At 36.5% G+C, this 72,089-nt stretch overlaps 1 protein-coding gene across 6 annotated transcripts; it reads right to left on the bottom strand.

Annotated features, from left to right (window-relative positions):
* Window positions 1-9,042: 9,042 nt before the first annotated feature.
* Window positions 9,043-52,842, bottom strand: LOC149539864 (uncharacterized). Of its 6 annotated transcripts, none has more exons than XM_089801061.1 (4): window positions 52,658-52,796; window positions 47,114-47,186; window positions 10,010-10,250; window positions 9,043-9,880 (listed from the first exon to the last, which is right to left on the bottom strand). In XM_089801061.1, the coding sequence occupies exons 3-4, from the start codon at window positions 10,211-10,213 to the stop codon at window positions 9,767-9,769; spliced, it is 318 nt and encodes a 105-aa protein (XP_089657187.1). In that variant the 5' UTR covers window positions 10,214-10,250; window positions 47,114-47,186; window positions 52,658-52,796; the 3' UTR covers window positions 9,043-9,766. The 6 variants fall into 6 exon arrangements, with proteins under 6 accessions (XP_089657187.1, XP_089657188.1, XP_089657184.1 ...); XM_089801062.1 differs by lacking the exon at window positions 47,114-47,186 and adding an exon at window positions 44,130-44,200 and having other exon boundaries at window positions 52,658-52,723; XM_089801058.1 differs by lacking the exon at window positions 47,114-47,186 and having other exon boundaries at window positions 52,658-52,814.
* Window positions 52,843-72,089: the final 19,247 nt, after the last annotated feature.

Below are 72,089 nucleotides of genomic sequence, written 5' to 3' on the forward strand. Positions count from 1 at the left end.
AATCTCCCAAGATGATCTCTTCTTCTTCTAGGCATAAAAATGTGCAAACTAAACTAAGGCAATGACTTCAAGAATGGATTAGATTAACATCGTCCCCAACAATGGCACCAAAAATGGTTGGTCATTATAATGACTCTGTAACTAAGGATTGTACATCCTTCTTATAATGACTATGTGTCTCAATAGTGCCAATTATCATACTGGAATAACACACTAAACTCATTAAATTATCGACCTGGGACATAAAACTTCAAATGGTGCCAACAGAGTATATGCTCTAATTGATCTAATGTGTCATTGTAACTATGCAACAGAAATGACGAAAGGAATACTAAGCTAAGGAATGAATAGAAGTCAAAACTAGCATTTATAAATAATGCTAAAGTATGAAGCTAAACTATTTACTTATGCTACAAGAAATGACCAAAAATTTTGTAACCTTATGGTTGTAGGAGCAACAGAGTTCTAAAATGCTTCTATTATATTAAATGGAATATGGATTCCTATCTAGCGATGAACTAAGTTCACCTCCTGCATGGGCCCCCACGGAAGAATGAATAAATAACTACTCAGAGATTAAAACTGTAAACATCATTTCATTCATGAACAACACATAGGTACATATTGTAGCAAAAGAATTATATTTATCATTATTGTTCGATTGCAAGAGAATTTCACATAGAAAAACTAACTCAGGAATCTAAACACCAACTTATTTATAACATCAACTTAAAATAGAACTCCCTAAATCTAGGATCCTCCAACGTCAGAGATATGACAATATTGAAGATACAACAACATCATTTACTATAGGAACAAGTTGCGCTCAATTTGCACATGAATTCAGGAGTTCATGGCTTCTAGATATACTCCTTAATTTTTGATAATCGCTTTGACCCAGTCCGTAATATAAATAACTATTGATAACTGAAAATTCATGGGATCATTATGAACTCAAAATAGTCAACCAACTTCTTATCAACACTTTTTCTTCTAATGTTGACTACTTCTTCCATTGTTGACTCGTCATTTCCTTGCAAAAGATTAGTGTGTACATGCAAAAATCATAATACATATCTAGGATAAAATTCATAATAAGTTGTTGTCATATTAGCTTTGGTCCTATCACATGGCTACATGAAGAACTACCCAATCAATGCAAGATAGAAAGATATATCATTCCATTCTATTTAACCATATAATATATATAGCATATCCATCAAATCTTAGAAATATCAAAGTGCACACACATATAATAGTATAGCTATAAGCAATTTGAATAAGTCCATCAAAAGCTCATAAAGTTTTCAAGTCTTAGTCATAAAAATATATAAAAATTTGAACTAAATAGGCCTTAAATTGGCCTCATCATACTTGGTGAATATCATTGATATTCTGGGAGACTAGTACTCTTGATATCAGATGTGTGTCAAAATCTTTTGAATACTTCGTGAATATTAAGTGTTGATATTCCAAAAGACCAATAGTCATGATATCGAATGTGGTGTCAAAAGGTGGAAATCTTCTGAGATATCAAATGAGATGTCCTTAAAATTATTATTTGTAATATTATGTTGAAGTAATATTTATTCTTATGTGGTTATCCTTCTAAGCTAAGAGGGGGTGCTGATGTTTAGTAGCTTTAGTAGGATAAACTTGTGAGATAAAAGAGAAATTAATATGATTACAATGATACACACACACACACACACACACACACACAACTATAACAAAGTTTTTAATTATATTAATCATATTGATGAATAGACATGTCCCATGAAGGACCATGTCTCTTCTCTTGGTTTACTCCTCATACAAATACAAGGACGTTGCCATTTGGAAAATACATTCCAAATGAAATGGTAGTGTTAATACATTTGCAACATATCCTTATAAATCTAACAAGAAGCTTCAAACTATTGAAATTCAAATGGCCATACCTAAGATCCCATAGCTAAATTTTATCTTCATAAGCCATATTAACAAGTTGATTAAAATTTTCACAAAATTTCAATATAATTATAAATAATATTTTAATTATAACTTTTTAAAAAATAAACAACTTAATAATACAATATAAAAATGAGATCACATCTTATGTTATTAAAATGGATTTGTGTGTTTTGTTCTAGACTAGTTAACCATTTTTTCCAAGTTCTCAACTTCCAATCCTCATACTTATTGATGTAGGGTTACTTACAAACTAATATTGAATATTTAACATATTGTAGATCTATATATCCACTCGATTTGTATTAAAATGTAATTCATTTATATTACTAAGAAAAATATTTTAAAACATAAAGTTTAACCATGATATTAAGTTTAACTCTATCATTAATAAAACCTTAACCCTCACCTTATCTCTAACCTTGTTTTCAATCTTAAAATACCAACTATAATCTAATGGACCTAACCCTAGTAGACCTGATTCAACTATAATGGTAGACCAAATTTTGTCTAAGAATTGTAGTTATATAGTTGAGTTATAACATCAATTGTAACTCAAGTAATGAACAAATAGATGAAATAGAGATATAATAAAAAAAATATTTTTCTAAAATAATTAAGAGAAATATTTTTCTCTATGTACCATTAACACATTGGTTCTAGTTAAATGAGATAAGATGTGTAGTGAGAGAACAACCATGAAAATATTCCCTTCGAAGTAATTTTAGAAGAATCTGTATGCATCAAAATTCAAAGACCAAATAATTTTACAAATAGATCAAATAAATAAAAAACTATTAAAAATAACAATTTGATTAGAATTTCTACATTAAATGAAGTGTACATTACTATTTATTTGACAAACTAAAACAAAATACAAATAAAATATCAAAATCTATAATATCATTATCTTTTTAAATGTTATTAAACACTAATATAATTTAAAAATATCAACCTCTTTTGTACAATACCAAAATTAAAATACTAAGCATCCTCAAATGTCTTATATTATAATACCTAAATGAAACTTCATACAAATCTTCCCTATTTTAATAATATATTCTAATTATTTTATTCCCACTTCACAAAAAAACATCTCATTCAATTATAATTATAAATCATAAAACCATCTTTGTAAAGCCATCTATATACACATATAAGAGGACCTATTCCTAATCTACAACTAAGAAATTGAATTTATTATATTAATATTTAATATTAAGATATCAAATTTTTAAATGAAACGAAGAAGGGAAAAAAAAAGAGAAGCATCCAAAAAGGCATCTCCCATAACAACTTATGGTCAAAGCAATGCTCATTAAAAGAAAACATTTGAACGGTCACCAAACATATTGGCAACAAGTGAATGAATTGAAATCTTAAAATAAACTAAAAACTCCATCCTCTCAAACTACCGCCCTCTCAAAAAATATTTTTTCTATAAAAAACCATTCATAGGACTCTTTCAATGTTGGTCTCTCTAACCACTATTGTCTATTAGTGTCAACCACGTAGTCATTTACAAGGCAAAGTTAGACAACAACCAAGCTACTCTACATAGGCCAAGTCATGTACATAAGATAGTATGTGTAGACACCTAAAATTGTCCAAAACCCATTTCGTGACCAATTAAATAAATATTTATTGTTTATTTAATTCCTCTACCTTTAATTAAATAAATTTGCATTTATTTAATTACATTTTCCTTACCTTGATTTAAATAAACTAAGGTTTATTTAAATCCTAACCTATTCCCACTTGCATTTAACCCCTTTCACTTTAATTAAGTATGTCATTTACTTAATTGATTCCCTCCTAATCTCTCTTGGAATTAAATGTTGAATTTAATCCTATTTGAGCACATGGCTCCTACCTTTAACCCTCACCTAACCTCACTAACCTACCTAACCCATCTTTCTAAACCAACCCACTTCCTTAATCATGCTTGCTTTTCCTAATCATCCTAGCTAATCACCTTTTAATCCTAAGTGTGTGCTCACACATATGTGAGAGATGTTCACCACTTTCCTCATCCCTCATGTCTTGCATGTCTCTTACACACTTGTCCTCTTGCATGAGAGTCAAGGTGTCTCACACATGTGTGAGAAGCCATGCCTTCTCACACCTCTTGCACACTTGTCCTCTTGCATGAGAATCAAAGTGTCTCACACATGTGTGAGAAGCCATGCTTCTCACACCTCATTGATCATGTCACCATCAAAGGTTGCTCACACATGTGCAAGCATATTGTCCCCTTTGAATGGTCAAAACCCTAATCCATGTGGAGTCTACTTGGCCTCCACCTTAGGACACCTCATCGATCCTGAGAGATCCTAGCCCTTCATCTTGCCTTCAATCTTAGCCGTCTATTGCATCCATTTTCCTATAAAAGGAGAGCCCTCTCCTCATTTTCACAAGACTATCTACCTTATTGTTATGTTGTTGGATTTGTGAGCAATCACATCCCATGAGTGATGAAATCATCTCCACTTGATGGTTTCATGAGGTTTGCATAGTGATATTTTGATAGTTTATACTCTTTTTTGTTTCATGTTATGTTTATGTCCATGTCTTCTTTCATATTTTGAGGTTTTGCATGATAATGTAGGAAGATGTATTAGTTGTTTAGTGTTATTTCCTTGGTTACATTTTTATGCAACACAGTATGTACCGAGTAATCCTATAGAAGTTGAGTAAAGTATGGTCAAGGATCAATTTTCTATATTTATCAAGCTCATCAGTGACTGAGCAAATCATCAGCGACCAAGTGAATTTTCAAGTATATAAGTACCGAGTGATATAGTATGTTCCAAGTACAATATATGTCAAGCATCAAAAAGTTAAAAAAGGTTGAGCAATAGCAATTCGAGAACCAAAAATAGTAGAGGCTAAGCAATGTAGAGTTTACATAAAAGTCAGGAATGGAATAGAGTTTTAGGCAAAATGATTATCGGGCCAACTTGGAATGCTTATTTAAGTTTTGAAGAGGTTGTTACATAACATTTACATAGTGTGGATCACATATCCCCATGTGCATGTTCAATGATTAGGATGAAGGGGCAAAACATGGAACCATCTAGAAGACTCTTCATGGAATCTTTGAATAGTGATGATCTTAACCTAGATCGTGTGTGATTGTGTGTGTGTGTGTGTGTGTGTGATAGAGGAGAAGGTCAAAAGTTATTCAAGGGTCCTATTATCATCTAACAAAACAAGTGGCCTATTCATAAGTAGTGAAAGTGAAAGGGAAAGACAAGAGTTATCAGATCAAAGGAGAGAATCAATTAGTAAGGAGGAGACTCGAAATCATCTTGCAGAGAAAACTGAGAGTCAAGTACTGAGTTAGTTTTAACAAACTTGAATCAAGGTAAATCTCTTAAGAGAGTGGTCTTAATAGATCTTTGTAAATCTCCTAATAGATTCCTTACTTAGTTATAAGTGTCAAATCCTCTAACAAGGTGAAACCTAATGGTTTCTTAAGTCTTTAAGAGGATAGACTCCTTACAAGGTAGATCATATGTTATGGTCAAACATTGTAACCTTAACTAGTTAACTTTATTATTGCAGTAGTGAAGATTTGTGGGTGTCATCCCTACCCCAGTTTTACCTTCACCTTGAAAGGTTTCTAGGTAACAAATACTACGGTATGTGTTATTACTTTCGTGCATGTGATTGAATTCGTTTACATGTTACAACAAGTTTACGTTTTTAGTATTGCATGCACAAGATATTATTGGATGTGGATGAATATGTGAAAAAGTATAAATAGATTCTAATTCACCCCCCCCCCCCCCCCCTCTGAGTCTTGGATAAAGTTAAATTTTGATGGGTCGTCCATGATGGCCACCACCGCAAAGAGGGATATCCTCCATAATAGCATGGGAATGTTGGTGGCCGCTTATTTAGGTAACTATGGTGGAGGTTCTAATAATAAAGCCAAGGTGATTGCGCTTCTTTAGGGTCTAAGAATTGCGAGAACTTGGGAAGTTACTAAGTTGTTCATAGAGGGGGACTCTATGCTAATCATCAAAGTCACTAAGGGACAGGGCAAATGCAATTGGTCGATTAAAATCATTATTGATGAAATACAAAGGATGATGGAAGATTATCATGATATCCGCATGGCACATATATATATTGGGAAGGAAACAACGTGGCAGATGACATTGCCAAAGTTGGCCAAGGTGTCACGCAATTAACGGGATGGGATGACGTCAGTCTATTTCCATCATCAACTCAAATTGTGATGGAAAGGGAACGTACCTTCAATAATGACACATGAACTATAAAATCAGGTGGCAGGTCTCCTTTTCTACATGTGGTCATAGGAATGCGGCACTCGATAAAGGGTTTTTTGGGCATGTTTGGATGTTGATTAACATTTATGTTCTGACTACCATGAACATTGATGACTGTAGTAAAAGGACATAGAGGGGGATTCAGAAAGATTTAAAGAATGATTTTGTAATTATCATAAAGATAGGTTGGTTAATTCCCACAATTAGTACAGTTGGCGACGGTTGCTTGCAAATGGAAAGGAACTGTCCAAACGTACTATGTTGGGAGATTTTTGGTTTTTTGGGAAACATTACAGATTCATGATGAAAATGTAATGCCTTTTCATTTTCTCTATTGTGTCTTGGCATTTTATATTTTGCAAATCCAAAACCTGGTGCAAGGCTATGTCATCAGAGGAGTTAGTTGTGGATGTGGAGGAGTGTATCAGTAATAATGAAGCCGCAATGGTCTACTTGCAAGAGTGGGGCCTTTTACCTTATATGGAGGGCATGGTTAAACACAACGAGGTCATCTCGATGCAATTCTATCAAACTTGGAAGGATAGAAAAGTTATTGTTAATTGTATGAGCTTTGAAATTTTTGAAGAAAATATTGTGAGGGCTGGGGATTTTTCGCTGGATGGCAAGAAATGGCAGAGGCAAGCTAAGGTCAATGAGGATGTGGGTTTGTAGAAATTCTTCAAATCCAAGGAGGAACCAACAAGATTGTGTGGTGGGTTTACGCGGGCTACCCTTCCTAAGCCATGGGATACCATTTGCTACACGATTATCAAATACATTACCTTGGAGGACCATTGTTAGATACTATATTATTGTCATTTTGCTATCCTGAATCATTTCAAAAATCTACACCTTATCTCCTTTCTGTTTATGTTACTACATTCATTGGAGGACAACATCTTTAAGGCTAGAAGGAAACACAATGAGGGAGAAACCCTTTTACCTTATCCACAGGGCTTAATGAATAAACTTTTCATCCATCACCTGGCTCAAAATCCCCCTCTCTTGATTAACCCCCTAGCCACTATCACCCCTTGGACCTCCCTGGACCCCAGCCCTAACTCTACCCTTAAGAGGCCTAAGAAAGGTCATGCCACTAAGGTCAAAATTAACCCTGAGGTTAAAGTTAGCATTATTGAGTTGGACTCGGATACCAAGAAGGGCAAGCAATGCACTCGAAGAACCGGCAAGTGTCTCTAGATGGAGAAATTTAAGACCCCCCCAAAGTACAAATCCAACTCTGACTCCTCTGATAGTAAGGAGATACCTACTAAAAAGAAAAGACTCCACCAGGACATCAAACCCAACCCCCAACTCTATCAGTCCATCTCATGTCTATGATTCCTTGGAAGCTACCCTAGCTCGTAATGAGGGACAAGACATCACTTCTCCTAGGAAGGTTAACCCCAAGGTTACTGGGAGGAAAGGAAAACATAGCCACACCAAAATGTGGATGGAGAGGCATGGAGAAGGCTATGAGGGACCTAGTAGATAACCATAACACTATCTACCACAGGTTTGAAACCCTAGTAGAGTTCTCCACCAAGGTAGAGTTCTCCACCAAGGTTAGCACTTCGTGGCCACAACCCTCTACTTCCTACAGGCTAACAAAGAGGAACGGGAGTTGGGAAAGACTACTGAGACAACCTGATCTATACATGGGTTCTTGGTGGAGGATTGGCTAAAAACCATCCTGGACAAACCAGTGAAAGCGGAAGAGGAGGATGCAGCGAGGGAAGCTCCTGAGGAGAAGAAGAATGGTAACCAAAAGAAGGAAGAGGGCATCTAGCTTGGGTTCTAAAGCGTTTTATTTCTGTTTTTATGATTATGCCTTTGAATTTTACACTCGACGGGATTTTTTGGACTATGTGAATTAAGTGGACCAATAGCAACAATGTCTTTAAATGCTACTAGTTTATTATTCAATTTCTTATGCATAGTAGTTTAAGGACTATGGTTAATGACAATTTGGCTCTTAAAATTTTATGATTTTTTATGTTTAAAGTTGGTATAGGTTAGAGAACTGGGAGGTAACCTCCGACTGTATTCTCAACCTTTTTGTACTCTGGGGTCAACCCCCCATTTTTTTGGCTGCTATCAATTACTTCAAAAACAATAATAACAAAGTTATGTTTTATATTTTATTCTAAACGCTTATTAATATTTAAAATAGTTAAAGTTGTCTATGTGATAAATATTATCGTAATGACGATTAAAAGTTACTACATTCATTTGTATCTCATACATTGCTATCAGCGGTAGTGCATCTGTTTTTTATACAAATGCTAGTTATTATTAAATAATAATTAACTTGATGAATAAATAACAATAAACATACTCGCATCAAGTTACTACTCTCATTTATACCCGCAACTGAACATTGCATCTTCTTTTGATACAAATGCTAGTTATTATTCTAATAATAACTAGCTGAATAAATGACTATCAAACATACTCACATCATTACAATCTTCCCATCACTAACAATATATATATATATATACACTTTTATTTTGTGTTTACATATAACTTATGCCATTATCTCAATTATATTCGTTAACAAAAAGCATAAAGACATTAAAATTAGCCCAACATAGAAAACACAAACATGTAGTCTAGTCAAAACTTAATATTTTAACAGTGTATCACTTTTAGTTTGTGTTTACACAAACTTAAAAGTGTACACACACACACACTTTTATTTTGTGTTTACGTATGCCATTATCTCAGTTATATTCTTTAACGAAAAGCATAAAGACATTAAAATTAGCCCAACATAGAGAACACAAACATGTAGTCTAGTCAAAACTTAATATTTTAACTACTACACAATAAAAAACACCACAGTACCAATCACACATGGTTTCCTCCTCTAGTCGGCTAGGTGGTTAGGAGTTATGTAATTCCAAAGAGTATTCATCCAATACTTTTTGTGATTCCAATTTATTCTGGCAACACAAAAATAGAGTCCTTTAAAATCTCCATAACCTATGGAGGTTCGCTATAAACTTCCAAGAAATACATTTAGCATTTAGGGTCCGTAACGGGAATACAAGTGGAATATGCATATGTATATTCCAGAAAATTTTAATTCTTTGTTTGGATGCACCAAATCGGAATAGGAATAGGGAAAAAATTGGAATATGTATTCCAATTTTGGCCCAAAAATGAGGATTTGGTAATCCACCAAAATAGATGGAATAGGAATACGTATTCCTATTCCTATTTTTTTAATTCTATAAAACATAAATTTTTGAGTCCGTGTATTCCGCATCAGATTCTGGATGAACCAAACAAGAACAGGAATACATAACCCCATTCTCTATTTGAGAATAAATATTCCAGAATAGATATTCCTATTCCCGTTTTTATATTCCCGCAACCAAACGGGCCCTTACAGTGTTCGATTGTACCCAAACATTATTAGCAATAAGCCAAAAAAAACTGTAAGGGGAAAAATCCAAATCAGTGTCTATAGCTCAATGAAACCTTAAGCTTACTACATAAGCCACTCCAATCTATTCCCAATAAGGTTTGGGTATCTGAAGCCCAACACTTGCAGCGGATTTTTTCAGTGTCGCTTTTAATTCTTCTTCCCTATTTACGGCAATGTTGTAAGAGAATAATAGATCCTGCAGGAATCACCGAAGTTGAATACTTGCTAAGAAAACTTAAGAGAGAAAATTCCAAATCATATGCTTCAGTTTCGATTCTCCTATCAAACCAATACGAATATGTTAAAAAATATATTAACAATTCACCTTATGATGGTGGACGCTACTGAGGAGCACCGCATAGTTCTGTGCAAGCTTTAATTTTTGTTGAACTATGGAAGCGTCCTTAAGATCTTTATTCTTTCTGAACTCTCCCACGATGTAATCTCGAAAATGTGTTTTGCTTCCATCACTCCCGATATGTATGCGCATTGTCCTCAAAAGATTCCTATAAATTTTTATCGTCTCCATTTAAAAAGACTTCAATAGAATTGGTAAGAGCGCATCCCTGCACACAGGGCATTAGAACACAGTAAAGCCAAATCCTGACCTGATATTTTTCGTGATGTAAATTAAAACAAAGTTATTTATGTTACTCTTCAATAAAATATCTTTAAATTGCACATTCTACATTTGTTCTCAACAAATAAATTTACTTTGTAAGAAAATAAGAAATTGTGTAGCAAACCAGCAAACACTTAAAAAAACACGCACCCATAAATTATTAAATGCTATTAACCTCACCAAAAAACTACCAAGAATCAAATCACTTGCCTGCATATACAACAGCATCAATAACCAATTAGCGGACAGGATGGCTGTTGGGCAATTAATGTCTCAAGTGAAATTTATGAAAATGGTGATCACTGTGAATATTGGAAAATATATAGTGATCAAGGCACAGTTTGCAGTATATATACTAGTCAAGACTTATGGTAATTCGGACTTGTCTTTGTTGTGAGGCGTGCCCACCTTGCTTTTTTCTTAAATTATGTCGATAGATATTCTTCAATTCCAACACTAAACGGGAGCTTACAAAACCCAATATAAAAATTCCAAGCACTGAACATGATTATGGATTAGGCCGATTTGGCTAAAATATACTGACATATATGTGTCTCAACTTTAAATAGTAAAAGGTGTTGAAATTTTGAGCAGATCTAAGAGGAAATAAGCATCACAAACAGAGCACCCACACGATGGATTGCACAGAAATTATGTGGATTTTTGAACAGCAGAAAATACAAGTTCATCTCGCAGATTACAACTAACAGTCCACAATATGTATAGAAACAATTTGGATAACAGCATAAGTGCAGAGACATGAAATGTGTAAGGACAAAACCTGTGGGACTTCACAAACCCAACAATATCCTAGTTGAAGGCCAAACCACGCTGCAACTCAGAAAAGGCCAGATTCATTGTCACCATTCATTAAACCAAGAGAAGCTCTCCCACACAGTAGCTTCTCTTTGGGAACAGCCTTTGTGACAACTCCACCCGTCTTGATCCTCTTGATCAACAGAATGGACGGACAACTCAGCTGCCATCTGAGGCGTAGACATCTAATATTTTATGAAAACTTTTGCGTTAAATCTCAAAACATTTGAGGACTACCCACATTCGCTTCTGACAGGACTGAATTTATCATTAAAAAACAACTTCATAAAGTTTATTATTTTCCTCCAACTTATCAAAACTTTTCTGTAAACTGACACACAAATTAATGTTCACGATAGTTTTTATCTGATCAATATTAAGACTATACCACAGACCTCTTGACTTCTGCAGACCTGAGAACTCTCCACTGAACTTCTGGTCACAGGCTGTACAATTTCCTCTACTATAGGTTCATCCAGCCATAAAGGAGCTACTTGAGTTCCTAAGTTGCCAGATGCAGACATGGTCGCAGTCCATGAAACCACATCTCGATTCTCCTGTGTTCCCATATTCTATGGTTCCAATTCTTCGCTTCTATGAAACATTCCAGAAGCATTTGCAAGCCTCCTTCCATTAGGCATTTCATTCTAGACTCCATAATTTCTGAGCCAACGCCAAACAAAGTATTACAAGCGTCCTAGTGGCATCCAAGACCCGGGTAGTGCTCCTCATACTATTATTTGCATATGTCCACTTTAAACACTTTGCAAAGTGGTTTTGCTACACTGACACTGACATTTACAAAAATCAAATACAGAACTTTTCTAGCAAGTATCGGCTGTTGAAAACATCTGATCTTTTATGGGCAGTACTTAAAGTAGACCACTGTCCAGACTCTTCATATCATTATTTACAGTATGTCGATAAATCTAATGCTTTTATATTAGATCTATATAGATATTATGACATAACTGAGCATGTTTGCTGAAACAGTATTACCACAAAAAATATGTATTTAGTAAAGGTTGCATGGGTACTCGTACCCGCACCCTGGTACTCGTACCCACGTACCCAAGTACCGGGTACATGTATCCCACGTACTGGGTACTCAGTGGAGAGCATCATAGCTAAGGACCTTAATTAAGATTCTGATTTATTTTTTTCGATTTCTTTTTTTTGTATTAGCTGCTTGTTTATCAAACTTAATTCAATACCAAATCAGTTTGAAACTTTGATACTCATTAACAATAAACTCTATCACTGTTCAAGTCATAAGTTTATCATTTGCAATATGTCATTGTCATATGATTTAGGATCTTTTTGTTCATGCTTAAAGTCTGCCTTCTTTGTTATGCATCTAAGCATTTATCATGTACTATTATTTCAAACATATAGCAAATCTGAAACTGAAAACAATACATTACATTGCAAACTTTATCACTGTTCTTGTTTTGACAAACCACAGTCATGACTCATAATTTCAGATTTTTTTGTAAATATAAAAGTATAATTTTTAAATAAGTTTGACATACCCGAGTACCTCCATCCCCTATTATGAAAAATACTTTAAACATTAAACATTCAGCAATAGCATATATCTATTATAATTTGACTTATGGCTCATATTTTCAAATTTCTTGTTTTGAATGCTCAATGTCATGACTCATGACATATATTTTGATTTTTATATTTTATATAAAATATTAATTATATAGAAAAAATTAGGCATACACACGTATCCCCGTCCCCTATTTTGAAAAATATGCGTACCCATTCCCGTTCCCGTTCCCGTACCCATACCCACGTACCCATGCAACCTTGGTATTTACCATTTCCTGTTCCTGTTAGCTTTTTATGAAAGAAAGTGATTGAGATCTCCTGGCCGAAAAGGGATCTAGACATTTGCAAACAGAACTTTAGTCTTTCTCCTTAAACTCGGCAGGCATGACTTTGTTAGAGCCAGATTTCCACAAGGGCACCTTAGGAGATGGTGTCAATAAAGTGGGCAATATAATTTGAGATGGTATAATTAACATTGAGGGACTCCAAAGTGCACTCCTGCAATCAATAATAGTGTAGCCTACTTTGCGTAAGCTTGAACACAATGATTGGAGTTGTTTTAGTTTACTTTTGAACGACCAAATTTGGCAACAAAAGTTCCATTAAACGGGATGATGCTTGCTGGGGAGAATACCTGTATTCCTCATGATGATATTATTCAGTGGCTTGCTTTTAAATAAATTTTCTGGTATTGATTACAAGGTTTTTAAATCTCGTCATTGTTGACTCTCAGTCCTGAAGTCACATTTGTAACTTATGTCTACTCCCTGCCTACTGATATTTAAAGTAAAGTAGAAAGAACACAAATTTAGATGCACTTTCTTTTATTGATAAGTTTGTAATTAAAATACAGAATGATCAACAAAGAAGAAGCTCAGATACAACAGTCGACATTCATGAGAGAGATCTAATGCACAATCCCTGGATAGCAACATAATAAGATCTTCTGGCCTATTAGAAAAGCTTCCTCATGAATCCATGGAAGAAATTGGTCATGCTGAAATTCCCATAGTTTGGTTACCCAAAGACAGTTATAACTGAACATTCATGACAGGCAGAAAAGGAATGTGAAAGAAGCTTTGGGATTGAATATTCTGTGTAAAGTAAATGCCTGAAAGGAATGCTTTGAACCTCAACAAGATCAACAGACATTTCATGACTGTTCTGATAGTTATCCAAATATGTACGGAAGCTTTAGAAAACATTAAATGATGGATAGGACTGATGAAAAGCATCATAAGAAGGCAAAAAATGAGGCTCTTTGAGCAACATATAAAGCTACGTGAGTTTGAATAGAAAATGATGCTGATGTAGAATAAAAGTCTCGAGATGCATTCTATATGTCCTCATTGGAATAACTTTTGTACTCCCAGTATTAAATGGTTCAGGGATCTTTTAGAGTGTATTCTGAGATAAAACAGAGAAGTGTATCAGAGAAGGAAAATAATTACAATTGCCCAGGACATGAACTTTACATTCTTGTTTACACATATATTTACAATGATATACCCAAATGCCTCGAAAAGAACCCTCAAAAAATGTCACTAAACAGTAGATGACCTACAACTTAGAAGCAAATGAGAATTACCAATTTCCCAAGAAACCTTATGCTGACATCATCCTGAAAATTGTTCTTACAACTGAAAGCATGCATTTCATTTAGACTGCATACAACTGTAGAAAGAGGAAACGTGTACTGCACAAAACTGTAACAAGAGAGAATAGGAGAGTCTACAGCTATTAAATGACGGACATACATTTGGAGAAAGCAGACCATCAATAGGACTCTTCCTGTGAAAGTTAAACCATTTGTTCATAGTGTGTAAGTTCATTCTTTATTCTTCTTATACTGACTTTCCATAGACTTGTAGAAAGGCAAGATAATTCCAATGAATTGGAAAACCAAGATAATAGACAGGTATATGAACTTTGATTTGGAAAATTTGACGGACATCCAGTTTGCCTGCCATGCCGATGTTGGAAAAAACAATGGTGGATTCACTCACATTTATTTCCTCTCCTAAGGCAGTTGATACATCAGCGCAATGAGCTTTGGCAGTTTTAATAAATTTGTCAATAAGGCCAAGAAAATACTTTTGGAGTTTATAGATGTCAAGTTAAAATTTAAAAGTTATATGGTATGTATGCCCAATTCTGGGATGAGCAGGCATGAACAATAAAACTATATTAAAAAAATTAATCTATGAATTTTTATGCAGTTTTATGCTCCATAAAGACTTTTTCATAAATGCGTTGAAGTTTTTGGATCCTTCTTACTTGTCATATCCCCGGTCTTGAAACCTTAATTGCATCATTCCCTTTTAAAAGCAAGAGACGCAAAGCATCAAAGTTCCTACCATTAGTTTAGAATAGATAAAAGCAGAGATGAAGATAGAGTGGGAAGAAGAGGAAGAGAGGGGGAGAGGGAGACGTATCCAAAATACAACAAATTTGAAATGTTTGCAAACATGAAGAACTATAAAGTGTTTGGGTCATTGCAAAGCTGCCAACTAAGCAATTTATTAGAGAAAAATTTTGGTTAACGAAGCACATACAGCTGAAAACCTCCAATACATTATTTGTAGATTCATAGAAGTGTCATGAATAATTACATTGGCACTGAAAAAATCAAAAATAGTTGGAAAATAGTCCTGCAAAGAAGACATGAGAAGTGAGAAGATTGGCAAAATGGGAAATGGGAAATGTCATAGCATCAAGGAGGCATGCCAAGTGTTTGAGAAAATAATCATGCAGGCTACTGTGTCATGGATTAGTACAATTACAACACATGTTCAACATGGAAATGTTGATTATGCATGTGAAATGTTAGATGTAATCAGAAGAGAAGATTGTTTCTTAGAATGCAATGCTTATAGGATATGCGCAAAATTGTTTTGGGGAAGAGGATTTGAATTTGTTTCAGACAATGCAGCGGACAAGGATGCTATCGGATTGTATTACTTATGGGAGCCTTCTAAGTGCATTTACTACCTGTGAAACTTTGGAGCATAAGTAAGTCAATGCTCATTTTATCAAATCGTCATTGAAATTGCCTCCTACTTTCTGTTAAATTGTCACTAAAGAAAAAAACAAAATAATTTAATTGGAAGGCACTAATTCACTGATGTTCGAAAAGATTTCTTCATGTGAGGCTTGCATCCTTATAGCTATATTAGAAACAACTGATTATGAATTAAAACAAGCAAACAAAAAATAGAGATGGTAGAATAACACGTCTGCCAGTTGATAGGGATGATAAATTGCCTCAACTATGTATGATATAAAATAATGTTGACTCAAAGTCAAAGATGAAATTTTGCATGCAGAAAATTACAATTATCATGTTGCTTGGATTTCTAGGACTTTTAATAGCTAAGAAGGGCCATAGCTGTAAAATTTGAAATGGCGGCCCCTACAGACAATGAATCATTCAAAAGACACATAAAACTTGAATAAACATGAATATTAACAGCACTCAGTTTCAGAACAGAGAATCCTCTTTTTTTGGAGGAAACTTAATTTTATTGCAGCTCATAATAAAACAACGCAAATCACATCTTTTCATTTAGTCTACAGCCTTCGTAGACTTCTTCATACCTGAAATATTTTATTAAATGACTGACTGACTAACTTCTAATAAACTCACTAAACTCCAGCACTACATAGGACCAAATTACATAACATTAACTATTATTTAAAACTCCACATAAACGTATACACATGTACAGGATGTTTGATTGGAAATAACAAATGTTAATTATGCACGTGGAAGCACATGCTTATTGCTCAATATATACAACAGAAACTAGCAGTTAGTTAAGGTAAAAACTATAGAACTACCAAGATAAGATAAGATAAAAATATTAATGTCCAACAAGAGACCAACTAGGGTCTAAGGGACTCCAGGATACAACAGTACAAGAAAGAACGAAACAACTGGCACACCAAACGGTGTCCGAGAAAGCGCTTAACAGAAAACCAACAAAAGAGAACAAAAGATGAGAAGGACTAGGGATCCTTGCTCAGTGAAAAGAAGTCAAGCACTGAAGGATAAGACTCAATACAAAAAGGGGTCCAAGCCCGTCTCAGGGAAGCACTGGAAGTAAGGTGCTATCGACCATGAAAACTATGTCGAGGTCTAACTGATCTGGTATGTCCGAAGATGGGTGTAGTGAGTTGTCGCTTTGTACCTCATGAAGGAGACAAGGAGGGAAAAAAAGCTGTGATGAGCTGATCAGAGGGCTGACTCTGAGGAAGCATGAGTTCTAAAGTATGGTCCAGTGGCTTGGAGGTCTCTCAAAGATAAAGAGCTAAACACCGCTGGTCAGAATAGCTGAAGAAGGCTGAAAGGGATCTGCAGTCTCTGAAAAGGCAATAGAACCTGCCTCTAACCTCATAGTAGATAAGGCACCTGAAAATGAAATGGGTCTTAGTCTCAGCCTCGGATAAAGTACAAAGTTGGAAATTCCGATCCTCAAGGGGTAGAGGTGGTGATCCGTTTGGTACATAAGATGATGGAAACTGACTCTGAACAACCCCAAGGAGATGCATAGGGTGTGACTCCAGTGTCAACTCAAGTACCAAGGATGCACAATAATCCCATCTTGTATATCCAGGAAGTGCTCTGAATAAAAGGCCATCCGCAGGCGCAAACCCCCAGAAGGGTTAGTCCAAGTCATGGTGATGTACTGTCTGTATATGTCAAGTCTGACATGACTATTCAACTCCTATTGTGATGCGAGGGGATGGATAGGAGCATCTAGGGAGAACTAATACAGTGGAAGACAATCAATGTCAAATCCCAATTGAACCCAATAAGGTAGTAGCCTAGGTGTACCAACTATGAGCGCTGCATCCTCTTGCGAAAAAGGCAATATCCACTGAGGAGCAATAAGCAAGGTAGGAGTATCTGTGACGACCATCAGAAAAGCCTATGAGGCGGCAGATGAACCAAATCATATCAAAGATAGCACTAAGCCGAAATGGATGAGCCTTAAATTTGGCCAGAATAATACTATGTGGAGTGTAGCGGTGACAGCGGATAATCTGACGAAGGAGAAGGGTTTGAGCCTGCTCAATCGAGACACAATCAGAATCTAGAAGAGAAGGTCCCCAACTCACTGAGCCTATAAAACTATCGGTCTGATCAAGGAGTCTAGGAGAGATAACTTGGACTCGATGTCTTGAAAGTGATGTCAGAAACATTGTCTCTCAATAAGGGCGAGGGAGCCCATACCCTTGGCTACTCGAGGTAGATGAGCGGATCTCATGCTGAAGCAGGGGCCGGAGAACTTGACCCCAAGATAAGTATATGAGAAGACAATCTCAATCAGATAACCCTGGAAGCTAAAGCGAAGATGTGAGGTCTTAAGTCCGTTGAAAACCATAACTCGAGTTTTACTCAAGTTCACCACAAGCTAATGCTGATCACAAAAAGAAGCTAGTTTGTCAATAAGCCTCTGAGCCCCTCCGGAGAGGACGCCAACAAAGACACATCATCTGCAAATAGCAAAATAGAGATCATAACATGGTGTAAGAAACAGCCATCATCCGGGAGCAAAGCCTCACGAAGAAAGGTCTCCAACTCATCAATATAGATACTGAACAGGGTGGGGGAGGGGGCAGCCCTGCTTCACACTGATGGTACTTTGAATTTGCTCTGAAAACCCCTCCGGAGTCCTAAATCTGCCTACCATGGTGGCAATAAAGTCTCATAATCGTTAAGAGAATATCTGAAATACCAATGTCCCTGAGACTCTGGAAAAGGGCCCCCCGAGGAACAGAGTCAAAAGCCTTACGAAAGTCTACGAAACAACAATAGACTTTTGTAGAACAATGTCATGCCTCCTCAATGATAGTCCATAAAATCAAAATGTGGTCCATAGTCTAAAAGTCATAACAGAACCCCGCCTACTCTGTGGCGTGAATCTGCCTCCTATCAAGCTGTCTGGAGAGGATAGTGTTCAAGAAAGTAGCGTAAAGCTTGGAAAAGGTGTGTCCAATCATGATGAAATTGTAGTTGTTGGGGTCTAAAACCAACCCAGACTTGTAGATCGGATAAATCACATGTCTCAACCAAGAAGCAGGGAACCCAGTACACACCACTCTGTTAAAAAGCATTGGGAGAAAGGAGCACAGAATTGGGACACTGAGCTTGAAAAGCTCCACCTAAAAATCTTCCTCATTCGTGGCTCTACTACATCTCATAAGTCTGATGGCCTCGCTGGCGATGGATGGAGTAAAAAGATGGCAAGGGGAGGGGGGGCCAAGGATATCATTCAAAGTGGAGGCATGGGACAAAAGAGAGTGCCAATTTAGGGTGGAGGGCAAGGGAACATGGTACGCCAGAAGGCTTTCAGGTCATGGGCAAGCATATCGCACATAGGTCTGCACTGCATATCAATGAACAACTGCATCTTGTGACAAAGAAAGTGGTGGTACAAGGAACGCATCTGAGTGGACGAAGGGGAACTAGCAGCAAAAGAGGCATGCATCAAACCAAAGGTTCATGGGACAGGATTTACGACTAGCATGGGAAAAGGGGGGGAGAGAGGTGTGGTGATGGATGGAGGGGAGGGCGGCCTCCCAAATACCAGTGGCCAAATGGTCAAATAAGGACGAGGCCTAGGAGGAATCTGAGTAGTCATGGGAAAGAAGTTGCCTAAGGTGGAAGGTGAAGAGGTAGTAGTCACACTCAGAAAAGTGAAAAGTGGTACGGGGGCATGAAGGTGAAAGCGGGGGAGGAAGCACGAGGGTGGCGACAACGCGGTGGAGTGGACAATGAGACTAAGGATGGAGTGGTCGGCCAGAGGGGGGCGAGTGATGCAAAAGCGGCTAATTGAGGGGATAACCGAGGTAGGCGCAAGAACATAGTCAACCACACTCACCCCCCACTGTGGGGCCAACAAGTGAAGAACTCAGAGTCTGGGAAGTGGGGAGGCCATTCAAGATCAGCAAATTGGAGGACTCACAAAACTAGAGGAGATGTCGACCGTAGCATGAAAGAGGCCCAAGGCAGTCCAGAGAGAAGCGCTAGAAGCCCATACTGGTCAGATCAATCTCTCTAGTACAAAGCAAGTCTAAGGTGCAATTGTGGAGAGGGGATTGAAGATCTCTGGTACATGCATTAAAGTCCCCCAAAATGATGATGTCTCCCAAACCCTAGAACTTACGATGAGGTGGCCGACAAAAAATAACAAACTATTAAGATGTCCCTATGGTGGCTAGCAATATGGCTGATCTGGATCCACATAAACCTAGCCGAGATGTCTAAATGAACCACCGTAGTAACATCGAAAATGTCATCTCTAATCATGCAAGCCACACCACTGGAACCCCGAACATTGTCAGACGCCCAAACCTCCTCTCTACAAACAAAAAGCCACTGATAACTAGTAAATCCCAAAGGGGCAGACCAAACTCTCATGAGTCTTAGTGACAACAAGTATATTTGTAGACCCAACCGTATCAGAGAATAGACCAAGTAATGACCAAAGGGTGTCATTACCATTCCAACAATTAACATGAGAGAACCAGAGGAAGGTTCTCTATCATGTAACTATTGGTGGGACCGTCATTTCGCTGCAAGAGTCGATCTCTGCTCCCAACCACTAGGAGGCGAATTGCAAATAATAGCTTCGAGGTTTCAGATTACCGCCCATTTACTAGCATATCTTGCCTCTAAAACCAAACCTCTCGAATGTCATAACTCTGCCATTTGTGCCCTATTGAGATCCTCATCCAAAAAAAGCTTTGAAGGAAGAAGAAATAACTTCCTCTTCAATCTAAGAGCCCGCAACCTGTTGGTAGATGAGAGAAATCACAAGAAAAGGGTACCATTCGGTCCTTCCCAATACCTATCTAAAGTGATGTTTGAAATGCCAAGTTGGTCAGAAGTAAAGGACTGTCCAGCTATCAAAGGGTCAATAGCAAGAGTAGGGAGGCCCTGAACTCTAAGATTAAGCTCGTGGGCACATCTCCAATGCTCTTCAGTAATTTGTCTCTAGATTATCTTTTCCACACCTCGCAAGGGGGCAGACTTGAGGTTGGTGCAGATAGAGGCCCATGATTTAGCCTTCTCCTTCGTATCAAATAAGAGGGAAGTATGCTTAACCACCAGATCGCTCTATTGTTTTCTGAAGGTATCAAGATCACCCAGCTATTCAATAACTATGTCGAAGTGGGTTTTGATGTCAACAGTTTCAGAAATGAGAGTGGTAGAGAGACAAGAGAGGGCCGAAGGGTTGGAATCAACCTGTAATTGCCACTATGGTCTCTAAGAGTTCGTGGATAGTAACTTCCAAACACTAGTTCTTTGTTTCTACTTTGAGCATTCTATCATACAGCCTGTGATAGATTAACGATAGTGCAGAGATTGCAATTGTAGAAAGCACTGGAGCTGGGTTATCTATTTCTAGGGTTCCCATTGGAAGGGCAAAAATCATAGCACAATACACCGCAAGCCGAGAGTTAAGCACACACATAGGATGAAGACGATAATCCAACCACCAATTAGGATCAGCGCAAAACGCCACAGAGGCAAGTTCAAGCAATAAATGACATGAGCCAGACTAAAATCCTACTTCCAGTTTGAAGGTCAACTACCACACGACTTACAAGATGAGCCTGTAAGCACTGCAACCACCTCGTGGGAGTAACACCAGGGAGGGCAGCAGGCAACACGCGGGTGAAGGAAGGCAATCGTAGAAAGAACAACGCCTGCAGATCATTAAAGAAGAGCAGTTGCAGAGAGAAAACACCTTTTCGTAAGTGTAAAAAGAACAAAGCAAAAAAGACAAGGGTAGGAGAAGAAGAGAAGATCACAGGACTAGTATTCAAACGACACAATCCAATTAGACCCCAGCCGCGATAGTGAAGACCCCCAAACATAAAAACGCGACACCTAGGACAGCAGATGCGAAGGCTAGCTAGCTCTCATCTCAAATCAGAGTCGTTAAAGTTAACATTGACAAATTCTCCTATAGTTCTGGAAGAATCTAGGAGCCAAGAATGAATATAAGAACAACATTTACAATGAAACGGGTAGAAGTGCCATCATAAAATTAATAAATTATTTATATCCTTTGTTTATGGGTCGATTGATTTAGCATATCTCAAACCTATTTTTATTTTATTTGTTTCCATGGTGGTTGTTGTGTCTTCTGTCGGCACTATGTTTCTCCCTCGACGAGGTATTTATGTTCGTGAGGTTGAGTTGTTTGGAAATGCGATTTGATTATTTTCTTTGTACTGCAAATCCCTATTGGAGTTCTATGTTGTTCGCCATTTTAGAAGTGAAATTTTCTCTACTTGGCTATTCCGGTTTTGGTGGGATTCAACCCTCACCCTATTCTATCAGTGTATTACTTTACTTTAGATTTGGTACATCTAGAGCGCCATCTCTTGTATTGTCCTATGATTATTGAAATCTTATTTGGCATCTTCTTATTGCTATTGTTATTGTCTGGAGTAAATTCTGCAACATCCAATTGACTGTTCTAAAGTAGGCATGGACACTCTCATCGACATCTAGGAGAATCGACAAACTAGTTCCATACACCCATCGTACAGCATCTCTGTACAACATAAGGCATCCTTGTTGCCCGTACAACCTACCTATTGCTCTATACGGCCTTCCTATTGCATGTATGGCAGCCAGTCCACACCGTACCCCACCCACCCCACCTCCACCGTATAGATTTGTCCTTGCCACCATCGTACGGCTAAAAGATTAACTTCGTACGCCACTTCCCTGACCGTATGCCATTTGGTCCATGTTAAGCGCACTCCATCCTACCGTATGGCTTCTTTCCAACTACTTGTCGTCGGTGCAATTAGAGATAACAAGGACATAAGAGTACCGCGACATCTACTACTAAGAAACGGAACATTACATATATAGGTAAGAAAGAAATGCTCTTTCATTCATGCACATGTCCTTGAGAATGTAGAGATTGTAGTTGATTTAAAAGTAAAGCTTCTATAGTTATATCAAGACTTTCACAAGGAAAAACATTGGCATAGGTAGAGCATAAAGGATATCTCTTCAAGACAGAGGTATATAAGAGAGGATAGTCACATTAAAGGTAAGGGTTTGGACTACTTGGAAGGCATTAAAATTGATGACAACGACAAGGAAGTGTTAATTTTCAAATCTGAGAAGCATTTCAGTAAGAATTTGCTGGATTAAACGGGCAAAAAACAGAGATTCTTTGGTAGAAAGTTTAAAATGAAATTTAAGCACTAGACCCAGCAGTATGGATTTGGTTCACTGTTTTGCCATCACAACTACCATTATCTTTAGCAAATTAGCATATAAGATATGGTCATAATAATTCAATAAATTTATTTTAAGTGGTGTATGTGATGTTTGGATTTGACATGTATCTCAAGGAAAAATATGACAAAAATAATGGAATGCTTCACAAAATCCTTGAGCTTATTCAAAGTGCCTTTGTAGCACAATTTCCATCATTTTCCTTTAGCAAGGTATTCTACTTTAAATATTCTAATTATAGCTTACAAGACCGAAATGGTGAAAGGTCTACATGCACCATTTGTGTAGCAGATGTTAAAAAACAAAATAGAAAAACTCAAAACAATTTCCTATCTTCGGAAGAACAAGTTTCATCTCACCAGCCCTTGAGTAAACAAGCTGCAATGTAAATTCTAATAATAATTAAAACAAAAAAGTTGTAGAAACTTAACATAATAATAATTATTCCAGGTGAACCTTAAGTCGTTCAAACCCTTAAAAATTAAAAACAATTTTCCTAGCCTACTCCCTAGAATCCATAAAACATTGCCAAGGCTCAAAACTGTAGCTACAAATCAAAACAGTACAACACAGTCTTCAAATTCTGTTCAAAGTGTGTAGAGAATTTTGAAAACATCTTTAGTATTTTACATAGAGGAATTGTTGAAAACTCTAGTCAATATAAAAACAGTCATATCCTCTGAAAGAAGATGCAGAATAGACTGTTCTCTAAACCATTGAAACAATCGCAAGAATACAACCGTTTGGGATTTCTTCTTCAAGACACAGAATTTTGATACGAGCTTATCAACCCCCAAAATCTGCTGAAAATTAGTAACTACAGAAACAAAATTACTCTTCTGGCAGAACAACAATAGTAGAAAATATTGGCAAACTATTGAGCCATCAAAATCTTAGGGGAACATAAATACATGATTTCAGCTTCTCTGCCCCCAAATCACAGCAAATAACCTTGCAGAGACTCAAAATCCAGATCCGAAGCTTTACAGCAATTGAACAATCTCAAAATTCTATTCTAAAATTACTTGACATTTTGATAATATCTTTTCAACCCTCAAATTTGTTCAAAATATAACAAATCACAGCACAGAAATTTGCAACTCTGACATGAAAATTACAAAACCAGGTAAAATACAGATTCCAGAAAAACTCCAGCTATCAAAATGCTACAAAATATATGTTTATACCTATTTTGCACTATGGAGAGCATCTACAAAAGGTCAAACTTCCAGCTATACATTTCAAAACAAACCCACTAAAAATAAACAAAAATGACAATTTCACTTCGCTCACAAGATTGATGAGATGCTTTTCTACAGCAAAGAAAAATCCCATAAGACAGAATCCATGACAAGCAATGCAAAATCAATCATTATCCACAGAAGATGCATGAACCTATACGTTTGGAGACTTCAAGGAAAACAAAGATCCAAGAAACTCGACATATGAAAAATTCCAGAAATTTTTTTTTAAACTGTTTTATTAATGCACCATAGTTTTCTGTACTAATTGAAGTCTTTAAACTTTTCAGTATATGTATATAGATATATATAAATCTCTCTGTGTGTGTGTGTGTAACTGATTTATATATATACTATTATTCTTTTACATTCTTATTCAAATACACACACACACATATATATATATATACAATATAATAATGTTATAATCCTAGATTAAGAAGTTTAGTTATGTATTGAGGTATGGTTATGTAGGGTCATACCCCTACATAAACATATCTCAATTGCGTATATATATTGTATGCATTTGTGAATTCTGAAAATAGATCAATAACAAGGCATTACATTCTCAGGCATAATCAGATCTGCATACTTTATATATACTTGAATAAATCAAAACAAAGATATTAAAAGGAAGATCTATAATCTTCATATAAGATTCATTATTTTCAGTTCAAGTCTCCACCAATAAACGATCATTCATATTTAGAAAAGATTTGTATCAGACGAAGAGTGGGGGAAACTCGATCAGAAGGCACAAGCAACAATTTTTCAATCACACTCAAGCAATGTGCTCTTCAATGTTTCAGCAAAGAAGACAACAAAAGAATTGTGGGATAAGTTATCCTCATTGTATGAGATAGCATCACTATCCAACAAGTATTTATAATAAAAAGCTATACAATCTGAAAATGAAAGAGGAAGGAGTTATGTCTAATCACCTTTATGAATTCAATGCCTTAGTTACTCAGTTTCAATAGGTATTACATTAGATGATGAAATAAAAGCTATTTTATTGCTGAGCTCATTACGCAATAGTTGGGAAGGGGTGGTAATGGCAGTTGGCACTTCAGTTGCTTCCATAAGTAAATTGAAATTTGATGAATCAAGAATCTTCCTCCGCTGATGCACTCATAGTTGTGAGCACTAGCAACAAAGGTCGGAGTCGAGAAAGGGGCAAACATAACAATAATTGAAGGTCAAAATCTAGAGGCAGAAATGGTGCATGTTGGTTTTGTGGTAAACCTAGCCACACAAAAAGGCAATGTTGGAATTACAAAGAGGCCCAAGATAAACTGATTAATGATGGAGTCAACACTGCAGCTGTTAAAGATGATTGTGTTTTGGTGATGTTTTATTATTGCTGAAAAATGGTAGTAAATGGCTTTTGAAGGATGTAAGATATGTTCCTACTCTCAAAAGAAATCTGATTTCTGTGAGTCAGCTTTACTCTCAAGGTTAAAAGGTTAATTTTTCTTTGTATTCTTGGAAAGTAACCAAAGGTTAGTTGCAACTGGCAAAAGGAAAGAAATTAGGGAATTTATATGTTTTAGAGTACAATGGTGAAGTGGGAGCTGCCATGGTCGTTAGGAATAGTAACATTGAACTTTGGCACAAGAGGCTTGTTGAAGATTGTAGCTGCGATAGAGAACTTTATCTCTAATCTTGCAATATATTGAGATTGAGATAATACATATGTATTGTCTTTAAAGCTGAAGAAGATACTTATTTGAGACAATATTATATGAAGAAACATGTGGTCATGTGTCATGGGAAGAGGCGTGCATTTGGAAATATGAAGACTTGCTTGAGAAATTGAAGAGACCTTCAATTGTGAGATCACGAGTCTCTCAATTCTTTATATACATATTGTATCGAATGGAAAGCGTTGTACTTAGACATTTTATTATCAATAAAACAGATATTTTTCTAGCATGGTTGGATTTTTCCCTTCCAAAATGAAGGGTTTTCCCAGGGAAAATGTTTGGTGTCTCTTGTACTTATTTTCTTTTATTTAGTGTTGTTTATCATTATTTTGGTCAAAACATCAACTGGTATCAGAGCCAGGTTGATAACAACAATGAAGGGATGCATGAACAATGTGAAGAGTGTGTACAATTGCATATCTGAACAATTTGGAGTTCGAGAAGATAACATGACAGTACTGACCAATTGATGCAGAAGCATCCAATGGTGTAAGGGCAACCTGTATCAGCCAAAAATATGCTTAGTGTTAGTTTCTGTTTAAAGTGTTTTCATTTCTAGATACCCATTTGGGTCAAATACAGATTCCAACTCTCATAGTTCCACTATTGGTTTTCTAGGTTAGAGATTTTGAGCACGTTGGGATAAGTGCCAATGCAAAAAAATAGGTTATTTTGTAATTGAGTCATAATTATGATGAGTTAGAGGGTGTAAGTTGGAGGGATGATTATACTTGTAATTTAAAGCACTCCAAAAAAAGAATCAAGTCAAAAGGCTTTACGGTTTGAAAGTTACTGCAGTTTTAAGTTGCCTGGAGACCCCCTAAGAGCACTTCAAAGTCAAATTTGAGGCACTAAACAGCCTCGTACAGGCCTGAAAAATGGGTGACAAACGAAGCTGTCCATAGAGCTATAGAGCGCTTGGAGAGCTTTTCGGAAATGTAAATGGTTCGTCAATCGGAGTCCCAGATCAAAAGTTATGCCTCCCGGAAGTTGAACTACCATTTCTGGATTCTTCTAATTTTACACCAACTTCTGACATTTTTTCTAGAACCTTTTTTTTTAGCGGTGGATGCCAAATGACATATTCTAAAATGTATTCCTAACCCTAAACCTAATTTGGGTTACTTAAGGACATTTCTAGCATTGTAAATGTAGTTTTTGGTGGAGTTTGGGAGAAGGTACTAGAGGAAGGTTTTTCTCCAGAATAAGACAACATTGTAAGCCCCTAGGGCACGTCATTAGGTCTGTTTTCATTGTATTGAATGTAATAGCATATCACTTTTGATAATAATATTTCCCTTTCCCTGTTGTGTTCATTTTGGCCTTGGATTGTGCCCTCATCGAGTGGTATCATAGCGGGTTTTCCTGAGTGTGTAGATAGAGCGCCGACTGTGAAGCAGTTTACACCAGGACTGTGTGGTTGTGGGTTTTGATATAGTGAGAAGATGCCTCCACGAAGAGAGCATGGTGGAAAAGGCCAGAGTTGTTCCTCCTGAGGTTAGAGCCCTCCAAAGACAAGTTCAAGCATTGCAAGAGAAGATCCGTAGAGGGATGAATATTGTCGTAGGCGACAGAAGTGAGGAGGAAAATGAAGAAGGAAATATTGGGCAGGAAGGGGAAGGAGACGGAGAAGTCCTAAACCAGGTAGAGGAGAAGCTTTTTAGAGCCATTGCCAAGCTTGGAAAAAGACCTAAAATTGACGTCAACATGTTTTTGAGAAATCTAAACCTAGATGAGTTGATCGATTGGATCAATGAGCTAGAGGAATATTTTAAGTATGAGGATATCGGGGACCCTGATAGGGTTAACTTTGCGAAGGCCAAGATGAAAGGCCATGCCAAAATCTGGTGGCAAGAGATTCAGTTGGAAAGAAATAGAAGAGGAAAGGAGAAAATCATAAGATGGGATTGCATGATGGACAAATTAAAGAAGCAATTCATTCCTGTTGATTACGAGCTTGATTTGTTCAAAAAGATGCAAGGGTTAAAGCAAGCAGGAAAACCTATCTAGGAATACACAAAGGAATTTTACTTAGTCCTTATTAGGGCGGGGCATGCGGAAGCAAACCAGGAGAAGGTTGCCCGTTACCTTAATGGGTTAAGACCTAGCATTCAGGAGGAGTTAAGTCTGGTTAGAATGACTAGAATTGAAGAGGCATACCAGTTTGACTTCCAAGTTAAGGAGAAGCTAAACAAAAAGTTTGATGGAAGGCAAAGAGGGCGCAGTCAAGGAGGAAGGGGTGGTGGCAGGTCATTTGGAGGCCGAAATGAGAACTAGAAGAAAAATGAAGATGTGGGTACTAGCCGAAACCAGAGGAACGAGGGTTTCAACCGCTCCCGTGATCAAAACTTTGGAGATCAAAGAGGAAGAGGTAGAGGACGTAGACAAGGTTCAAGAAAAGGAGGCTTTCGTGGTCCCTATTTACATTGCAATGAAGAAGGTCATCGTGCCTACAATTGTCGTCAATGCCAAGTAAGGACAGATAAGAGAGCTGATGGGCAAGCAAGGGTTGCTCATGTTGATGATGCACAGTCATCGCATTCAGAGGATGCAGAAAGAGGAGAGGTTCTAATTAATGAAAGGGTCTTACTAAGTGGTGAGACTAAACTTGGACAAAGGAGGAGTTTGTTTCGCACCAGGTGCAAGTGCGAGCGTAAATGTTGTGATGTGATTTTTGATGGTGGAAGCACTGACAACTTGGTGTCAGAGGAGATGGTCTCAAAGTTAAAGCTCAAAAGGGAGAAACACCCCCAACCCTATCAGATTGCTTGGGTGCAGGATGATCGTAAGGTCCTGGTTAGTGAGCAATGTTTGGTAAAGTTCAAGATTGGGAGTTACCATGACGAGGCTCTCTGTGACATCATCCCAATGGATGTCTACCATTTATTGTTAGGAAGGCCGTGGCAATTTGATAGGCATGCTATACATGATGGTCATGCAAATACATACTCTCTGACAAAGGATGGAGTTCGCCACAAAATGAAGCCCTTGATAAAGGAGGGTGAAAAGGTATGCAGTAGTGTTAGGGTATGTCTTGTTGATGGAAGAAAGTTTCTAGATGGCATGAAGCATTAGCATATGTGTTATGTTTTAATTCCTAGAAACGATAAGGAAGGTAGTGGTGAAGTTCCATTTGAAGTTTCAAGTCTATTGAGTATGGAGATGTCATCTCTGATAATGTTCCAGAAAGGTTGCCGCCAATAAGGCAAATCAAACATCAAATAGATTTAGTCCCTAGAGCTAGTTTCCCTAACAAGGCTGCTCATACGATGACTCCTACTGAGACTGAGGAGCTAAACGGACAAGTTCAGGAGCTGTTGTGCAGTACTTGTAGTGTTGGCACCAAAGAAGGATGGAGAGTGGAGAATGTGTAAAGACTCTCGGGCTATAAATAAAATAAACATCAAGTACCGATTTCTTTTGCCAAGGATGGATGATCTTATGGACTGCTTGAGTGGAGCTCAGTACTTCACAAAGATAGATCTCAAGAGTGGCTATCACCAGATACGGATACGAGAGGGAGATGAGTGGAAGACTACATTGAAGACTAAGGAGGGTCTATATGAGTGGTTAGTCATGCCCTTTGGACTGACCAATGCGCCAAGCAACTTCATGCGGCTTATGAATGAGGTACTATAGAAATTTTTGGGAAAATTTGTTATTGTCTATTTGTATGATATTTTGATTTTCAGTAAGTCTTTTGATGAACATTTATTGCACATTCGTAGTGTCCTTGAAAGGTTGAGGGAAGAGAAATTGTTGATTAATTTGAAGAAGTGTAGCTTTGTCAAAAGGGAGTTCGTCTATTTGGGGTTTGTTGTATCAACAGAGGGTCTCAAAATGGACCCAGAGAAGGTGAAGGTCATCTTGGAATGGCCTACTCCAAGGTCTGCCACTGAGGTGAGGTCATTCCATGGTTTGGCTAGTTTTTACAGGAAGTTCATTAGGAATTTCAATAGTATATGTGCACCCCTAACTGAAGCAATGAGGGGGAATAGAAAAGAGTTCAAGTAGACTACAGGAGTTGCAAGGAGTTTTGAATTGTTGAAGAAGGTGACAGAGCAAACTGTATTGGCACTTCCTGATTTAAACAAACTGTTCAAGGTGGATTGCAATGTTAGTGGCAATGCTGTTGGGGTTGTGTTAAGCCAAGAAGGTAAGCCTATTGCCTATTTTAGTGAAAAACTGAATGATGCGAAAAAGAAGTATTATGTTTATGATCAGGAGTTCTATGCAATAGTTCAAGCCTTAAAGAAATGGAGGCATTATTGTTGCCAAAAGAATTTGTTTTGTATACTAATCGCCAGGCATTGCAATACCTAAATAGCCAAGGTAAATTGAATGAGAGACATTTGAAATGGGTAGAGTTCATGCAAAGCTATACATTTGTATTGAAACATAGAAGTGGAAGGTCTAATAGGGTTGCAGATGCATTAAGTAGGAGATAGTTGTTGCTGATAGTAATGCAAGTTGAAGTGATTAGATTTGATGAACTCAACAATCTGTACCCTGAGGATCCTGACTTTGCAGAGGCTCGGAAGGCTTGTAAATAACCTGTTACTCTAAATAGGACCGAGTGGCTAGATTACATGATTCAGGATGGTATGTTGTTCAAGGGAAGTCAATTGTGTATTCCAAAGACTTCCATGTGGGAGAACTTGATCAAGGAGAAGCACAGTGGAGGGATGGCAGGACAATTTGGTCGAGATAAGACCATTTCCATTATTAGACAACATTATTTTTGGCCTCAATTGTCACAAGATGTGAAGAAGTTTGTGCATAGTTGTCAAGTATGTCAAACAGCCAAAAGATTTAGTCACAATACTGGACTCTATCAACCATTGCCTGTTCCATCGAAGCCTTGGAAGGACATAAGTATGGATTTTGTTCTTGAATTGCCAAGGACACAAAGGGGTAATGACTCAATATTTGTGGTGGTTGATAGGTTCTCCAAGATGGCACATTTCATTCCATGCCACAAGACTCATAATGCAGTACATATTGCAGATTTGTTTTTCAAAGAGGTTGAGAGGCTACATGGTCTCCCAAAGAGTATTGTTTCTAACAGAGAAACTAAATTTGTTGGGTATTTCTGGAGGACTTTGTGGAAGAAGTTGAAGACAAAATTGAAGTTCAGTTTTGCACATCATTCACAGACTGATTGACAAACAGAAGTAGTAAATAGAAGTCTGGGCAATTTGCTAAGGTGCTTAGTAGGAGATAAGCCCAAGGGATGGGATTTGATTCTACCACAAGCAGAATTTGCTTACAATAATTCTGTAAATAGGAGTACTGGTAGATCACTATTCCAAATTGTGGATGGGAGTAGTCCAAGGACTGCACCAAAGCTAAGGAAGATGGAGTGAGGGGAGAGGACAAGTGCTAAGGCAGAATACTTTGCTGAATATGTGACTTTGTTGAACATGTCAAGAACCTACATGAGGAGGTACATGCACATATTACCAAGATGAATCACAGTATAAGGCTAGGGCAGATCAAAAGAGGAGACATAAGGAGTTCCAAGTTGGGGATCTAGTTATGGTATACTTGACGAAGGAACAATTGTTTGTGGATACCTACAACAAGTTGAAGATGAAGAAATTTGGCCCTTGCAAAATTTTGAAAAAACATGACTCAAGAAATGCATATGAGGTAGAGTTGCCAGATGGGATTCATATTTCTCCTATTTTCAATATTGCAGACTTAACAAAATATCATGATGATGGGGCAAATGAGGAGTTGATGTTGGAGCCATGTCCAATTCCTACTTTTGAGAAGGAAGAGATTGAAGAAATTCTAGAGAGTCGTGTGGGCTAGAGTACCAAAAACAGGCAGTATGAAGAATACCTAGTGAAGTGGAAAGGATGACGAGTAGAAGATTCAACTTGGATATCCACAACGGAGGTTTCCCATTTGGGTTTTCTTCTACCAACTATAAAGTGATAGGGTCACTTTTCAATCTACCCTAGGTGTCTGATGCAGGAGCATCCAATAGTGCAAGGGCAATCCTGTATCACCCAAAAATATGCTTAGTGTTAGTTTTTGTTTAAAGTGTTTTCATTTCTAGATGCCCATTTGGGTCAAATAGAGATTCCAACTCTCATAGTTCCACTACTGGTTTTCTAGGTTAGAATTTTTGTGCACCTTGGGATACGTGCCAATGCAAAAAATAATTTATTTTGTAATTGAGCCATAATTATGATGAGTTAGAGGGGTGTAAGTTGGAGGAATGATTATACTTGTAATTTAAATCACTCCCGAAAAAAAACAGGTCAAAAGGCTTTACGGTTTGAAAGTTATTGCAGTTTTAAGTTGCCTAGAGACCCCCTAAGAGCACTTCAAAGTCAGATTTGAGGCACTAAACGGCCTTGTAGGGACAAGTGAAACAATCCATTAGGCTATAGAGCGCTTGGAGAGCTTTCTGGAAATGTAAACAATTCGTCAATCGGAGTCCTGGATCAAAAGTTATGCCTCCCAGAAGTTGAACTACCATTTTTGGATTCTTCTAATTTTACACCAACTTCTGACGTGTTCCCTAGAACCTTCTGTTTTGGTAGTGGATGCCAAATGGCATATTCTAAAATGTATTCCTAACCCTAAACCTAATTTGGGTTACTTAAGGACATTTCTGGCATTGTAAGTGCAGTTTTTGGTGGTGTTTGGGAGAAGGTACTGGAGGAGGGTTTTTCTCCAGAATCAAACAACATTGTAAGCCCCTAGGGCACGTCATTGGGTCTTTTTCATTGTACTGAATGTAATAGCATCTCACTTCTGATAATAATATTCCCCTTTTCCTATTGTGTTCATTTTGGTCTTAGATTGCGCCCTCATCACCAATACGGATAGGAGATCCAAGGAGCCTGTAATGGTTTTTATTAGGAACACCCTAATGACCATGGTGGAAAGTGTAGAGCCCAAAGATGTATTTTTTTCATTATAGTGGCCCTAATGTTTGCCTACACAATGAGAGTGACAAAGAAGCTAATACCAGCTATGATGAATGCATCACTCCAACTAGCATGAATCTTATCATACAAACTTCTCTATTGTAACAGAAGGCCACTCTTGTGCTACAGGAATGCAAAGACGGAGCAATTTCATTGTCTCTTGGAATTCTTGTAGACAATTCCTAGTCTAGCATGGGTGGACAACGTTATGGGTGTAGTTCTTGATCAAAGACAGTGAGTCATTGTTTTGATGCTATTTTGTAAACATTCTCAATAACATGCAATATTACAATAAGTGCTTTGTTGTTGACCGTGGAAATCTACTAGGTGAAATTCAACTACTTTAAGTTGCAAAACTCAGATGTGAGCATCATGAATGGCCGACAAGAGTGATAATTGCAAAGGTGCCAACAATCACCATATAGATCTAGTGGAAATCAAGAACACTTCGTTAGTGATCAATGTCAAATTCATCGCGCAAACGTTATGCTTCATTCCACTCACTTTCAAGAGTGTAAATGAGATAAGCTTTTCACGCGACTATGACTAGTGCAATGACGTCAACTACTCTTGTATTTCACCTCCACACCAAATGCGATGGTGACCAAACCCTCGATCTCATCAGCTTGGTGATCAATTCATTTCCATTGATGCAACCAATCAATTTGACGGAGCACTCCACCCCTGTCATGACTGACAATTTTAACCGATGCAATATCGTCTTGTATTAAAGGGGAATCTTTTTTTTCCTTTTTCTGCAAATTTAAGGGTAAGCATGGTTGTGCAAAGAGTCATTACATATGGATGTCGGAAATGATGGTCAAGTTTGATGGTGAAAAGAATCAAACACAGCGGATGCATTGGTTGGAGCAAGCGATAATTTTTTTCGTTGTGACTAAACAGTATTCTTTTTTAAGTTGATGCATTATTATACTTACAAGCTTCTCTAAATATGTTGTAATATCCCTTTGTTGAGAATTAAGTTCTGCACTAGCATCAATTAGTTACTTCATGTGACACAACTCTTAGGTGTATTCTTTTATTTATATCAAATATCTTATGAAGAAAAGTTAACAACGACATCCCCATTCATAAAATATCTTCATTGTCTTCTATTCAAGATGGGGTTATTGCTTAGTCTATGGTGTTACAGTGATTAGAGTTTTTGGCTCTGAAAAGTATATGATCATTGAGTCAAATCTATGAAGAAAATACACTGTGCTGCTACAGATTTGTGCGATCATCATTCAAGTGATAGGAAAATGGTATCTCAAAAGGTATTGATAGATAGCAAGAATTATGTCAAGACCGTCTTGAAGAGAAAGCATGTATCAGTCAGTGGTAAAGGATATTATGTTCTACATGCATCGTGTATCAAAGTGTAGAAATTACCCTCAACTTCTTATGAAGAGTCTCAAGTTGTTGTTCTTGGAGATGAGTTGGTAGGACTTTCATGTGTATCAATCAACAAAGGGTTACTTGTTTTAAGTATAAAGAAAAGTTGATACTTTTAGATCATATAAAGCAGCAGTTTCCTTTCGTAGATCTCACTGCAAAGATGTAATTATTCCTTGATGTATGATTTTTTTGTTATCGCATTGGGAATAGTGTTTTCTTTTAGCATTGATCTCTATACAGGTTAATTCTTTGTGAGTTATTATTAATCCATCCTAGTTGCAGGACAAGATGCAATGGGATGATGAAGCAATGTAGACTGTACCGGTTCTTAGACTAGATTGATGATGCATATCTTCATTAAAATAGAAAGAGCATGATCTTTAGAAGGAGGTTACGTGACAGAGGGAGATGTCTAAGCTTATTTGGTTAAACTAGAATCGGCAATCTTATTCTAATGATCAAACCTATCCCTGTTGAGAGGGAGTTTCTGTTGGATATCTATCATTTTAATACATGTTAATTAGATCTTCTCTATGAAAAAGTTTGAGGTGAAATCCCTTGTTAATGAGTTCTTCTCTGTGAAAGAAGTTCAAGATGAAATCTCTTGTTCCACCCTCTACGAGTAGGTATGGTGGATCCACCCTTTGCGATGAGGCATGGAAGCATTCTTCTTAGGGAGAAATCTAAGGTGAAAGCCCTCGTTCCACCCTCTATGGTGAGGCATTGTCACAATTCATTCTTCTCATGGAGAAGTTTGGCGTTAAAGCCCTCATTTCAGCCTTTGCGATGAGGCATGGTGGTAACGCATTCTTCTCAGAGAGAAGTCTGAGGTGAAAGCCCTTGTTCCACCCTCTACGAATAGGCATGGTGGAAATCATGTGTGTGACTCCATGACATTAATTTTGTGTTGCTATGGCGAATTATGTTATGCTGAGATAACACATTTTTTATGAGAATCTATGTGACAAGAAATTATCAATGACATCTTTGGTTCCATCTATGTGTGCCTATCTTACTAAAGATCTCTCTCTTGCTAAGAGGGAGTGTTGAAGATTGTAGTTACAATACAAATCTTTATCTCTGATTTTGCTATATATTGAAATTAAGATAATATCTATCTATTGTGTTTATAGCTGAAGAAGATACTTATTTAAGATAATATTTATTATATGAAGAGACATGTCATGTGTCATGCAAAGAGGCATGCATTCAGAAATATCAAAAGACTTGTTTGAGAAATTGAAGAGACCTGCAATTGTGAGATGAAGAGTCTCTTAATTTTGTATATATATTGTATCAAATGGAAAGCATTGTACTTGAACATTTTATTATCAATAAAAGATATTTTTCCCTCTATGTGGTTGGGTTTTCCCCTTCCAAGCTGAAGACTTTTCCCAAGATAAATGTTGATTGTCTCTGACTCTTGTACTTGTTTTTCTTTTATTTATTGTTGTTTATCATTATTCTGGGCAAAACATCAACAACGCTCGGTCACATGAGCAAGAAGGAAGGATCTTGAAGTAATAATTCAAGAGATCAGCTTCTAGGTCTTAAATCCATCGATTTGGAGTTATGTGAGCATTCCTTTATGGCAAACAAAATTAAACAAGCTTCATACAGAAGGGTCATAGGAAGAAATCTTCTCTGTTAGAGCTTGTGCATGTTGATGTTTTCAGTCCAACAAAGGTGACTTCTATCGGTGGTGCAAATTATTTTGTTACATTTCTTCATGACTGCTCGTAAATTTTGGATTTATATGTTGAATAAAAAATCTGAGGTGTTTTCCAAATCAAAAATTTCAAGGCTATGGCTGAAAACCAGATTGTGAAGAAAATTAAATGTCTACTAACAGTGTTCGCAAGTTTTGCTCTTCGGAATTTGATAAATTTTGTACAAATTATGGAATTTGAAGTATTAAAGTAGTTTCCTTTACACCTCAAGAAAATGGTGTAGTTGAGAGATCGAATCAGACTATCTTGGAAAGAGCTTGGTATATGCTCTACAATGCTGGTTTGGGGAAAGAATTTTGCGCAAAGGCATGTAACACTGCAATTTTATTTAATTAATCATGCCCCCTCATCTTGTCTTGATTTCGACATTCTCGAAGAATGGTGGCTTGGGAAAAGAATTTCATTCAATCACTTGTGCGTCTTTGGTTGTGATGCTTATGTTGACATTCCTAAAGAGTACAGAACAAAATTGGATTTTAAATCCAAGATGTGCATTTTTTTGAGTATGGTGAAGATCGCTTTGATTTTTTTTTTTAAGATCCAATTGCTCATAAAGTGTTTCGTAGTTCAAATGTTTTCAATGAGAAATCTTTCTCAAGTTTGAAAATTCAAAAGTCTTTCTTGGAATGATTCTATTTAATTTGATATGTTTTATAATGGCACAATTCAATGCTTGGTACTACTTCTAATAAGAGACCCACTATGAGTTTTCATCACTCTATTCGTCCCCAACCCACTAATACCTCTTCTATTACTACTTTAATGCCCCTTTCATTATTCTTATAGCCTCTTGCAGCTACTACGCAATCTGTCATTCTTCGAGCATTGCCAATGACTTCTTTGTCTAGGCAGTCTCCCATTACTTCTACACAACTTGAGTCTCACTTGTGCAGCCCCCATCTTCTTTCTATGCAAACTATAGAGGGTAATTCTTCGGCTCCTAAATTGCCTCCTATACACTACCCACCATAAGAAGTTGACTTCTTTGTGATTCTTTCAACAAAGGACATGTGGCCTCCCCTGAGGAGTACGCAACCTACTAACTCATTGGTCCATTCCTATTCAAGTGTGTCGCCTTCCATATCATCTACAATGAACCCTCCCTCCGCATGTGGGCAAACTTTGTCTATGATGCTCAAAACAAGGGAACTTCTTTGTCCCCATTAATACTCTTTCACTCTTGTTTGTAACAATAACTTACCGTGCATATCCCCACTAGTATTGAACAAGTTTGCCAAGAGTAAAATGTGGGTCATCAACAAGAACTTGAAGTCCAAAATCCAATAATTGAATAGGGTATTCAACTACGAAGGTCTACTAGAGCACGAAAACATCTGTGTAAATTTGATGATTGTGAATTATTATTTTCTTTGTGTTTTGATCAAGCAGAGCCTCAAACTTTTAATCAAGCATGTAACAATGTTAATTCAGTACATTGAATGGATGCAATGAATGATGAATTGAAGTCCTTAAGAGCCAATCAGACTTGGGATTTGGTTTCTCTTCCACCAAATCAACTTTAAAAAATAAATGGGTTGACCAGTTAAAGAGTAAGATGAAGGGCAAAAAAGATATAGGGCCAGATGGGTGGTGAAAGGCATAGTTGGAAAACTCACTCGGCAACAACTCACCAAGCCCCACAAAGTTTATTTGGGAAAAAATCAGCCATTTCTTTAAAAAAAACTTGAGAAAAACTCGAGAACCTAAAAAATCACTTAAATCTAATTAAAAATACATTTTTTTGCAAAATTCAATGAGAAGGTGCATGTAATGAGTTAATTAAAGAGAACACAAAAGAAACAAGCAGAGTTTCAATATATATAAATGCATAGTGGGTACAAAATCGCATTCTCATGCGAAATGTTGATGGTGTGAAGCAAAATAGTAAACAATTTATGTCAAACTAGAAGTAAATACTAAATACATCAATACAATCATATCTTCCTCTTCCCAACTCTACTAGCTGAAAATAGAGGGGGTCTAGGTCTCAAAGAGGTGTCCCACACTGGGAGTGGCGTGACTATGAAATCCATGGCTCTGCCTCCTTGCCGAGCATCCCTACTAACTAGCTCTATGTACTAGAAATGGATGTATCTCCTATATGTGGCACTAGTAATGCCTCCTCCTTTGAGTCAAAATCCTCATCGTCCTTGTCCTCAATGTCGTCCATACAAATGAAAACTGGTGAAGAACAAATGTAATTTTTTGGCCTATATCACTGGGGTATGCACATAGGGGAGTCGGTGGTTAAAACTATGCCATTAATCGCCAAAAACTATGCCATTAATCGACAATTTTTTGCAAATCACTGAGTTTTTGAATCCGCAATTCTTTGGCGAAAAAACTCACCCAGCCAAAATACTCGGCGATTTTTGAAAAATTGTAGATTACTCTGTGATTTTGCCAACTATGGTGAAAGGTTTTGCTCAACAAAAGGGCATTGATTTTAATGAAATATTTTCAACAATTGTAAAAACCAAACCATTCGTTTAGTTTTGAGCTAAATAGTCATTTCAGATTCTGGTACAAACGTAGATTTGAGATTTGGGTTCGAAATTCGTCCTATTTTTTAAGAGATTGGGTTTGGATTTGTTTTGGGTTCGGATTTTAGGTTTGTCTGTACAAAAACATATTTTTTTAACATATATGTTTTTTGTGTGTATATATGCAACAACAAACAAGTCCATACACCACTATGCTAACAGTAAAGTAACATAGCAATATACACCACCACATCTATATTTCAATTTAATAGGAGATTTATTGCATCATTTAGCCATATATACAACATGATAAACTAGCTTGATCGTGCATGGAACATATTTCCATATCACGGGGATAGTTTGAGAATGAAAGGAATCATCAAAAGATAAGTGCAATTATCTGAATTTTCATTTTACATTGGTTAGAAGATCTCTAACCAGGCTAGATCAAAAGTTGAGATTCAACTTTTAAGCGTTGGATTCAAAGATATCATTGTTTTTTAAAGAAATTCCTCTTTAATCACGAATTTGGATTCCACCTATTGTCAATTTGGGTTTCCTCTATAAGCAAGTTTTCATTTTTATTCACAAATGCATAAATGACATATAAACCATACTTTTTGGCCTTTTTAGTGGTCAATTTTAGGGTTAGGAGGAACAAATAGATCAAATTAGGCAAAAAAAACTTTAAAAAAATCAAAAGAAATTGTTCTGAAACCAAATTCAGTCCGATTCGGCAACTAGACAGCAAATTTTCCAAAATTTGCTCCAAATTTTCCCTGGGTTCATCTGACAAAATTTGCAATGAATATGTAGTTTTCTAGGCAAATCTGGGGAGAATTTGACGAGGACCAGACTTTGTACAAAATTGAACTAGACTTTAAGAGAGACTGGAGAGAATTTGGTAACTTAGGTTTTGAGTATGGTAGCCACCGAGGTCTTTAGCTTAAGCAACTTAACATATGTAATGTCCCCAATATTATTAAATAATAATTTTTGTTATGTGGCCAACTACAAATGTATTTATCTCTCGGGCCCACTCTTTATTTATTTTTGTATAGCATGTCAACGCTTTTGTAATCCTTCAGAAAGCTTCCTTGAAGCCCTTTATAAGCCAATTTGTAGGTGGTTGTAGAATGCGATTTGGACTATTTCTTTGTACTGCGAATCTCTGTTGGAGTTTGATGCAGGAGCATCGAGCTTGGATTTTGAGGACCTTATGGTTCGTGCGATTGGGGATGTGCTTAAGGCATATTGGTGGACCTTGTCCTATGTGCATAATGATTGGAGTGATTGTGTTGGAGTTAAGAGTCTTTTGGTGGTTGTTGGTAACATGTTCCTGGACAGACTTTGGAGACTTTTTTCGTGAGCTTTGATTTGTGTGAGTCGTCTTGTGCGCCCTTGGATTTGGATTGTTGGATGGCAAGTGGACCTATGTCTAAGGGCGCGTACTCGTATTTGGTCTTATTAGTTATGCTTTGTAAACTTGGGGCTTGTCCTAAGTATGTATTTAAATTTAGTCTGTCAGGCCAACTTATGGCTTGAGTGTGCATTTGATGTGAGTGTTTATTTAATATAACTTGCTAGGCCAACTTGTGGCTTGGTTTAACATAAGTAAAGGGTCTTGTGATGTCTAGAGTCATTCATGGGATCATGGAGAAGATAGAGTAGCTAGGAGGAGCAAAGTTCAAAGCTAGTAGCTAAGTGTGGGCTTGGGAAACAATAAAGTTGCTTGGTAGCTTGCAAGCACAAGTTTAGATTCTTCCTGTGGTTTCTACCAGATTGTGGATCTAGGCTAGCTAGGGTTTCAATCTTGCGAGGTCTTACGGAACTGTTATATTAATTGCTGATGTATTTGGCAATAACCCAAAAGGTCTTATAGTCAGGCATGTTGGATGTAAATCTTATGATTCTATTATGAGAATATGTTGTAATTGATCTGAATCTCTAAGTTATTGTTATTCTTTTGTTGTGTGGTTATTTGTTGGGGGCTAGGTCATCTCCTTTGGCGATACACATGCCTTGCACTACATCAAGTGGTATCAGAGCAGAATTCTATCTTGTGCTAGTTGTGTGGTGGATTGATTGTCTATGAAGTCCTAGATTTGTTTGTTGTGAGGTGGCAAATTGCGGTTCTAACTTGCAATTGTAGAGGACTTGCAGATGGATCTTTTGGTTGTGAAACCTTGATGTCATGAGATGAAGGAGTTTTCCCTGAGTGAGCAGATCACTGAATTGAGGCAAGTTAAAAAAATGGAAAGCAGATTGCCAAGTGGGAGGCAATTGGAGTCCTGCAATTAGATCACTGATTCGAGACAATTGCAATTTGAGAGGAACCTAATGGCTAAGTTGGAGCAGTTTTGGGCTAAATTCAATTTGAGGATTGAAGAGATGAAGAAAGCTTGTTTGAGTTGCCATCACTTTGATTTACTTTACTGTACCTGTGCTCACTCCAACATCAATTTGATTTGATCATATTGTTAGGATATTCTGTTCCATAATCCTGTCATACTCCTGTAGACACTTATGATTTTTTTTAAGTCATTTTCTCATAACAATAGCTTGTGTACAAGAAATTTTCAATGTTCAACATTCAAGAATAAGTTAATCATTCAAATATTGTAATTCCTTGACTATCATATGCTCTAGATCATAACTCGATCATAGAAATTAAATCACTCATACATGTCATCCGGTATACGATACCTATTAAACAAGTAGATCATCCTTGTAGGCTCACAGATCACCTAAAATGTTTTGTTTATCCATGTTTCCATGTATGTAACCTAGGTCCTCATGCCCATCTTATAACAAAAACATTTCATTATTATAATCATTTCGTGATAGGCATATATTTCATCTCCAAGACAATATAAAAAAGTTCAGTATGCCTTGATATTTCATTACGAATACAATATATGAAGGATTTGAGCAATACAAATCCACAACACCCAAAGAACACCTGCATGCAAGACCTTGTCACAAAGAAGAAAAGACAATGACAAGGCAAGGGTTTTGCTCTTAAAATATGGAAAATTATATTATCAGATTGAAAAGATGAAAGATATTAACAAAAGATCAATCTTTATAGAAGGAGATCGAAAAACGTAAAAGGCAAACCCTAAAGGGTAAATGACATTTAATAATTACTAATTAATTATTAAATGAAAATACCAGGTGCAGAAAGGGAAATCTTAAGAAGAGAGTAAAGGTAATTTAATAAATAAAATGAAATTAATCTTTTACTCTAACACCCCTCCTTAAGATGAGCAACAATGCAGCTACGAACAATGCATGAAAAAACAAGGAAATTACAATGCTGAAAGCAAACTTGTGTCCTGGCAACAAGGCTTGATGAGGTACCCAATCACAACTAAATCTCTATGAAATGGAGAAACAGGGAAAACCACGTGGGAAAACCCCTACTCCAAAAAGAGATAGCAAAGAAAAAAGTACAAATGATATGTCTCAAGAGACTCTCTCAAGACCATAAGTACAATGAAACCCCCCATGATAGAGGCTTGAGACTCCATAGCCCCCCCAGAATGGCAGAACTCTTGTATCGATGAACATACCAATATGGCTCCAATCTGAAAGAAACAATGGCAGTGGACAAGGAGGGTGAAACCCCTAAATGTAAGGTGAAGCTGGAAGTCCTAGCTGATGCTCAAAGGAGAATGTATGAGAATCTTGAAATGGAATCTCCAATGAAGGTGGGATAACAAGTGTATTGAATCTGTCATCTGAAAGGAGATGTGTGTCCTCTGATATATCCTCAACAACTACAGTAGGTGGCTCAATAGAGCTACAATGGTAGGCAATGCTGAAGAGTAATCCTGTGCAATAGATGGAATCTGAACAGGAGGTTGAGTTGTAGAAGTCACAACACTGGTCTCAGGAAAGACACAAAAGTTCAAGTGACCTGACTTCACCTCAGTAGTCTCTCGTAAAGGAGAGTGAGTCTCTGATAGTGGAGATGGTGGACCAAAATGAGAGAAAGTGTATAAACAAGAAAAATGAGCAACAGTCCCTATAGAAACAATATTGCTTGTCTCACTATCTCTGGTGTACACTAAATCTTATGCAAACTCAACTATCTTCCCTGTCCCACTGTGTGGAATCCGATAGATAGAGAGAAGGTTAGAGGACAAAGATGGAACACAAAGGACATCATGAAATGTACCATCATCAAGGCCAATAGAACCTTTCCCACATACAGTCATAACAGTGTTGTTCCCCATCAAAATGTGCGGAGTAGGAGAAGCCTTAAAAAAAGAGAAAAAAATCTTGAGAAGATGTCATATGGTGTGAAGCACTTAAATCCAGTAACCATCTAGAAGAATGTGGAGTAGTAGTTGCACCTAGTGCATGACCCTTTCCTATATCTTTACCATCTGACTGAAATGATGATGATGAAGAAGATCTATGAGAAGTAGAAGGAATATCAATGTTGCTCTTCTGAAGGAGAGATGTCAAATTTGAAACCTGTTTGGCATAGCCATCTAACTTCTTCTCATAGCAACGTGACTCATCATGATTGGGCTTATTACAATAAGCACACTTCAGTCTTTCTGCTTTGGTTTATCCCCCTTAGGAGGAGGTGGCCCTAATGAACTATGAGGGCTTGAATCAATTTGAGACTTTGTAAGATGCGACTTTTGTTTCTTCTCCTTCGTCCCAAAAGATGGCCGAGCTACCAATGCATAAGTCTGTGAGCCTGTGAGAGAATCCAACTGAGAGAGCTTATCTTGCTCTCAAGTCAAACGATCAAAAAAAACCTCAAAGCATGGCATGGTAAATCTATTACCCAAAGCATCTTTAGTGGAATAGGAGGTAGAAGCAAAAATCTGAAAGTTTCCATGAAACTTAGAAAGAATCAGGTAAATGCACTCAATGTCAGTCTTGGTTTTCCCACAACCTTTCAATAAAGATCTCTGTTGTTTGAACTTCATCAAGAAGTCCTCAATAGAGGGAAAAGTATCTGGTACAAGAGAAGTTTGCTCTGCCTCAGTCTGAAGTGCTTTGAACTCGTTGATGGTACTAAACAAGTCATTGAACTTGTCCCACATTTCTTGAGTGGAACACTCATGAAGATGAAACTGTAAGCTATCTGAAACACTCAAAGAAATCATACCCATGGCTTCATCCATCTTATTCCTGTGCAGCAAAGTCTGATATTGACTCTAAAATATTGGTTGCATTGTATCTAAACAAGACCACACACCCTTTGAACAGAGACGCCGTTGCATATGAGATTTCCATGTGTGATAGTTGTGTAGGTTTAAAAGTACTAGACAAGAAGAGGTCTCGGCCATTGTTTTAAGAAAGTGTTTTGAAGTTTTCAGATATATTGATACTGTAATTTGTAACAAAAAATAATGAAAAAACTACCCCCATAATGCAAAAAATCAAACCCCAGCTTGCAGAAGGAATGCATATACAAGAATAGAACAAAAAGACTTCAGTTGAGTATCACAAATACCTGATATAAAATACTAGTGAAATGACCGAAAATCTAGAAAGTGCTCAAGAGGAGCTTTCCGGTGCTTCTTTCGGATCGAAAAACGGAGCTATAACGAGCAATTTATGCCCCCAAAAGATAGAAGACATCATCTGAGTTCGAGCAAAAAAACAAGTATTAAACTGGAAAAAATTCCAAAAAATACCTTCATCATCATCTTTGTCTCTAAATCATGACGGATTTGAGCAATATAAATTCACAAAACCCGAAGAACACCTGCATGCAAGAACCTATCTCAGAGAAGAAAAGACAAAGAAGAGGCAAGGGTTTTGCTCTAAAAATATAGAAAATTATATTATCAAACTGAAAAGATGAGAAATATTTACAAAAGATCAATCCTTATAGAAGGAGATTAAAAAACCTAAAAGGGAAACCCTAAAAGATAAATGACATTTAATAATTACTAATTAATTATTAAATGAAAATGCAAGGTGCATAAAAGGAAATATTAAGAAGGGAGTATAGGTAATTTAATAAATTAAATCAAAATATCCTTTTACTCTAACAATATTAACCTTGCAAGTGATTAAACAGCTCACTAGGTCTTGATATTTCATAATCATATAAAATCAATTCCACATGTGAATTATACATGTATAACAATGTGTCATAGGTAAAATGAAAGATCAACATACATCCAAATAAGATCATAGAGGTTATGTTTAACATGGTACCACACTATCTACATCATACCATAAACTTTTACATTTTATGGGACTACCTACAAAAATCCCCTTGTCCATAATCAAGTTCATAACGATATGCTTCTCACAGCATTAACTTATATCATTAATTTTGTTCAGTATAGAATATTTCAAATCTATGCATCTATGTGCATACTAATTTTGAGTGACACATAGTTCAAATATTTAGATGCAAGTGAAATATTATAAGTTCTTCATAATCTATTCAATCAAATTACATGCTGAAAATCATTACCTTTTATGCTAAAACTTCTTAGCTCAACCCACCCTTGGGTCCTAAATTGATCATAAGTATTTGAAAAAAATTTACATAGGGTTTTTGTCAGCTAAGTAGATCATCTGGGCTTGCTCGCCAATCGCCTGTAAAGATTTGAAAATTCACTTTTCTCATTCATATGACCTAGGCTCTCATGCCCATCTTCTCACCATAGTGTTTCAAGGAAAAACTCTCAAGTCAAACAAAATGTGACATCTATAAATAAGCATTGATAGTTTCAGTTATGCAAGTGTGCTTCCTCCATACTGGAGCACAAAATGTAATGTATGGCCTTCCTATCATTAAATCATCATTAAAAAAAAAGATCATTACTTTAACATTAAAGAATTTTCAAAATCATGGTTCACATTTCTTTTCAGTCCAAGTCCAAAAATGGATAACAAAACATTAACTACCAATTCATATGAACAAGAATGTAATTGCATAAAGCATAATGCTAAAAACATGCAACGAAAAGAAATAACTAGTTACGATCAAGATTTCAATCACATCCCATCAAGAGAAGTGGAAATTGGTATACACTGTTCAAGTCTAGGCATCTTGACCTAGTGTAAGTCTAACTGCCCTCCCTACCTTGGATGAGGTACGTGTACACCATTCTGGTCATGCCATTTGAGCATCCTGGTGTTAGAGTGTCGACTAGTCAATTACCGAGGTTGTGGACACTTTCCAATCAACCTATCTTACAACTCCTAGCACTCTGACCTCTAGTGATCACAACATCAATCTTGCCACTAATCCTACCCTAGCTAGGGATTTCAAGTGGACAGTGTGTGCCCAATCACCCACCTCTCGGCATGCAAATTATGTTAATTTTCATACTTCTAACTCATCTTTATGGTTTTGCAATTTTATCCATCGGTCTAATCATATAGACCACACCATCATCCCAGCCCTTCCAAGCTATTATGGATGAAATCTGGTGTGATTTTCCAGCCTGCATTGTAAAATATTCAATTTTGCAAAATAAAAATAATCATCCTGTCTCATTCAACATTACATTTTCAGCTTCTCTAAAACAGTGTTGGCCCAAGGTTCAGTGTTGAACTCAAAGCTTTGATACCATATGTAACATCCCCTTATTTCAGGTCTTAGTTAATAGCTAGCATAACATCGAAATACAAATACTACTTTACATTCATGAGAGGGCAATTATAATAGTTATGTTCATGTGAAAGAGATTAATGATTACAATCAATTTAACTGAAATATCATAATTAACAAATGAAGGTATCATCAATAAATCTAAATAGAGGATTTAAGTTTTCCATACCCTAAATTTCGAAAGCGGAATTCCGCCTAGGGCAACATCTACAAAACTCAAGTTAGTCCACATATACCACTTAGGGCACAAATAGTTATACCATTGTACCATTATGACCAATAACATTTAGGGCATCAAATACCACTGTATCATCCCTTTTCTTTCCTATCTCTAACTGTGGCAATAATATATAATTAAAAGATACGTTCATATTCATTATTCACATAAATGAAGGACGGTTATAACAACCATCAAGTAAGCCTATCTCTTGCATTCAGATACATTTCATGTTCAATTGGAAAATCAATTGATTTAACTACTTTTTGAATATATTTTAGAGGAACTAATTTCTAAGCGTTGAAGAGAATATCTAATTAAATGATACTAATCAGTTTAACGTATATAGTTAAAAGATACATTCATATTCATTATTCACATAAATGAATGACAGTTATAACAACCATCAAGTAAGCCTATCTCTTGCATTCAAATACATTTCATGTTCAATTAGAAAATCAACTGAATTAACTTCTTTTTGAATATATTAAAGAGGAATTGATTTCTAAGCGTTGAAGAGAATATCTAATTAAACGATACTAATCAGTTTAACATATACTCAACTTGTAATTTCAAGTTTAAGAAAATAAAATACATGTTACTAAGCAGATTTTTTAATGCATATCTTATCCTAGACTTGTGCATGTCTTGGCATTTGGTGAAGAGAAGCATTGTCAAGGTGCATGGAGATCAATACGCAATGAAGGTTATCTTATTAAGTTTTTTTTGAAGTGTTTTAAGAATAACTGGATAGCTCATGGTCATCCTTTGTTCTTCTTGTTTGTCTAGCCATTTCATCCTTGGTCGTCGTGGTTTCAGACTCCCACCTATTTGCTCAATGATAGGTGGTGCCCCCCGTGCCAACTCCTTTCTAGCAACACTCCCCCTTTCGACGTGCTCCTACAAGGAAGAAATTCTCCATAATAATATCATATTCCTCAATATAATCATAATTACCATAACATTTATTATTCATGAACCATCATAACGGCTAAACACCATTTCACTTTCCATGAATTCATGATGAAAAACCCACTTTCCAAGATAACATTAAAATATCATCATAACGGTTAACTAGCATGCTAGCTTCATATGAAATTATAATGATTAACCATCTTACCATTTCACATGATCGTAACCAACTTTACCTGTCAACTGACTTCACGTGAAACCTCAATGGCTATATGAACATTTTTAAATTGAGCCAAAAATTGGAATTTAACATATATTATCTTTCTAGCTTTAAATGTATTACAATAATACTTCAAAAAAAGATATTTAAATAAATTATTAATCTTCTAAACTATGCAAAAAAGATAACTTTTCTTCAAAAAATTCTATTTCCGAAAAACCCTGCCAAAAATATGCATGTCTTTTATATAAGTTTAATATTTGGAATAATAAAATATTTTTTAAAATATCTAATAATTTCATAGTTTTTTTAGGAACAAGATGTGTTTAATTTTTTATATATTAGGAAGAGGAGAAGATGGAGAGGACAAAGAAGAGGAGGGGCAGGGTGGTGGGGGGGGGAGGAATAGGAAGAGGAATAAGAGGTAGACGAGGAAGATGAGTAAGAAATGAAGAGGAGAGAAGGAGGAGGAGGGGAAGTAGGAGATGGAGAAAGAAGGGAAGAAGAACAAGGAGAAGGAGGAGGAGAAGGAGAAGAAGGGGAAGTAGGAGGAGGCGAGGAGGAGGAGAAGAATACAAGGAAGAGAAAGAGGAAAAGAAGAAGGCAAAGAAGACAAAGTCAGAGAAGATGAAGAAAAAGTAGTATTGGCAGTTGATTCTACATAAGTGAATGAGCTGAGATCATCAAAACAAACTTGGAAGCATCTCCAACAACATCGCCACAAACAAATAAGAGATAACAAAGCGTGTAAACTAAACAAACCACTGTAATCAACGTGTGAAAATTTGTGAAATTAAAATAGTAGGAGAAGTTGTATAAATTTACTTGCTATTTACTATGTGAGTTAAAATATAATGAGGATTAGAGAACAAGAAATTTCTGAACATTGAAACATGTAGTCCACCTTTTTCAAAGAATGCAATATAGCTTGCTATCAACATAATCCTTCATTTAAACAAAGGGAAGAAAAAGAGAGGAATGTACATTCCTATTTGTTATCTACTTTTTTTGGTACAATAATATAATACTAAATATACTTTTGCAAACGGCTAAAACATTGCACCTCTTTTGGGTGCAACTGCTAGTTTATATTTAATATTGAACTATGTTCATGTCTGGAAGAACAATGAAGCTTGCTATTTGCTGATTATCATTTTATAATACCTTTGGATGGATCCATAGCATATGTACAGTTCTACAGCTTGAATATGGAAGCAATCAAGCCAGGCAGTATCCATATTTCCCGAAACACATAATAAATTTGTACAAGAAAAGGAATGGTGTGACTTTAGATGTCATGTAGAGAGGGTTTCCAGAATTACAGAGGATTCTCTAAGGCTTTAGGATAAACTTGGAGGTTATTCAATGCGAGTCACTGCAGATAGGGACACAGATATTATAAGTGACATCAGAACATTACAAATCTGAGAAGCATATTTCATAGTCCTAGTCAGAGACATTACATTACTATTTCCTGAAAAGGCAAAAGAAAAGAGGGAAGAAGAAAACTTTTTAAATGACAGTCCCATTCTCAAATATGTGCACTCACTCTCTGTGTTGAATCCAGTGTCATAGTATCACATTGACAGGAGATACAGATGAAGCAGATGATCATGTAGACAGCTCGTGTATAACTAGCACTTGCACCATTAGAAGGTGTAATGGTTGCACCACTAGGAATAAAGGTATTATTGACTTAGTCGCATCATGCAGATGGTAATGTAATATTCAACGGTTTTTTTCACTCGGAAATGAACTCTAAGAGGAAATGATAATTTTGATGCAGAGAATTTAAATATAGGAGAAAGTGTGAAGAGAATGTGATAATGATGCTTAGCATATGTATGAAAAATGGTGCAAATAAAGGTGAAATTGATGTGATTCAGAATCAGGTGATGAGCCAAGCTTAATACAAGTATGCCACTTGTCCATTTGTTATCAAGGCGTGGTGCAAAACTAACAGGAAATGTCATGGTTATGAATTTCACCATTTCAATAACAAACAAATCCATAAACATTAAAATTAAAATTGTAACAAATTGTTATCCAGACCAAAAGAACCCAAAAAATTTCAAAAGATTTAACTCTATCAGCTCTTGCAATCAATGAATCCATTCTCTGCCCTTAGCCCAGGTGTTAGGATGAAACATCAAACGTCCTACACATGAAACACATGCCCAAAATTCATCTACAGATGCCTGTCTACTGAAGGGCTGTGTTCAAAATAAAGAGATTTGGCATGAGCTAAGTGAATCCATGCCCACCTGATTTAGAATGAATATACTCCAAATGAAGTTTTGGGTAATGCACTTCATAACATAGATGTAAATGTGGCATTGTGCAGGATGCACCAAGTGTTGAAAAGACATAGGAACAATAGGGGCTTTTGTGGAAAGTTGATGTCAGTTTATGCAAGATGTAAAAGTTCACGGTACTCTTCAACAAATATAGCACATGCAAACCAGGCCAAAGAATAAGTAGTCACCTAAAATGTAAAGTGGTATGGAAGAGGAAATGTCAAATGTAAACCTTTTTTTACATTATGATTTGCTATGGGGATTCAACTGTCTATTTTGAGTCAAACTCATTGACCTATGTTTCGTGACTAGTAGTTCACAAGAACCCATCTCTTGTGAGGATGAATGGCACACTTAGCACTCATTTCATCTAGGTGATCCCCACATAGGTGAAGCATTAGGCATTCTTGGGAAGTTGCACAGTTCAATACTAGTTCAGCTCAACCATGCTTGACCATGGAGTTTCCCCTAAGGTTAAGCCTACTTAGCTTGCTACCCATTTGCAAAACCTTCAACAAGTGTTGTGCCTTATGAAGCGTTCGTTATAAAGCACCTTGAACTCATCAATTGATAAGTAGGAGATATTTTCCACAGCAAGTCAAAATATGAAATTGCTATCAGGGTTCAACTGTGTAGTTTTTTAGTCAAACTTGTTGACCTATATTTCATCACCAATGGTTCACAAGAACCCAGCTCTCATGAGAATGAATGGTTCACTCAGCACTCCTTCCATCTAGGTGATGCTCACAAGGGTGAAGCATTGGGCATCCTTGGGATGTTACCCATTACAGTACTACTCTAACTCAAGCATGTTTAACCATGGAGTTTCGCCAAGGTTAAGCCTACTTAGTTTACTACCACATTTGCAAAACCTTCAGCAAGTGTTGTGCCTTATAAACCATTCACTATAGAGTCCCCTTTTTCTACATACTCTAAAGTTTACCAAATTTTGAACACACAAAAATAGACATTCTTGATAATCTAATGGGTGCAAAAACCATTTGACCAGAAGCTATTTGTGCTTAACATATCTGTATTTTTCAAACTTTTCATTTGCTGCTATGGATGGCAAAACAAATCTATGGCAGACTCAAAATATAAATTTTTAAATATATAATCTAAGGGAGAAAGATCATAAAGTGCCAACACTGAGTCAAGTTGAAAGTCAAGGGACTCTTTATTACAGACTGTGAGGACCAAGCCTTCAAGAGTATAATAAAAATAAAGTTGACATAAATTCTTTGCTCACTATAATTATGGGTCTGTCGTGAAGTCTTTCTGATGTAAAGGGCAATTGAAATGCGACAATTTTTTTTGCATCTGGTCAAACTCAAAACTGCATTATTTCTAGCACAAAATTTACAGCTTCGTCCAAAGCTTCAATCCAAATGAGTGAAACAGATGATAAAGCAAAAGTGCAATCTGCAATTAAACTGAAAATAATATAGACATTGTTAGCCAAGAGGAATTTGAGATTTGAATATTCTATAAGTAGAAGGCAGTACAGAATAACAGAATAGGCTGCTACTGGTCAGACCAGATAGGAAACCACTTTTTGTCCCTGTGGATCAGTTCATTAGGGAAACCAACTATGCCAGACCACATTATCAATCATAAAGGTACATCCTTTAATAAAATTGAAGAGTTCGGTATAACCCACTTTCAAAAATCAAAAGCTGAAGAACACCCACCTATAGAAATCAATGGCTCAAGCACCCCCAATTGAACTTTCAAAGGTTGAGGTACACCCATTTATAGAAATCAATCTCTCAAGAAAACCTTCTTGTAGAAATGCAATTGGAAAACCACCTGAGTAATTCTAAGGTTAAACTTCAAACACGCTACCTCCTCAAATTTACAGGACTAAACATGCCCACTAATACAAATCAACAGTTTAGGCTCACCTACTTAAACAAATTTAATGTGCAGGGACAGACACGTGATAGAAATTGATAGCTCATTCACACCCCCTTACAGAATTCAAAGGCTCACCCACACCCACTTGTTAAATTCAAAGTTTAAGATGTGTTGAAATTGGGTGAACCCACTTATCGAATTCAAAGATGCAGAAAAACCCATTTATCATACAAGCGTGATCGGAATCATTAAGCCAAAGCAAATTCTACATTATACTGGTCTGTGCTACAAAAATCCATCCAAAACTAAAAAAATTGCAGTGGCTATAACAGCTCCTCTTCTTCTATAAGATGTCTGCACCCAGTCAAGGCCTTTATTATAAATTATTGGAAATAAAGCTTATGATAAAAAGCAGCAAGGCCTATTGATTTTGAGAGTCCAAAAGACAGAAGGAAAAAAAAAAAGTAGTACAGAGAACTGAAGCAGGCAATGTATAAATCTATACACACACCTAGATAAATGCATACTTAAAGCCAAGCCTTTCATAAAAGATGGATTGACTAAATGTAAAATTGAGCCAAGCTGCTTGTCAAATCTAGGTGAGCCTTATTTGGTTTCACTGTTTATTTTGATTGAACAAACATTGTTTATTTCCTGCTCCACTGGGCAACCGTCGCCTGTATTTCCCCAATTACACAAATCTGAAAATCTATGAGACTTTGAGCTCAATTGCATGGTACTATCAACCTAAGAATGAAACATGCTCATTATGTTTAAGCACTGGGTTCAAAATGCCAGTCAAACTTTAAATGTTTTCTTGAAAGGACAAACATCCCCAAAATGAAAATAAAATAAAGCACTGAGATATGCAAACCAGATGAAGTGTGGCAGATCCTGGATCCCCCAGGATTAACTAGGCCACACAAACTTCACTAAATCCCGAACCTCGAATAACAAGATTGGTAAAACAAGAGTTGCCCAACAAAAAGCTTAAAAATTTCCGAAGCCATATGCAATCTCAAACCAGACGAAAATGTGCTACCCAATTAATAAAATGATGAGATACAACATCCACTAAAGCTCACCTCTTGAGATTGAAAAAGGTTTGAGAAGACCCAATGCCTAGAGGGGCAAGCAGATCTTGAAATAATAAGTAGCGAAAAGGCCACGTCCGTTAGCATCTGCAGTGTTCAAATTTGGCCTTGAACCTGTAGAGGAAAATAATATACGTAACTTGTTTTTCTTATTTTATGTTTAGTTCATTTACAATAGTTAAATGTTATATACAATTAAATTGTACATTTCTATTTTCTTGTTAGTCCCTGCCACACATAGTTGGAAATCCCTCACTCGGCAACAACTCGCTAAGCTCCAAAAACTTTATTGGGAAAAAATTGGTCAGTTCTTTAAAAAAACTCTAGAAAAACTCGAGAACCTAAAAAACCACTTAAATTTAATTATTTTTTGCAAAATTCAATGAGAAGGTGCATGTAATGAGTTAATTAAAGAGAACACAAAAGAAACGAGCAAAGTTTAGATATATATAAATGCATAGTGGGTACAAAACCACATTCTCATGTGGAAAGCTGATGGTGGGAAACAAAATAGTAAATAATTTATGTCAAACTAGAAGTAAATATGAATACATCAATACAATCATATCTTCCTCTTCCCAGCTCTACTAGCAGAAAATAGAGCTTATCCAAGCCTCAAAGAGGTGTCCCCCACTAGGAGTGAACATGGTTGTGCCTCCTTGCTCGGCATCCCTACTAACTAGCTCTGTGTACTGGACCTGGATGTATCTCCTCCTACATGTGGCACTGGTAATGCCTCCTCCTTTGAGTCGGAATCCTCATTGTAGTCGTCCTCAATGTCGTCCATACAAATGAAAACTGGTGAAGAAAAAATGTAACTTTTTGGCCTATATCCTTGGGGTGTGCGTGCAGGCGAGTCGCTGGTTAAAACTTGCAAGTTTTTGTTAAAAACAAAAACTCGCCAAAAACTCTGCCATTAGTTGGCAATTTTTTGCAGATTGTCGAGTTTTTGAATCTGCAATTTTTTGGCGGAAAAACTCGCCCAATTACAATACTCAGCAATTTTTATTACTCTGTGATTTTGACAACTATGCTGCCACAGGCAGGGGTACTAAATTCTTAACCTCTATTCACATTTGCTTAAGGAATATTAATGCATTTTCTTAATGTTATTTTGATACTATTTTTTTCCCTAAATTTCCTGGTTCACCCCCTGGCCATTCGGACCAAGTGAATTTCAAACCGGTCTGAGGTCCTCTTCCCAATTCACCTATTGGTTTGACCAAGGTTCAAACTCAGGCAAGCTAGTTGTCCAGGCCAAATCTAGGTCAAACAAGGCCAGACCAAGTGCGAACTAGTTACAATTCCATTGTGAAACATTCTATAATTTAGGGCAAAAAACAATTATTACAGAATTTGAATAAGATCTTAAACATTACAAAACAAAGTTTGCTAAAGTTCATATATTTATTACATCAAATTATTTTGCTCCAGTGAAATTATTATATCCAATTGCTGATAATAACCCCTGTCAGATTAATTGGAAGCTCTCTACAGTAATAAATCACATTTTAAACATTGACTAGTATTTTTAATAGGTAAAAGGAGTTGCAAGCTACTTTAAAAACATTTTTCAAGTACGATATTAATTATAAACAAGCAAGCTCTTTGCACAGTGAAACAATAAGAAGCATTTGAGGAGTTGGAAAGCAAGAATGTTATTGGTGCAGCTGATATCATTGGCATTGACACTGTTTGTAAATTAACTAATGCCTTTGATAAAGAAGAAAAAGAAGAAGATGCAGATTTAGATAATCATATAAATTTCAATTGCTGAAAGTCAAAACAATGATACTTGAACTCAACATTATTAATTTATATTTTGATGTTGACATGATGCTATGATTACAAGCTTTTAGTGTTTTTGTTGTTTTTATGATACTATGTAGCATTCTAATCTTAATTAATGCTTCTAGGTTGCATACATGTGTGTGTGTGTGTGTGTGTGTGTGTGTGTGTGTGTGTGTGTGTGTGTGTGTGTGTGTGTATGCATGTTTTTGTACTAATAAACTCGAACTCCATTTCAAAAAAATTATGTACTGACGAACCAATTCTCTGAACCCAAACCCACAACTTAGGTTTTTCCCCTTTTCCAAAAATAATTAAATTCTAGTTTTTCACAAGCCTGCAAGCCAGTTAGAAGTTTGGTGGGTAGATTTATAATTTTCCATTCACAAAAATAAAGAAAACAGAAGTTCATTGAAACAAAAATCTAAATTTGATCGCCTAAAGACCATATTAGGTATTTATGCTATAAAATTTAATCAATTTTTTTAGGAAATTAAAACACAGGAAAGGAGAGCTTTTAGAGACTATCAAAATTTACATGTAAGATTATATTGATATAAATATTTAGTTTATGTATAAAGTTGTTTATTTTAAGGTGGGTCTTAGTATTTTTAAGGCATTTTCAAACAAATATCAATCATACAAAATTTTGCTTGACATGCACAGTCAAGCTTCAAATTGAGGCCCCAATAATTGTCTAGCTTTAATAGTTACAGCAATGAATTCACATTTACTCCAAAAATTGTTGCAAATGAAACCATTGGAACAGGATATGGACATTCATCACAACATAGAGGTAAGAGAAATTTCGCGGGGTGTTTTAGTTGCCACTGCACTGATGATCAACAGCGCCTCACACCTCATCACTTCTCCTGTGCTTAAAATTGGCTTTACCTCGCTCCATGCCATCATCATTTTCTTCTTGGCAATAAAGACAAAGATTTAGTGGGAAAAGCAATTGAAAATGCATGGCAGAAGGCATTAAAACCCCAAATCCACACCATCACCTCACATTCTTTTACTTTTGTTCTCTGCATTCACAGCTCTGCTGTACAATTCCTTCAGACAGTAATAAAAATCAAATCACGCTACACTGCATTTTTTATCCAATTATTTTCATCTATTAATCTGCAACAGAGCCCTTTTTCCCGTTGGCTAAGATTTTTCAAGATATTTTTTAGGATTGGTTTTTTGTAGTTTTATTTTCTCTGAATGATTTGAGATGGAGAATTTTTGGCTGGGTTCTACATTTCATCAATTAAGGCCTAAGGTTTTCAATGCAAGAGCTTAATTCTCTGCAGCATTCAAGATGATAGATAGGAAGAAGGATGATGCTTGCCAAGATGAGCTTCCTGATTATGAAAAGGATGAAGAAACCGTCCCAACCTTGGCACTTCTCAGGCTGCCACTGTGATCTTGAGTAAGGAAGCAAACAGTAATTTTTTTATTCATGCGACTAGCGTCCTTAAATAATTATCTAATATTGATTTTAATATGTAAAATTTTCCCTGCAAAAACTGAAATAGAAGGCTTTAGTTAATGGATTTTCCATTCATTTAAAATTCAATAAAATTAATATATATATTTAATATTACTAAATATATATTAAATATGCTATGAGATATTCTACTCAATTAACCCTTTTTTAAAAAAGTAGATATATGTAAAAGGATATTATCTATATATGTTAGTAGTTGTGCAAATTAAAAGATATACAAATATATACTAACACTTGCATAAAAATGAGGTGCAATGGTTATGTTGGTAGCGTTATGATAAATCGATGTTGTTGTAGTTGTATTAAACAAAGGAGATGAAAGCTCCTTATATAGATTTACAAAGACGATATATTTAAAAGAAACAATCATGAAGTAAAAACGAAAATAGAAATGACCTAATGAACTAAAAACTAAGATAACCATTAAAGAAACATTATAATTTTCTAATACCCTCCCTTAATGGTCATTGTCTAATTGTTGTCATTTGGTCACAAATTCTTCAAAACATTTTGTTGTTCCTGAGACCTGCCCTAAATCTGCAAAATTTTAATGACCAAAAAGCCAAAATTCCTCCATAAAAGAACAAAGGGGGGTCCCCTTCTTCATAATACTTTGCAACAAGAGACAAGAGCTACCACTGACCCTGCCACTAAGAAGTTTTCCACTAACCCTCCCAGAATCAGCAAAACATTTGACCAGAAATCATCACAAAATATCCAACCTGATGTTGGATAACGAAGCTGCTCTACCCGGAAAACAGAGACAAAAATTGAGAACAACTAGCACAATTTTGAGGAAAAATTGATAAACCCTCCAAACTTTGCAGATGAGCATGACGCCCCAAAACAAACTGCAAAAAGCCATGATTTTTTAAGGAGAAAATTTGAAAAATCAGACAAGATTTGTGTAATGAAAAATCGATCAAAACCAAACAATAGAATCTGAGACACGAATAAAAAACATAAAACCCAACAGATAATTTTTGAGGAAATATTATAAACCCACAAAGGAATCCCACGCTACTTTGCCAATTATAGAATCAAAAAAAATTCAAGGGAAAAAATTATAAGAACCCATCAGAAAAAAAATTTAAGGGAAAAATTTATGAGAACCTGTCAGAATTTTTTAAGGGAAAAAATTATGAAAACCCATTAGAAATTTTTTAAGGGAAAAAATTATAATAACCCATCAAAGAAACCTTCATGTGGCAAAACATGAGACTCTGCATCATAAAACAACACATGCAAGCAACATGCAACTCACAAGCAAATATATGCAACCTTCGGAAATTAGAGATTTTTGCCCAAACCAAGAAATCATGCAATCAAAACTTTTGACCAGGCTCATGATTTTTAGCCAAAATCCTCGAAGGCAAACTACCAAATTTCATAAAATACCTCGAGCAATTTTTATTTCTAAAAGTCGAAAAGCAAATTTAAAAATTCCAAATCAAAAAAGGCTCGACTTTTTTTTTTAAATTCACAAAATTTTATGAAATCACATCAACCTACTCTAATACCGTGTTATGGCAAATCGATGTTTTTGTAGTTGTATTAAACAAAGGAGATGAAAGCTCCTTATATAGATTTACAAAGACGATGTTTCTGAAAGAAACAATCATGAACTAAAGACGAAAATAGAAACTACCTAATGAACTAAAGAATAACTAAGATGGCCATTAAAGAAATGTTATAATATTCTAATATGTAGTAAGTTATACCTTTTGGGACAAGTATATTTAGGAGTTCTTCAACTCAAACTGCTCGAACTAACTTAGATGTCGCTAGCGTTGTTGCTAGTGGTTCTCAAAATGAACTATAGTTGGCTCTGCAATTATAGTTCAGTTTTCCCCGAAGGGATGTTTACTTGGATGCAAAGCATACCTTGTATAATATATTGGAGGGGTGAAGAATTGATACAAAGGAAAACTAAAAACCAATGTAAATAAGATTTATTTCTTACAATTTAAGTGAGTTGTTTTATAAGAGGAAAAACCAAAATTAACATCGATTAATTTTAACAAGTAATACAAAAAAATTATATTTTTGTGATGTGAAGTCATACAATATGTCTTTACAATATGAAATATCTTTATACTGTGTGAAAAGAATCAGCACAAGTGAGTTATTGCATTAGATATATTTCTCGTTGTTAATTTGAGATATAAAAATTGTCTCTATAACTTTAAAGTTTTGTAGACCCATCTATCCTTTGTTGTGTCCTCCAAAACCTTTTTGGCCTTTTGTTCCAAGATGTCAAACTGTAATGATCCCGATTTGCTCAAGCATGCTACACAAGCAAAACACATAAATTACAAAAAGTCAAATATGAATATCAAAGTCAATACAACACAATCTAGCCAACAATGATCCATTCCATAATTAATAAAAACATGCATTAATTCAACCTACACATTGAATAAAGGAATGTAGAATAATAAATTCAATAACCCAAGTGTTGACCCAAACTATCGAACATAGGATGTCATCACATGAGAATGACAACATGATCAAATACATCAAGGAAGTCAACCTACATGTCAAGCTTCACTACATCATGAGATTGTTGGTATCTCTAACCATTGTTGTCTATTAGTGTCAAACCACTTAGCCATTTACAAGGTAGAGTCACACGGTCATCACTGCGACCAAGCTACTCTACAGAGGCTGAGTCATGTACATAAGTTAGTATGTACCAAGCAGCTCTATAGGAGCCAAGTAAGTGTATGGTCACAGAGTAATTTTATATATGTACCAAGCTCATTCAGCGACCGAGTGAATTCCAAGTATGCAAGTTCTGAGCATAATATATGTCGAGCATCAGAAGGTTAACAAAGGTCGAGCAACAACAATGGTGAGCATCAGAGACAATAAAGGTCGAGCTACGCAGAGTTTACACAAAAGTTAGGAATGGAACAAAGATTTAGGCAAAATGATTATCAAGACGACTTGGAAGGATTATTTAAGTTTTGATGAGGTTGTTAAAAAACATTTACATGACGTGGATCACATATCCCTATGGTGTACATTCAACGATCAAGATGAAGAGGCAAAACATCAAACTATCTAGAAAATGGATTACAGAAATCTTTAAATAGTGATGATCTTAACCTATATCATATACATGACGAAGGAGAAGAAGGAGAGAAGAATATATGTGCGAACATGAAGCATTATACTATGAAGGATTGAAAAGACACGAAGTCTTTCAAGGGTTATGTTATCATCTGACAGCAAGTGACCTATTAATAAGCAGTGAAGTGAAAGGGAAAGACAAGTGTTATCAAATCACAGGAGAGGATTAGTTAGTAAGGAGAAGACTTGAAATCAGCTTGTAGAGAAAATTGAGAGTCAAGTACCAAATCAATTTTAACATACTTGAATCAAGGTAAATCTCTTAATAGAGTGGTCTTAACAGATCTTTGTAAATCTCCTAACAGAGTCCTTACTTTATTATAAGTGTTAAATCCTCTAACAAGGTGAGACCTAACAATCTCTTAAATCTTTAAAATGAAAAACTCCTCACAAAGTAGATCATATTTTATGGTCAAACATTGTAACCTTAATCTCCATCTGTAGTTTATCAATAAACTACTTCTTGTTATAGTTTGTTTAGACAGATTATATTAGTGTAATAAACCATCTAACAAACAAAACCATTCAAAGGAGCTAAATTATAGCATAAACTTGCATCCAAATGATATGAATGTAATTCCTATATATTTCTGATAATAATATTTACAGTACACTATCTTTAGTTAAAATAAGATATACTAGTATAAACAACCAAGTTACAAACCACCTTTTGAATATGGACCAGTATATAAAGCATAGCATCATGTCTAAGCTAAAAACCTAGACCTACAAAAAATCCCAAGCAAGATAAACTATGTGAGTTTTAGAACCTAACTAAGACACTTAGAGACAAGAAGGGAGAAAGCTAAAAACAAAATGATCAGAAGAAATGAAAAGCAAAGCCTACCAAGCTAAAAGGGCTAATGGACTAGGAGCAGGGGAGGAGGGACAAAAATAGGGGAGCCCCCAGCCAGACTATTAACTATAAACAAGAAGAGACCAAGCACCCCCAGAATCAAAAAGACCTCCAAATCTATAACCTATTTCCAAAATACCATGATAATCTCTAAGATGTCCTTGGAGTTCTCTATCTAGAAGTTTGGCAGGAATTTGAAAGCACTCTTTTCCCGGCTTGACTTCTCCATGTTTGGGGTGCATAATTCCAGATCCTCCATGTTGTCTAGATCCACACCTAGGTGTATGTATGCTTTGAAGATGTTGAGATAACTTTTAAGCCAGTCCTTGTTATTATCTTCGATAAGCCCTCTCCACTGAAGGAGGAATTGAATGCTGGCCTCCAATTTAGGCCATTCCTTTAGAAAGGCCACATGCTCTCAAATGACCAAGGTGAGATGCCTGATGACAACCACCAAATCAAAGCTGCTAGGTGGGTGCACCATATACATCTTTGGAAGAGGAATCCTAAGTTTCTCATCAATGCTTTTAATGACTTCTTCCAAGCCCACATGCCAAATTGGGTCAAAGATATTGATGCAAAGTCTTAACATTACCCACTTATTTATCTTAGCTCTAGCCAAACACCCAATGAATGTCCCTATTATGTCACTATTAGTCCGCTAGGAAAAATCATAGTTGAAAGTGCCTTCTCCAATGGCATGACTCAATCCTTGTCATATTATCCACCGGCTTTAGCAGATGGTTCCGTCTTTCAAGTTTCACAATTCCTCAGAATGCCATGTTTTGCACCTCCAAAGCATGGAATAGGCAGATGTTAGAATCCATCTTGGGGTTTAACACTAACTGAGACTGACAGAGATGGGGGGAGACAAATAAAATAGGAGCAAAACAGACTACATGCGAAGATTCTAGAAAAACCTAGGTGTCTGACATCACTAACATAAGCCACCACATGATGTCGTGTCTTAATGATGTTTCCTAGATCTAGATATCTAAAATGATGGGAAAGAAAGGAGGAAGGATTAAAGGAGAACTGAATGGGTGGCAAGATATTGTCATACCTAGAAATGATTGGTGCCAGCGTCTAATGTTGTTAATAATAAATCACAAAACTCTATCTTCTAGAAAGACATATAGAATATTAAGAAAACCTACTAATTTCTTGTATTAGACTATGTTTCGAAAACTATCTATGTTGGGAGCCTAACAGCTAATACACTGATCCCCCTTATGATATTATATCGACCAAGATTGCATGCTTATGCTGATAGAAGACAAGATATGAAATGATTAAAAGCTTCGATAAGATTGAGAAAAGGGGATAAAACTATCAAAAAGAGAAGGAAAATAAACAAGACCTAAAAACTTGACTTGTGCTACCGGGCTGAATTGGTAAAGAAGACCAACTATATAAGGAATTTTATTAGTCTTTGGTTATAATATTTAAGATTAAGTGTTAGGAATTAGCTTAATATATTATGTTTTCCTGTGAACTATTAATCATTAAAAAATAAATTTAAATGTCCTCGACACCCTTATTAGCCAATTGATCTGCCTTTTGGTTACCTTCTCGGTAAATATGGCAGATTTGAGTATCTAGGAAATGATCTTGAATATTAAGGACTGCTTCCAATTTAGAATTTAGGACCCAGTTTGGCATGGAGCTTTTCTTGATGGCATTGAGGACAATCTGAGAATCACCTTCAATAATAATCTTTGAAAAACCTAAATTTGAGCAAATTTGGAGACCTTCTTGAAGGGCTTCTAATTCTGTGAGGTTGTTAGATGTAGGCTCTAAGGGTTTACCCCTTCTAACTATCCATTTGCCTGACAAATTATTAATGATACATCTAATTTCAATAGTGCCAGGATTGCCTCTTGAGGCCCCATCAAAATTTAGCTTAGTCCACCCAGATGGTGGGGGGGGGATGATCTACAATTCTTCCTAGCTTCTTTATTCTTCTTTATATATATAAGTGGCAGGTTGATTAGGTTTTTCCAAAAAAAAATCATTAAACCATCCCAACTCGAAAATGATCCTTCTTCTTTTTGGGTTTTCCTTAGATGAGAATTTAATGTCTCAATTATACATGCTTCAATTTTCTTAGGAATCTCATTTGACTGCATACCCTAATTATAAAAGATTCTTCTATTCCTTTCTTTCCAAATCTCCCACATAAGGATGGCTGGACATATATTCCATAGTTTACTATATATTCCTTTACTCCTCTCTTTGGGCCATCCCTTCAGGAATTCATTAAGGTATACTAGTAATGGAGTGGTCCATCCCAGCATTTGTTTGAGCCATTACCAACAAATTTGTGTATATGAGCACTTATATAGGATGTGATTAGCATCTTCATTGTCTTGCTTATAGAGTACGCATCTTGATGGGCCCTCAACATCCAGCTTGCACAGTCTATCTGCTGTTAGGATCCTATTTTGAGATGCTCCCATTCTTGGGAATGAGTGATCGCTCTATATCCATTTTTGGCACTATACCTACCATCTTGTGATGTAGCCCAAATGAGTCTATCTTTTCTGTCAAGATGCTTGATTTTCCTATTTCGGATTAGATTTTTGTATACATTTTTATCTGCTGGGTCTATATCTATATTCTCCACCGATTTCCATTCCCATCTTGTGGTCCCATCAATACATATTTTGTTTTTATTATCATCGGCTTTGCACCCCCAAAGTTTGACTAATTGCTCTTTAACCTTCTCTAATATCCCCATACTATCTATAGGGGGGAACCCATCCCATGAATCTTCCCAAAATAAAGCTTCGTCTCTCGATCTGACATCCAATGTTAGGTATTTACTAATGAGGGCTCGACTTTTAACTATAAAGTTCTAGCTTTCAGATCCTTTAGGGAGAGACCTCATTCTAAAGATAAAATAGGGGTCATTTTCATTCAGATATTTGGTATACATGATTTTGGCCCATTTATGTTCTCTTTCTACAAAAAGACGCCAAGTAAGTTTGGCTCCAAGTGCCGCGTTCTACCAACTTAAGTTTTTAATGCCTAAACATCCTAGTTCCTTAGGTCTACAAATACTGTCCCATTTAATTAGAGTTAGTTTTTTTTACTCATCTTAATCGTTCAAAAGAAAATTCCTGAATTTAGCCTAGAATTTCTTATTAGTATGTTTAGCTAAAGGAAGGCAGGAAAGAGGATAGGTTGGTAGGGTGGATAGCAGTGCTTTAATCTTAGTAACTTTACCTACTTTAGTTAGCCATTTGTCTTTCTAGCCTCCTATCTGCGCATCCAATTTATTAAGAGTATTATACCATGCCTTATTAGATTTATTGCCTTTTTATAATTCTATTCCCAAGTATTTGCATGGAAAAGTGCCTTTTTTGCAGCCCATGATACTACAAATCTGTGTTTCCTTTTTGGGCTTGGTGTTGATGAATTTTTTTTAGATTTTGCAGCATTTACTTTTTTACCAGAGGCTACCATATATTGCTAGATGATGGCTTTGTTATTTAGGGCCTTGCTCGTTGAGCTAACACTTAGTAGGATGGTGTCATTTGCATACTGTTGATGGGTAATTTTAGGAACCTATTCAATTACTGTGATTCCATTTATTTTTCCTTCTATATGGGCTTTGGTTAATGCTCTTCCAAAAGCTTATGCCATAATGATATATCAGAATGGAGATAGAGGATCCCCTTGTCTTATTCCTCTTGAAGTATCAAAGGAACCTTCGGGGGTTCCATTAATAAGGACTGAGATCTTGGTAGTGCAGATACATTGGTAGATGAAGTTAATCCATTGGAAAGAGAATCCAAAGGCTTCGAAGACTTTGCATAAGAATCTCCAGTCAACCGTGTCGTAGGCTTTTTGAATGTCCAATTTCATGAACATGCTAGCCAATTTATTCTTGTTGGTTGAGTGTAATGTTTCTTGAATTATAAGTATACCATCTAGGATTGATCTGCCTGGAATGAAGCCGGTTTGTTCTTCTAATATAATTTTGGGAAGAATCAGTTTAAGATAGTTTGCTAGAATTTTAGACATAATTTTATAAATGGTGTTACAAAGGGCTATAGGTCTAAAGTCTCTTGGGGTTTCGAGGGCTTCTTTTTTGGGGATCAGGGTAAGAAAGGTGTTATTAATTTTAGATAAGATTGAGTCACCATTCCTAGATGCTTCTATGGCTTTCCGCAGGTCATTACTAATAATATCCCACAATTTTTGGTAGAAGAAAGCTTGGAATCCATTTGTGCCTGGAGATTTGTTCGGGTTCATGCTGAATACCACAAGTCTAACTTCTTCCAAGGAAATAGGGCTATTTAAGACTTTATTGTCTTCTGACGAGAATACTCTAGGTATGGCTTTGAGCATTTTTGGTTGTGTTGCCATATTCAAGCAGTCATGATTATTTAATATTTTATAAAAGTGACTCACAAAAATCTCACCTATTTTATTAGGATTATCTGTGGTGATGCCCATTGGATCTTTGATTTTAATTATTTTGTTATTGGCTCTATTATGAAGGCTGCTATTATGAAAAAAAAAAAGTGTTTTGATCTCCATCTTCAAGCCATTTTTCTCTTGATTTTTGTCTCCAAAAGACTTCTTCCTTGACCAGGATGAATTCCTACTTGACAAGTAATTCTTTCTCTAGATTATAGCTATCATTATTCATCCCATTTTTAATTACTTCTGAGTTCAATCTTTCTTCTATATCTAATTTTTCTTTAAATATATTATTAAAATGTTCATCATTCCATTTTAGTATCTTTTCTTTAATCATTTTCATTTTTGAGACAAAAATATGTATTTTAGAGCCTTTAAAATCACCTTGGGACCACCATTCTCTAATGAGTTCCACAAAGTTTTTGTCTAAAAAACACATCTTTTCACACTTGAAAGGATTTCTAACTAGTTTATAAGGTTCAGTGAATTCAATACGAACAAGATAGTGATCTAATCCTACTATTGGAAGAATTGAAGAATGGATATCAAATTTTAATTCGCTCAGATCTCCCTTGAGAAAAAATATATCTAACTTTTCTGCTATATGAGAAAAATCTTTCCTTTTATTGTTCCATGTATACTTTCCATTAGTGAGCAGGATATCTATCAAGTTGTTAAGATTTGACCAATTCTAGAATTCTTTAGTAGCTTGGGAAATTTGTTGGATTCCTCCAAATTTCTCATCTATATTTATAATAGCATTGAAGTCAACTCCTATAAGAATGAGTTTGTTGGTGTGATTATTCATAAATATACTGATTTCATCTTGTAAGAATTTGCCTAAGGGCAAAATTCACCCAAGAACTAAGAACTCAAACACAAGCACACAGTAGGCCAAAGTAGTCAGAGTATGATCAGAATAACAATGTATTCAATAACTGGTTCATTGAGAGTACACTAGGAGTGCCTAAATATAAAGGCCTCTAAGATACATCTACAATGCCTCATAATCAGCACCATGATGTGTCATACAACCAAGCACATGTTCACTAGATATGGGTTATCCTCCATTAAGCACGAAAGTAAGTGCAGTGATGTGAGGATAAGCCTACAAGGGTGTGACACACAAAACAATGTTGTAGACACCATGTGCTTAAATAGAGTTGCATACTCCTATTTTGTCTACATGACAACTCAAAAGGTGTGCAAACTCCTAAGTGTCTCATAGATAAAAATAATAAAATAATGCAAAATAATTAAATAATGCATTAACCTAAGTAAACTTAAGTAAGTGTAATAAGTGAATACTTATTTACACCAACACCCCCCCTAAGTGAAACTTAGGGGAATGCCCTTAAGCTTACGAACTAGGATGAAGATGCATAATGGATCCCAGCTACTAGGCCATATTAGGTACCCAAGTACATAATGAAGATGCAATATCCCATAAAGCAGGGAAAGAGGGAAAACCTCATGGGAAAAACCCTCCCCCAAAAAGAGAGATAAATAAGGATGTATCGATGGATGGAGTAATCAAGACCCCCCCATTACGACATACATCCAGTATATACAAAAGAGAATAAGAGAAGGAAGAGAGACTGAATAGGCTCCCCCCCCAAAAGAAGAATGCCAACAAGTGAAAGTTTCTCCGATGAAGAAGCCGGTCCATGAATGCAGAATGGTGTTCCTCCCCTTAGGAAGAAACAATGCCAACGGTATAGTCCTGAAGATGTATGCTAGTCCTGAAACCTGCTCAATTATCCCTGTACTGATGTTGAAGTTCACCCCTTCTAACTATGTTGAAAAGAATGAATGCAGATCTGGCAAGGATGTCTGTTAAACCTGTTCCACTAAACTATTTGTCTCCTCTACTGACAAAGAGACCTCCACTAATTGTTGTTCATAAGGATCCACAATCACGCCAAACCTGAGTAGATTGATCATGTAGAGAATGGACATGAGGGTCAGAGTGAGTCCTCACAACAACTATAGAAGAATCATCATCAATGAGAAGATGTAAGTCTTCAAGTTTGTCTCCCAAGTCAAGTGAAGCTAGAGTTGGAAGACAAGATGTACCATGTTGTGATGGACCTTTCACAGTGGTAATGTAAGCACGTGGACTGGACTGATGTGACCTCTCACTACAACTATTGACAAAACCCCACGTGTCTGAACCTGTTGAAGCACTATTGCTAGTGTCACTATCAGTTTCCACTGTGTATGATGTGCAGAGAGGAGTAGAGGACAAGCTTGGTGAACTTTCCTCAAAGTGAACATCCTTCTCCACAAAAATCTCATGAGACTCTAGATCCATCAGTCTGTAAGCCTTCACATTGTCTTCATAACCGATGAAAGTACAAGGCCTAGATGTTGGTGCCTTGCAACTCCTGGAGGATAGGTTTTCCCATGCTAGACAACGAAAGACTCTAAGGTGACTCACAATCGGTTTTTTGCCACACCATGCCTCAAAAAGAGTCTTTCCATCTAAGGCTGGATGAGGAGATCTATTAAGTATGTGAGTAGCACTACTAATGGCTTCAACTTCAAGTGTAGGATCAAGAGACTTGGCCTTAATCATGCAACTAGCCATGGTCTTGAGAGTCCTAATCCTCATAGCTGCAACATTTGTCTTGCGCGGACTGAAAGCTAGTGAGTTTTGAAGATCAATCCCCTCAATTCTGCAAAAGTTCTTAAGTCTTCTGTCAACATATCTGTTCTCATTGTCCACCCTTAGTGCTTTGATGGTTTTCCTTGACTTGTGTTCAACATGAGTCTTGAAGTCTTGAAGCTTATGAATCACTTCATTCTTATGATGAAGGAAGAAGACCCAAGTGAATTTCGAAAAGTTATCAACAAATGTGAATATGTAGTGGCCTTGGTTGACTGAAGTCACTACAAAGGGTCCTACTAATACCATGTGAACTAGCTGAAGAACAATTGGAGCTCGAGAAGACTTCCCTTTATCATACTTCTCCTTGAGATTCATATCCACTAAACAAGATGAAAATTCTCCCTTAGAAAAGCTGATATTAGGTAGACCTTTGACCATGAGTTTTGAGCAAAGTTGCTGAAGAGAGTGGAAGTCAAGGTGACCTAACCACTCATGCCATAAATTGATTTGTGGAGTAGAGTGAGTTAACAAGGCTTGGGAAGGACTCTTAGGCACAGAGTGGGAGAAGGAATAAAGCCTCTTGTTATCATTGACTTTCCCAACTACTACCAATGAATCATCTTTGAGACTGCGCACCATCATCGAATCTAGAAGGAACTCAACCTTATGACCATCTCCAAGGTGAGTGATTTGGTAAACTGATAGGAGATTAGAGCTTAGATTTGGAACATAGAGAACATCTTTGAATTCCCCATCTTCCATTTCCACATGTCCTTTCCCTTCAACTTCCATCTTAGTATCATCTCCCATGAAGATGTGTGGTACCTTTGACTACTTCAATGAAGAAAAGTCTTCCTTTGAAGAACCCATGTGGTAAGAGGCACGTGAGTCAAGTATCCATTCCAAAGAAGAATTTGTGTTTGCCATAAGTGCTTGACCTTTACCCTTTGAAGAGGTTGGAGTAGAATCCTTGGAAGTACTTGGCACTTGAATCTTGTTCTTCTTGAGTAGATTTTTTAACTCATTGATTCTTTTTGTCTTGCAATGATGCTCGTCATGACTTGGCTTTTTGCAATATGCACAAAAGAGTTTGTCCTTCTTTTCATTACTTCCCTTCTTGTTGGAAGAAGAATAACCTTGTTGAGAGGAGTCATGTTGTGTCTCAAATTGTGTTTTCTGCTTCCAATGCTTCTTGTTGTTGTTGCTTTTTCCCCCTTGACTTGATTTGGAATCATCACTAGCCACCAAGGCTTTGGACTTGGATGACGTGAGAAGTCCAAAATCTACCAAGTGAGATTGTTCAACAATCAACATGTCTGCAAATCCATCAAAGGAAGGCTTCTGGTAAGCAGAGCCCATGGTCAACCTATGAGTATTAAAACTCGAAACAAAGTTGGCGTACTCAAAGGGTATCTTCTTCAGGATGTGATGAGTCAACCTATCATCCTTCATGGGATTTCCACAATCTTTAAGAAGTGCCCTATACTCATTGACTTTAATGATATAATCCTAAATTGTGTCATAATTCTTAGGATCCAAGAGAAGTAGATCATCTTCAATCTGAAATCCCTTTTCTTCATCCACTTTACCATACAATCGTTCAAGTTTATACCAAGCTTCTTTAGATTCTGAACAATTTTTAATGTGAAAGAGAAGATCCCCATGTACACAACTTCTGATAACACCTGAAGCTTATTGGTCTAGTCTTTTTCAATCAATGAGTTCTTTAGCATCAGTAGGTTTGATAATTGTACCATCAACATAAAGACTATATCCTTCTTCCATTAATCTACTCCATGCAATATCTTTCCATGTAGAATAGTTGCGTGAAGTTAGAGGAGGACGTTTAAAACCCATGATGCAGAAATGAAAAGAGCACAATTGAGAGACACAAAAAACACTGTACACACCCCCCCTTTTCACTCAATCAAAAGACTCCCCCAAAAAAGATGCTCTTGGCACTTTATAAGTAGTGCATTTACAATGGGCCACTTGTCAAAATGAACAAAGTGGACTTTCTGATTTTGCTTTTACAACTGCCTTATAAGGTTGAAATATGTCGCTTAAGCACTATAGCTTAGTTTTACAATAATTTTGAAAAAGAATCAAAGCTTTACAATGCCAAAGAAGGCCTAATTCTGAAAGTGAGAAATTTTTCCACACAACCCTAGAATTTGAGTTTAGATCCGGAAAGTAAACAAAAAAATAGACACTTTCAAAAAAAATAGAACTTGAAAAAGTGACCAGATGTGCCCGTACAGAGCTTCTTAAGTTGCAAAATGCAAGATTATGCAGGTACAGTCACCAAAAAATGCAATTTCTGCAAAATTGGTGCACCAAAACCAGAAAAAAATCCACCACTAGAAAATTCAAGAAATTTTACTTGATTTTTAAAAAAATTGCACTTGAATCAGAGTCCGTCTGTCTAAGTTACGAGCTCGCAAAGTCAGGCTGCCAAACTGAAAAGCAATCTGAAGAGGGGTCTGGAGGAGAAACTGCGAGTCTAAAATTGACGGTCAAATGATCGTCAATGCAGTTGTAAAATGCTTAGGAATGATGGTCAAACAACCATCAAATTTAAGACAGTCAAATGATGACGTTCACAAAAAGTTGGCGCCTTGGGCTGATGTGGTAAATGACCTATCTGTCTGTGCTGTACGGATGTGACACGTGGCAAAATTCTATGCTTTGACATGACAGAAGGCCAGCTATCTGATTCCACGAGTGATGTGGCAGTCTGGGATGTGGCTGTTGATGTGGCAGATTGTTTACGTGGGCAATTTTTAAAGTGTCACGTGTCATGGCTAGACTGGTGTCGCGTGGTGGTTGCAACAATGTCTGCCGTGGTAGTGGAGTCTGTGTGGCCAAGTGCAGGAGCTCCACGGGTAGACCCGTGTGCGAGAGATTGAGTCGTAGGTCACTTTCGAAAACTCTAATGTCATTGTTGGAAAGGATCTGCAGCGGTCAAAATCTATAGAGACGGTGCCAAAATCTCTGCGCGCGGGAGTCTTCACCAATGCCGCCGAAAAATTGTGCCGAAGAAACCTCTGTTGTTGCTGGATACCACAGTATGACACCGAGAAGTCTAGGCGAGAATTAGGACTATGACTTTGAAAATGGATGCAAGTACGATGCCTGAGGAAAGCGTGGGCCAGGAATGTCGAAAAAACTTGTTATTGCTAGTCGAAATCTGTGTTAGGAAAGCAACCAGTCTGACAGGACGCCGCCGAAGAAGACTGCAATTGTTAGAATTTTTAACTTCATGCCGAAAATGTCCAAAGTTGTCGTCGGTATAAGATATTAGTCCCACATTGGTGGGAAGGGTGCAATATGCGCTATTGAAAACCAAATGTCCGCAGCAGTTTATACAAAGAAAAAGGTCGCCGACATATGGTGTTTTCGGGCCAGTCCAGGCTGGGCAGGGGTTGGTCTGTCGAGGGTGGTTGAAATTGTAGTTAAGGTCACAGATTTGTACGGCCTTCTTGCCGAAACAAAAATTGACAGACCTGTAATTAATAATAAATCCTTCCAAAAGGTAGATCCGGGGTGTCACTGCCCGGGTCTGTTAAATTTTTTTCTCTGCTGGTGTCCGAAAGGGCAAAAACAATTTCCGAAAATTTGACAAAAAATATGATAGAAATATAGATAAATAACAGATTTGAAAATGAATTAAATCACAGATCTGAAAATAATGACCATACCCATACCGCAAATCGGGGCCTCAAAGTTTCGATTTGCAAAATTTTTTTTCCTCATGGTCGACTTTGGGCCAAGGTAGCCGATTTTATAGTCAATTTTCACCGGTTCAGCATTTCAGACGCAATGGTGAGGTCAGATCTGGCTCTAGACGCTCCCAATTTCTGTAGCACTCTGGATTCGGACTGAGGTGATGAAGCAAGCATGGTCTCGAATGACTATGTGATGAGAAAGTCTCTATGCTCTGATACCATCTAAGAATTTGCCTAAGGGAAAAATTCACCCAGGAACTAAGAACTCAAACACAAGCACACAGTAGACCAAAGTAGTCAGAGTATGATCAAAATAATAATGTATTCAATAACTGGTTCATTGAGAGTACACTAGGAGTACCTGAATATAAAGGCCTTTAAGATACATCTAGGATGCCTCATAATCAGCACCATGACGTGTCATACAACCAAGCACATGTCCACCAGATATGGGTTATACTCCATTAAGCATAGAAGTAAGTGCGGTAATGTGAGGATAAGCCTACAAGGGTGTGACACGCAAAACAATGTTGTAGACACCATGTGCTTAAATAGAGTTGTGTACTCCTGTGTTGTCTACATGACAACTCAAAATGTGTGCAAACTCCTAAGTGTCTCACAAATAAAAATAATTAAATAATGCAAAATAATTAAATAATGCATTAACCTAAGTAAACTTAAGTAAGTGTAATAAGTGAATACTTATTTACACCAACACACCCCATACAAATTTTTTTACCTATATTTGAGGTTGGGCCATAAATGTTGATTAAGTAAATTGTAGGTTAGTTCTAGTGCTTTTGACTCTACTGCTCACCCACGAGATATTTGAACTTAAAATATTTAAAGAGACTTTCCTAGGGTTCCAAATCATACCTAAACTGCCAGAGGCTCCTCTAGATTCATGTAGGTAACAATTCCAACTACCCAATTTCTTTTCTGGTCGATTTCGTTCTTCTTTATTAAGTTTTGTTTCTTGTAATATGATAATTTCATATTCAAATTGTTTTAGATTTTGTTTTACTAGACATTTCTTGCTAGGGGCATTTAGGCCCCTAGCATTCCAAGTAGTGATCTTCATGTTGCCTTGGGAAGGATCTTCCCCTTCCCTAGATAAAGTAACTGAGTAATATTTTGCTATTTTTTTAACCGCCCATCAGCTTCTTTGAGCTCCTTAAGAGATTTCCTTCCTCTTTTAGCTTTACCTTTACCATAATTGGGAGAGTTTATTCCTTCTTGGTTCATCAGGATACCCAACTGATCCATATTTTCACATGCATTTAAAGCAGTATCAGATTGTTTACCTTTTGTATCATCTTTATCTTCATTGACCAACTCTTGCATTATCTATTTTGTCATGATTGTCTGATCATTTA

The sequence above is a fragment of the Cupressus sempervirens genome, chromosome 9 (assembly GCF_028749045.1).
Source record: "Cupressus sempervirens isolate cs-2001-9-10 chromosome 9, ASM2874904v1, whole genome shotgun sequence".
NCBI lineage: Eukaryota > Viridiplantae > Streptophyta > Pinopsida > Cupressales > Cupressaceae > Cupressus > Cupressus sempervirens.

Excerpts from the sequence above, each read along its gene's own strand:
- LOC149539864 (XM_089801058.1), bottom strand. The coding sequence starts at position 10,213 with ATGGAGACGATAAAAATTTATAGGAATCTTTTGAGGACAATGCGCATA. Across the intron at positions 9,881-10,009 it reads GTAGCGTCCACCATCATAAG|GATCTATTATTCTCTTACAA; the intron begins GTGAATTGTTAA and ends TGATTCCTGCAG.